Raw genomic sequence first — 72,089 nt, 5'->3', positions numbered from 1 at the left:
TCATTGGAAACGTAACTGCAAGGAATATCTAGAGCAGTTGCGAACTGCGAAGGGTATGTTTTATATTGAAATAAATGTTTCACTTAATACTACTTCTTGGGTATTGGATACCGGATGTGGATCTCACATTTGCAATGATTTGCAGGTGATGACAAGAAGTCGCAAGCTTAGAATGGGTGAGACCCAGCTGAGGCTCGAAAATGGTTCTAGAGTTAAAGCCAAAGCTGTGGGAGACATTTATTTAATTTTGCAGAACGATTTTAAGTTGCTTTTGAGAGATGTTTTATTTGTTCCAGACTTGATTAAAAACATTATTTCTGTTTCTATGCTTGATAGAGATGGTTTTTCTTGCAATTTTGTGAATGAGATTTGCAATATTTACAAGAATGAATGTTTGATTGGAAATGGACAACTTGAAAAGGATCTATATAACTTAAAATTAAAAGATGTTCCAATAAATTATGTTGATAAACCGGTAACAACGAACAAAAGAAAAATCGATAGTCAAAACCCGGCAAACCTTTGGCATGCTAGGCTAGGTCATATTTCCTCAAGGAGGATGAACAAGCTAGTGGGAGAGGGCATGTTTGATATGTCTGATATTAACTCTCTACCTACTTGTGAGTCCTGCCTGAAAGGAAAAATGACTAAATCTCCTTTCAAAGGAAAACCTGAGCGTAGTCAAAATCTATTGGATTTGATCCATACGGATGTTTGCGGACCATTTAGTATTGGTACAAAATTTGGTCACACCTACTTCATTACCTTTACTGATGATTATTCTAGGTATGGGTACTTATATTTGATGAAATATAAGTCTGAATCATTTGAAAAGTTCAAAGAATTCAAGGCTGAAGTAGAAAACAAACTAGGTAAGAGGATTAAAGCACTTCGATCGGATCGAGGTGGAGAATACTTGAGTACCGAGTTTTTGAGCTATCTAAAAGAGAATGGGATTCTCTCTCAGTGGACTCCTCCTATGACACCTCAGCTTAATGGTGTTTCGGAGCGTCGCAATCGAACTTTGTTGGACATGGTTCGATCCATGATGAGCTTCACTGAGCTCCCACCTTCGTTTTGGGGCTATGCTCTTGAAACGGCAGTATTGTTGTTGAACAACGTCCACACTAAAGCAGTGAACAAAACACCATACGAGTTATGGAATGGCAAAGCTCCTAAGTATTCGTACTTGAGGATTTGAGGATGTCCTGCTTACGTGAAGCAGACAGTGGGAGATAAGTTGGATAGTCGATCCACCTTATGTTATTTTGTAGGGTATCCGAAGAATTCAATCGGATATTATTTCTATCATCCTACTGAAACAAAAGTGTTTGTTTCAAGGAATGCCACTTTCTTGGAGAAGGAGTTCTTATTGGATAAGAAAGGCAAGATGATGAAACTCGAAGAAATTCGAGAAGAACCCGAGATACAAAATAATGATCCTACACCTCAGGAACCATTGATTGACACGCCTATTACTAGAAGATCCGAGAGGACTTCTAGGCCTCCTATTAGATATGGTTTTCTTCTTGAAGGGGATCAAAGTGAACCCGACATTGTATGTGATCCAAGAAACTTCAAGGAAGCAATTTCTGATGCAAATTCGAATTTATGGCTTGAAGTTATGCAGTCGGAAATAGATTCGATGCATACAAACCAAGTTTGGACTTTAGTAGATCCTCCCGATGGAATTGTTCCAATAGGGTGTAAATGGATCTATCAGAGAAAACTTGGGCCTGATGGAAAGGTACTGACCTACAAGGCACGATTGGTGGCAAAAGGTTATACTCAAAGACAAGGAGTTGACTATGATGAAACTTTTTCACCAGTCGCAATGTTCAAGTCCATAAGAATTCTTATTGCCATAGCAGCATGGTATGACAATGAGATATGACAAATGGATGTGAAGACTGCATTTCTTAATGGAAACATTAAGGAAGAAATCTATATGATGCAGCCCGAGGGATTCACATCCATGGGAAGCGAGCATAAGGTATGCAAGCTTCAGAGATCGATCTATGGTCTCAAACAAGCATCAAGAAGTTGGAACCAGAAATTTGATGAAACAATAAAGGATTTTGGTTTCATCAAGAACCCGGAGGAACCGTGCGCGTACAAGAAAGTAGTTAAGGATGCTGTGACATTCTTAGTACTTTATGTTGATGACATCTTACTCATTGGGAATGATGTAGGGATGTTGCAGTCAACAAAGATATGGTTATCAGGTAGATTCTCGATGAAGGATTTGGGTGAGGCGTCCTATATTCTAGGGATACAGATCTATAGAGATAGATCTAAGAGAATGATAGGACTTACTCAAGCTACCTACATCGACACTATATTGAAAAGTTTTTCAATGGATGAATCCAAGAGAGGACATCTACCTATGTGTCATGGAGTCTCTCTATCCAAGTCTATGTGTCCCAAGACTGACGAAGAGATAGAGAAAATGACACACATACCATATGCGTCAGCCATAGGGAGTATCATGTATGGGATGATATCTACCAGACCGGATGTGGCATTTGCTCTAAGTGTCACGAGCAGATATCAAGCCAATCCCGGTCAAATGCATTGGAAAGCCGTGAAGGATATTCTTAAGTACTTGAGAAGAACTAAGAATGTATTCATGGTTTATGGAGGAAGAGAACTGAAATTGGAAGGCTATACCGACTCTAGCTTCCAAAGTGACGTGGATGACTCGAAGTCAACCTCTGGATTTGTGTTCATGCTCAATGGGGGTGCTGTCTCTTGGAAGAGTTCCAAGCAAGACACCACAGCGGATTCCACCACTGAGGCAGAATACATTGCGGCATCAGCTGCTGCTAAAGAGGCCGTTTGGATGAGGAATTTCGTCTAAGAGTTGGGCGTTATTCCTGAAGTTGTTGGTCCAGTCCCGGTGTACTGTGATAACACGGGTGCCGTTGCTCAGGCAAAGGAACCAAGGTCTCATCAAAGATCCAAACACGTACTGAGGAAATACCACATCATCCGGGAGATCGTGGAAAGAGGAGACATCACTGTCGAGAGAGTGGCCTCTACAGACAATATCGCTGATCCACTTACTAAGCCCTTGCCAGGACCATTATTTGACAAACATCGCGAAGCAATGGGACTACGTAGTATGACTAGTTGGCTTTAGGGCAACGTGCCCGGTGAGCCAACTTGTGGCTAAGGGCTTTTATGACTCTATGTATAAACAATCTTTTGTTTAATATAATTTACACTTTTATAATGGCATTTACTTTATCTTTTATCATATTATTATGTTGTGACATACTATAAGATGTTTAGATGAAGACCTTGAATATACTATAGTGTATGTAAGATGTGGTAGCACATGGGGATGGCTATCATGAAACACATCTTAAAGTCACTGTATATTCTAAACAGTTCCTAGTCAATTGAGCCGTCCGTTAATAAGGATAACGATCGCTCGAGATTGAGACTAGCGTTTGCGATGCCGAGTATCACGTTTCATTGGTATGAAACATAGAGATGTTCAAAGCATGCAAATGGATATTCATATGATGAATGATTGAACTACCCTATCCGGACTTTCCAAGTGGTTATCACTTATCGAGTGGATAAAATCCGCGGTTTTTTTTGGACACCATTAGTCCTTACTACTTGAAACATCATTGAGACTCTATATGCTAGTACTTTACTTTGACTCGTTTACCGACTCTATTGGGGTCATCAGGTGTCGGGATTGGGTACAGTTACGACACATATAGGAGTCGATGCTTTGTTGTCAAGGATTCACCACATACTTGCGAGTGTGGATATCCTATGCAATCTGAGGAGATATTAGTGTGACGAATCTCTGGCCAGAGTACATGATGTATTTTAGGTTACTTGGTTTCCTAGTAGCACATGCGATATCACTATTTGATCTTCAAGATGTATTGCATAGTTATCGAATCTCGAACGACTCTCGATTTACCAATGGTTGTTGATTCGATCGGGATATATGGATGAAGGGACCGTACTGTACGCTAACCAAAATCTATTGGTTCTTGCAGGTACTATCAGTGATACCTAGGGAATCATGGGGCGATGTTGCTAGGCGCTCTTACCATGATTCGATGGGCAAGTCGAAAATTGTTGTTCCGAGTCACAAGGAGTTGTGAGCCCACGGCTAGCTGTATCCCTGAACCATTGAGGGTCACACAAGTAATGGATTTCTAATCCCCGTTGAGATAATTAAATTTAAAGAGTTAAATTTAGTGAATAAAGAAGTGGGACTTCTTATTTAAAAGTAGAAACAGTAAGATTTCCTAAAATGACATAGTGATGGACATTTTTGGAAACCACTGAATTCGGATTCAGAAAATTTATCTTGACTTTAAAAGATGCAGAAATGGTTTCTGTGCACATTGGTGAAATTGGTTTATCAATCTGAGTCACGATGAATTTTATATTAATTTCTGAACATGCGGACTTTGCTTGTCAGGCTTGAACTTATGACTAATGGGCCCTAAGCTGTTAGCAGCCCACATTATAAATAAGTTATTGCAGTACAGAAATTAGAGAACAGAGGTCACAAAATTTTCGAAAACCCTAGTTGTTCTCTCTAGGTGTGGCCGCCCCCTCTCCTCTCTCTGTTCGAAAATTCCAGCCTGTGAATTTCGAATTTGCAGTCTGGTTTAACAGATCAAATCTGTTATTTCTCTTCGTAGAAACTTCTGATAGACTTTCTAGTGCAGTCTATCAGAGGGATTAAATTTCTGTTCGTGGACCTAATTGAAGAATTGTTCGTTCATCAGTTCCTGGGATATACAACAAAAGCAGTTTAATCTATTGGTGTCCATAATCTCGCTTCGATATTTTAAGGTAAAATTTATATTGTTTAAATTTTATATTATCAATTTTAATCGTAGGAATTTGATACCCATATGGAATCGTTCCATATAAAATTTTAAAACTTCCGCTGCACCGGGTATCACTTTATTTTTCGATTCGGAGAACGACCGTGTTCCAACAATAAGTTGGGCAAATAAATTTAAAACAAATAAAAGAAAACCTAAAACTCGAGGTCGGCTAGGCGAATTTGGGACCGCCTAGGCCATTTTGGGCTGCCTAGGCGGATTTCGGACCGCCTAGGCGGCCGATTAATTTCTTTGTGCTTAGAGGCTCGCCTCTACAAAAGGAGAGGCGAAAGGCATCCGCCTATCGTCTAGGCGGCGCCTTTTAAAACACTGGTGCAGACAACAGCCCTTTGGCCTTAGCTGGCTCCGTCTATGAATCCACATGTCCAATAATTAATGGTGATTCGTGTCTTCCTTTCTCCTTTTTCGTAATAAAAAAACGGGAAATTGGGAATAAATCCCCACACCTACTTTTCAATTTGAGGACAGTCCCTGTGTCAGACTTCTACCGGAATCAGTCCCCAATAAATTTTAATTCTTTGTTTTAACTCCCTTTTGATGAGATAATACCGTATTGCCCTTGAGAATTATTTAAATCCACAAGAATACCGCAACATTTATTCCTCCCTTTTAAAGTTTCAGCGGCAACATCACTCAGTAGAATCATCTTTCTTAGCTCGATTTTTCTGAGCATCTTTTCAACGGAGAAGAAAAGAATTCAGGCCCTAGAAGTGTAGCATCATCGCTCTTGTAGCTAGCGCAACGAAGGTTAGTAAGATAATCATTATCCAATATTATCGAGATGTAACAAAACCTATTTTCTCTTCTTTTGGTGATTTGGATATTGAAATTCCAAGGCATCTGTTTTCGATAATTTTTGTGATACACTGTGTTTATTAGTGTATAGTGTTTCATTTTTGTTTAAGTTTTAGATGATTTAATTTTTTTCGAACAAATGCCCGAATTCTAGTGTATTGAAATTCCAAGGCATTGTGTAATTTTTGATAATTTTTGTGATACATTGTGTTTATTAGTGTGTAATGTTTCATTTTTTGGATGATATAATTTTTTTCGAACGAATGCCCAAATTCTAGGGTTTCGGAATATTGAAATTCCAAGGCATTGTGTAATTTCTGGTAATTTTTGTGATACATTGTGTTTATTAGTTTTATGTTTCATTTTTGTTTCATTTTTTGGATGATATAATTTTTTTCTCGAACGAATGCCCAAATTCTAGGGTTTCGGAATTGGAACCTAGCGAGCCCATAAACTATTGCTAGCTTTTTGTGAAGTTTTTTTTCTCTTCATGTTTCATGGTTAACAACGAAGCATTGACCATTTGGTGAATACTCAATTGTGTCAAGGTGGAGCTCAAATTTTGTGATATAGTGATTCAATCATAATTATTTTTTCTGATTGCTCACGTATCGTTGGATTATAAGAAAGGTTTCAGTTGGTTAGTATATTCGATTGAACATGATTTTGAGTATGAGTATAATATATTTAATTACATTTGTTCATGAGTGAGCATGAATTACAGTTATGACTTTAAAAAGTTAAAATGCTCCAGTTTCGTATTGTGATTCCTTTTATTTATGTTATTTTGTAAATCATAGATTAATGTATGATATGTTACATTTACAATTCAGAAATGCCACGGAAAAAGGAAAAGATTGATGATGGAATTAAGGGACGTCGAAATAGTTGTAAAATATCATTTTCACGATGTTCTACAACTATTTTTAGAGATGTGATGAAAATTCTGTTGCCTAAGTTAGGTAATAGACAGCGTCAAAGAATTTCAAAAACACCGCTTGTGGAATGGTTGGAGATGCCAAAATTGGCAATATTCAGTACACGAGTTGATTACATCATACAAAGATTTGATGCAGAAAATGTGTCATTCTGTTTTGGACCCGATATGAATATGCCCTTCACTGCTGCCGAGTTCTCAATTGTTTTAGGCTTGCCTCAAGTAGGGCAACCTGTGGACATGGATATGAATTTGGGATCAGATTTCTTGGATCGTTATTTTCAAGGAAAACGATCAATTGCCGACAGAGATGCTATATCCACAAAACTTATTGATTTAGCTGATAAGGAGTCTGATCAAGATGTAGATGACTTTGTCAGGTTTTTTATTTTGTTTGTGTTTAATTGTGTGGTGTTTCCAGTGAGTAACTTATGTACACCACAATATATTTGGTCTTATTTGGATGATCTGGATACATTTTTCGAATATTCTTGGGGTGATGCTGCATATAGATTCTTGTTGGATGATATTTTAGATCATTTGGGTTTCTCGAAGAAGATGAATAAGGCCAACAAAAAATATGTCGATGGATGTCTTGTTGGTTTGATGGTAAGACATATTTAATTTTAACTAATGGTTATTTTTGTTAATATACAATAATGTTTTGAATTTTGTAGGCTTGGGTTTATGAACATATGCCTATGCTTGGCAAAGCCCATTGCATACATTGTTTTCCAAGGATGTTCAAATGGGAAGATAGCAAGATCCCTTTGCAATCGAAAGCAGCTGAATTGTTCCTGCAATCGATAACTTCTAGGAAGGTTCTTACTCGTTAAAATAAATTTTTTATTTTTATCTTATATATAATTTAAATTGAAACTGACAAAGATTCTATTTGTGATAAGATTGTGTGGATAAAACCATTTTCTCAGGAGAAGAAACTTGTTCTTGATATCATGGATTGTGTTGATCCGGTACTTAAAAAAATCTAATAAATATCTAAGTTATAAAATGTTGAGCAACCATAAATTTTATTAAATTGAAATATTTTTTGTCAGGTTAGAACGTGTAATAATGATGCTGAAGTGATGTTGCATATGAGAAGATTAGAGAATGAGTTGGAATGTTTGAAAAAGAAACATGGAAATAGCAGCAAGGTTGAAAAGGAGAATGTGGAAATTTATGAAAATGATGATAATAGAGGTGACAAGGTTGAACTGAATAAAAAATCTGACGATGGTGGTATGAATGTGTGTGAGGATAAAAATTTAAATATCGGAGATGAGAATGTGGATGTTAATGGAAAATTTGAGAAGGAATATTACTTCGAGTACATAAATTTGCATGCTGATGCTGCGAAATTTGAGGTTTCAGATGTGGACAAAGTGAGAAATGACAGTGAAGAAGATGATAGCGATTCATCGAGTGGAATTCCTTGTTCACCTGTTGCGAAAAGCGTTATGACCAGATGTGATGAAATGCGAAAGAGAACAGATTCAATGTTAATGACACCTCCTAGTAGCACTATGAAGCGGCAGAAGAAAAATGCATTGAATTCTGATATCATTGAAGTCGATCAATTTGTGAATGTGGTAAATTTATAATGACATTATACTTTTTAACTATTACATTAAGTTTTAAATTGTGATACATTTTTTGTTGCAGGACAATATAAGTTCAATTGTTTTAGGCATTGCCGAAAGTGCATTAGAGGATTCGATTAAGGTTTATCGTGGCAGAGTTGATTATTGTGGCTGTACTGAGATCTCGGAGGATTGTAAGGATATCATAGATACGTATCTTTTTGGAGATAGATTGGGGTAAATTTTTTATTTTTCAATAACTTTCTATGGTTATTTTTACAGTTTAATTGTTCTTTAACTTATATGCGTGTAATTGTAGTGGTGTAGTTTGGCAAGATAAGGATGTTGTAATGGATGCAACGGACTTGATGAAACTGTTATTTGGAGAGTCCATAAGATAAGATGTAATACACGCGTATTTCAATATATTGACCACCACTGAATGTGCAAATAGTCACAAAATCTATTGTATGTCTCCGTTGGTGCAGGTATATAATATTAGAAAGATTTGATATATTTTCTTCAACTACTCTGTTGATAATAATATTATTATTCATGAATGATTTTAATAGGTTGATGTGATAAGCCATCTTGAGCAGTTGAAGAAAAAAAGGGTTGGGGAATTTGAATTTGGTGAATTTATGTTAACGTTGCGTAAGAGTACAATAACGAAGCTTTCTGAATTGAACAAAGAGGTCGTGACATGTTGTAAATATATACTTTTCCCTATAGTCTTCAAGAATCACTGGTTCTTGTTGACTTTATGTCCGGGTCAGAATATATTTTGGGTGAAAGACTCCATGCCCAGCTCATTTCGCAAGGGTGCTGCAAAAATATTTGTAAGTTGGCACTTAAATATAATTTTGAATATTTTCATTTGGTATTTTCAAATATTTTGTTGAAATTCAATTTAATTATTTTTATAGGCAAAGTTTGTGGCTGGATATCTTTTAAATATGGTGGGTTGCGATGTCGGAAGTGGTGATGTGATATTTAAGATTAGCCGTGAGCAGGGAATCGATCAAAATTGTGGTATATTCATATGTCTGTGGGGTGAGTGTTATGTGAAAGATGAAAGTGCATTTTGGAATTACCAGGAGACATGCTCCATTGATGCGTATAGAGCCCACATTGCTGCGAAGATATTGTCCGATGAAAGGGGAATGTTAAAATCATTGAAATGATGTTACTACAATGAAGATCGGTCATATGTGGTGACATTTTATAGATTGCTTTGAAATTATGAATGTAAGTGGTGGTAGATCATGTCCGAACAAAGTTGATTGAGTTATAGGATGTGACATATTTTGGGTTATTCTGATTTTGATGCATGATATATTTTGCAGTAGTGGAATATGATGTATGCAAACATTTTGATCCACAAGTTTTAAATCTTATTGTATCATGTACATTGAATTCCAATATTAACAATTCAATATATTGTATTATTCCAAATGAAACAATTACTATGTGGAAAAAATAAAGTTAGACCCATTAACTGTGAGTGATAAGTGTTAATATATGCCAGTATTTTGATCCATTAATGAAGCATATTCATCTTGCAATCCAATATTAAACCTTCAATATGAAGTAGTACTCGAAAGAAATCAAGTACTATGTGGAAAACTATGTTAGGCCCACAGAATATGGATTTGTATAAATCCAACACTTAATATAATAAATCAATCATGATATGGACATAATAGAGTTCTATAACATGAAATTTGATGATATGATTTGGCGATATACCATCCACCATGAGAGATCAATTAAAAACAAAATAAAGATATTAGAATACGAATCAAGTCCTAAACACATAAAATATAATAAATTTGAATTAAGTGTTCTTAGGATAATTGATTGTCAAGATCATTAAAGTTGTACAAGAAATATCATGTGAAGAATAAAATCTAACAATAGAACTTCAATTTCCTTAACTTTCTAATCTCAATAGAGTCGACAATACACAAACATAATATGATGTTCAAATATGTTTTTTTCATAGTAACTTACTAATTTATTTTCAAGATCATTGTGATTAAACATGACAAAGGCAAACCTACTATGAATCAAGTATTTTATGTTTGTAATCGAAGTTTATTATATGTAAATCAATACTGATTTAAACGTAATGGAGTACCAACATCATATCAACCATAATGTCTTATTTAATTGAAAATTGAGTGTCTTCGTAATGTGAATGAAGATTTAACACAAAGAAGGTGAACTTTAGTTCAACTACTTCATTTTATGTTATTTGATGTTAAAGATAATGAAATTAAAAGTAAAATATCATATTAAAAATAAAACAAGGGACAAACGATGAGTAGAGAACATATGTTACAATCACAATTCTCGAATTCAATGAGGTTACAAAGAAATATGGAGTTTAAAGGTTTGTTACACTCATAATCTCAAATACGTGTGCTTGGAACTAGTCTATATCACACAAGAGACTTGAACACTTTTAAGACACAAATCGTATTTGAAGACGTGAAATAGATTGTCGTTGTTAATTTGCCTAAAATGAGTATTCATAGTGTGTAATTGAGTACTATGCCCGTTTTTATTTTCATTAAATTAAAATTATAATAAAAAGCGAGAAGGACCCACTCGCTTTAAATGGCTATCCGTATTAAATACAGGGGAAACATCATCTTCATTTTCGTTTACATAAGGGAAAGCGTTCATCACTATCAATATTACCCATCTTCTTCCTTGTGACCACAAGGCCATAAAAGTAAGTGAATACCATGAAATTGGATAGATCTGTGGTTTTTATTTATCACTTAGCTGTTTTTGTTTTCAGATCTGGAATATTTTTCTCTTCTACCCTATTTTTCTTTTTTCGTATTGTTGCAGATCTGCAATGGAGGTAAAGGAGCCACTGGAATGCCAATGCGGTGGAGGAAAGATGACTCGTCGAAAAGCAGGTCTACGGTCAACAAGACCAGGAGCGACATACTACATATGCCCCGCAGATCTGCAACACCCAAATCGTTTTGTCTGGGGCGATGAATATGACGGAAATCCACACAAAACACAGTCACAATTCCACGGTGGTAGTCAAACCGATATTAATCGCGAGTCAATGATATATGAGCAATCCTCCGCTTCTTTTGCTCATCCCTGTGATGAACCGAAACATGAAAATCGACCTCACCAATCCGATGCTCAAAATAAATTATTATCAGACATATCAGTTGCTTGTTGCTGTTTTGGCTGTGGATGTTTTATCTTCGCAATTGTACTTCTCATTACGCTGTTGCTTGTATTAATTGCGCGTTGATGAAATCTGATGTGTATTTGTTATCAATTTGAATCTTTGAACTTTGGTTGAAATCTGGGTATGTATGTATGTGTTATCGGCACATGTGTACTTAGATTTGTATTATAATTGGCTTCAAATGAGATATGAGTTGAACTCAAAGGAAGCATACGAGTTGGATTCCAAATATGACAGTAAATAAGCATATGATAATAGTAAAAGATCCCACCAAAAATCACCAAGTCTAAATTGAAAAGGCCACAACAGACCCAAAATCCTTAAGCAACAATATCCAAACAACATATGTTCAAGATCACAATAGAATGATCTAGCATCCTAACAAAGTTTACACATAGATAACCTGCTAAAACACCAACTAAAATCCAACACCAAACAGTACGATACAAAGGACAAAACACATAATGAAATAAGTTGTTCGACAGCAAACAACTCAACATCACAACTTCAAAAAACTTCAATCGACACTGCGACCACGTTTATGCCTCTTGGTCGACAAATCCACTCTTGTGTGTCTTTCGGCATCTGTCGTTTCCTTACTGCAAAAAACAACAGAATCAGTACATACTAAGTAAAAAAAATATTGCAACCATAAATTAATGAGTCTAATTACAAAGAAATAATGACACAACTGCTAAGTATTTTCTATGGTAAGATATTACACTAGTTAATTGATTCTTTGCATGTCCTTCTGTTGTGTCCTTGTCTATGGCACCGACCACAGTTCAATGTGCGTAATTCAGTTTGAGATGGAAATCTTTTTGTCCTTCTACGTCCGGGTTGACTTCGAGAATCTGGTGCATATATCACATTATCTTCATCCAGTTGAGATTCATACATGTCAAACGTGGGTATCGGATTTATGGTCGCTCTGTATGTCTCACGATACATTCTCGTAGTATAACACTTATCACAAAAGTCATAAAAGGATAATGATTTAAACTCAATCGCTGCACAAGCATGCTTGCAAGGAAGTTTAAGTACTTGCCAAGCACGGCACGAGCACGTATGATGTCTCAAATCAACAACATATGTTTTGTCACCCTCAACAACCTCAAAACTCGCATTGCTGGATCTATCAACTCTCAAGCTTCTAGAACTAATGCAGGTAGAAACTAATATTTTCTCCTTCTTTGGAGTAAGTTCTTTGTTCAATTCCGATGATGCCTCACGACGTTGATGCATCATTTTCATTATTTGTTTGCGAATATGATCAACCATAGGGACAATAGGGAGAAACCTTGCAGCCTTCACCCAGCTATTCCAGCATTCTGCTATATTATTGTTGATCACTCCCCATCGATTACCAGGAAATAAAGAATTGGCCCAACATTGTGGCTGTGAGTTAATAATGAAATCTCTTGCATTTGGCATTGATTCAATGATGCTATTAATGTGCTCACTGTAATCCTGTCTGGAATAGGCATACGCAGCTTTTTTGAAAATGGAACTCCAATGTTTTTTGTTGTGCATAGGATATCTACGCATAACCTGAAATCAAATATAAACAAAAATTACAACAAATAAAAATATTTTGGATTAAAAAAGGTCTGAGACAGTAGGCATACCTGTTTTACAAAATTATCAACCAAATGTCTGAGACAGTAGGCATGATGGCTATTGGGAAATACACTTTCAATTGCCTTAATTATCCCAGGATGCCGATCCGAGAAAAATGTGTAATCATTGAAAATCATCACGTTATTGTACAAGAGTACTTGTCTCAACTTAAGACAAAACCACATCCAGTTCCTATCATTCTCTGCGTCAACAACAGCATAAGCCAGCGTGAATAAGTCATCGTTGCCATCTTTTGTAACTGCTGCCAATATGCATCCTTGATGCTTGTTTTTTATGTGAGTTCCATCCACAAAAATTAATGGCCTGCACCCATTAATAAAACCAACAACACACGCATTCAAGCAAATAAACAGCCTTTGGAACTTCCGACTTTCTTCATCTATCTCATATTCTGCAAAGCTCCCCGGATTAGTATCTTTTACAGCATTACAATACCAGTGTAATCTTCCATACACCCGTTTATCAGTGCCATGTATATCATGCATAGCTAATTCTTTCCCCATCCAAGCTCTATGATACTCTAATTCAACACCATATTCTCGATGAATGTCCTTTATCATTTCACATGGACGGTACAACGGTTCAGCTCGTAACTTATCCTTTACCACATTTGCAACCCAAGATGAATCAGCCCTAGGATGCCCACGACTGCGCAGATGGTCCTCGCCACAGCTATGTTTAAGATTGCATTTACGGATGCCAAATATATTATCAGATTTATGTTTTGATGCATATATCCTCCAGTTACAATTACCATCACTACAAACTACAATCACCTTCTCACTATCATTTTTCTTGTACAAAAAAGATCTTCTACTTGCGATAGCAAAACTCTTAAGATAAATCCTAAACTCTGCCGCATCTTTGAATGTCTGACCCTCACCACGTATGCAATGACTCCACGAATCCAAAGAATTTCTAAGAGTAAGCATTGTCATCTGTGGCTCACTCGTCGAACCGGTGTTCTCTTCAATAATGTCAATCCTTCTCAATTTAAAACAATCACATTACAACCATATCTTCTCGGAGACTCATATAATATGTTGTACTAACTTATTACAATGTATTATCATATTCAAAAAATTTATTCCTAATTCAAATAAAATGTAGTACTATAAATAAATTTGTAGAACATTTACTTGAGATAAAAAGTACCATATTTTTAAGATCAATTTATCTTTGAAGATGTCTATTGCCCATAGATGGATCATTTCTCCTCACCGCCCTCATATCAATGATTGTTAGCTTCAAACATGTGTGGAGATTAAGCATAGTAAACACGTCATCGTCCTCTTTCAGTGTAACAAAAATTTTCTCATGAGGAGCTTGGTATTGCAGGGAAATTAGATCAGACCTCATATCCACACATTTTCTCGACAGAGTGAAGAAAAGCTCCATCAGATTAGTTGGATTGCTGATTGAAATCATATAGAGTTCACCATTGTAGTGACAACTACCAATAAAACCAGTATTTGAACTTCCAACCCCTAAATTCATTGCTGTAATAAAAATAAATCAACAAAAATTATACTGATGTGAATAAGGTGTCTCAAGCTTTTAATTTCATCGTTGTGAAGCCAAATAAATAACAAATTAATATACATTAGAATTTTTTTACGGGAAATTTTTTAACTAATAAGATATCATAAAAAACGAATGAATTTTTCTTCTTCAAAATTTTTATCATATATTAACGTCAATTTAGGAGCGAATTGAAGAACATGAGTTCATAAAAAAATTAAACCTGGATTATAATCTATAGCCACGATAAGAAAATAATTGCACCACAGTTCTAGGGCAAAAATTTACGAACACACTTACTGTTTTACGATTCAAACTTTCAAGAAATTGCTCCAAAAAACGTAGACAAAATCAAACGAACACACTTACTGTTTTACAATTCAAACTTTCAAAATGTGGATCACAGAATTTCGGCCCAAGAGTGGAAGCTACAATTATTCAAGCTTTCGAAAATTTTGGAATTCCCATCTTCAGTCACGGCTTACATGCCCTGTGTAGGGAGAAAGGAAATCTGAGAAAAAAATCAAGTCATCGATAAAAGAGAAAGTGAGCTACGTGTATTCAAACATAAGGACATTTAGGACTTTTCGTTATATTAGGAAGCTAAGACTATTTTTATTTGCCAGTGGGGACCCCTTACTTTTAAACACTGACAAGGGGACTGGATCACAATTCAATACTATCCTTGGGGATTTATTGATGGATTCCCCATAAAAAAATCGCCACTTTTTTTTTTTCAAAAACTCTTTTTTGTTGTTAAATATTTTTGCTTATATATTATTTATTTTAAAACCCATTTAACTTTCATTTTTATTTGTTTTCCAAAATATTTTCTACATATAATTAGATTATAATTTCATACATGATAAATATTTATATAATTAAATACATTTTACAATTATAATGTTATTTTTAAATATATATATATTTATTTACATAATTTGTACTGTTTTGAATGACATTTTTAATATTAGTTTTGTTAAATACTTGAATTGATGTGAAGGTGAAGAAAAAGGGCGTTAGTGGGCTGGACTCCAACTTAACTCAGTGACCCATTGTTAAAAAAGAAAAGGCCCAATAAATGCCTCTAAAATATTTAGGCCCAATTGTGTGTGAGTCGTTGGAGAGGGGACCAGCTTCAATTTTAAGCTTCAAGAATTGCTATATGATGAATGTACTTCTTATAAACTCTCCCAAACAATATTTTAATGGATACAGAAATTCCATTCAAGAATTCAAGGAATACAAGCTAAGATCATAACTCAAAAGGCGATCATCAAAGAGGAGAAGAACCAGAGAGGAATTTAGTGAAGGTCAGATAGGATTTCCTTTGATTTGTAAACGGTGAATCTTGAACATTGGTTGTACACTTAAATTTGGATTTGCAGCAATAAAAAGATTGATGGCTCCCCGTGGACGTAGACATCATTTTGCCGAACCATGTAAATATGTCTCGCTTTAATTTCTTGCATTGTTTTTGCTAGCCTTTCGATTGATTGTCTCAGTTTGTTATTCGATTGACCCTTGTGGAAGTGAAGTGATTGTGTATTATTCTCTGGTGATTGAGCGAAATTGGTTTCTGGAATTTGGGTGAGTGTTCTTGAATTATATAGATCGATTGCATAAGTCATAACAAGTTTATATATAACTGAACTAATACAATCCCCATTCAACACGAAACTAGTAGTTTTTAACAAGCGGGTTTATATATAGAGAGGGAGAGAAAATACTAAAAAAAAACTAGAATTTTTTATGCATAAATAAATCAATTTATTTTTTTAAGTATACAAACTGATAATAAATATGTTTGTCAATTATAAAAAATAAAAATAAAAATAAAAATAGAAAATGACTGTATTTGGCAATTGAACCATCTTGGTCACTGGATAAAAACAACCCACATTTATACAAAAATCTGAAAATAAGTGTGGCTCCGCCCTTGGTGCAAAATAACGATTAATTAAGTGAATAAAATCATGAGTAAAAGATATAATAGAAAAAATTAAATAAATAAACAAGTGATATATTATTTTAAATAATTCCAAAGCTATTGCTTTTTCCAATAAAATAAAAAAAAATATAGTGCTAAATATTCTCTCTTTAAATATGACTGAAATATTTTTAAAAGCTTGGGTTACTTTCTTTCTTTTTTCAATATGGTTTTTTTTTTTTAAAAAAAAATCTTTAAACATAACTTCGTCGCCAAGGAAAAAGGAATTTAATAGTAAAAATGTGTTGCGTAATAAAGAGTCATAAGCACATTCTTTCCTTTTTAACACGCCGACATATGATATTATTGTTATTTACAAATAACACGCCCATACACGGTTTTGATATTTTAATTAAATAAGTTATTTATTGATGGGTTTTTTCGAAAATTTCAGTTTATTAAAAATAATATTTTACCGATTATTTATAATTCATCTAAGATTATCGTCCCAAGTGACGAAATATTTCATATTGGAGACTCAATTCTAACAATATTTTTTTTACTTATTATAAAAAGGGGGAAAAAGGAAATTGAAGATTGTGATTATATAAAGCTATTGAGGATAAACGTGTTTAATGTTTTGATTGATTTATATATATATTTTTATTACTACTAAAATATAATAAGATTTCAAATAAATTATTTGAACAAGCCAATGAGATTCACGCCCCAGACAACGGGACAAACAAAGATTCCAAGCTTTTGATTGGTGCGCATGTACATACACTATACGTACAGTTTTTTCATCTGCAAAGTCTCTGCATTTACTCAATTTTTACTACTTAATTCACACGCCATCGTCGCCTCCCAAATCCAAAATCCGATCTTTATAAAATTAAAAAAAAAAAAAACACACACACTTTGCAAAAGGGTTTCACGTTCAAATCAAGAAAAGTATTTCTTGAGGAAAGTTGAAACCCCACCAAGATTTCATATTTCCATTCTTTGTGATATCCCTTTTGTCCACCACGAACGATAAGTCGTTCATCTCCTCACGTCTTTCAATCAATCTTGGAACAGGAAAGCCATATTTTTTTTGCTTGGTCCAAGATGGTTTTCTTCAGAAAAATTCTCCTTTTCCTGTCCTTTTTGCCCTTTTCCTTGTGTCAAGAAACCTTCGATCCTAGCCCCTTTCCGAGGCCTCTGATTATCGAATACGCTGAAATCAATGATGCCCAGTCGAGAGATTTTCAGAGTTTTGAAGTTCAATTGAAGTGTACCAGTTGGAGGGTTGCTGTGGAGGCTAATAATTTAAGTCCATGGGCGACGATTCCCGAAGATTGTGCTGATTATGTGAGGGGATATATGGTAGGAAAGGGATACGAACTTGATCTTCAAAGGGTTTCTAATGAGTCTGAAAATTATGCAAGAAGTGTGAGTTTGAGTGGAGATGGGAAAGATGCTTGGATTTTTGACATAGATGAGACTTTACTGTCCAATCTTCCCTATTATGCTGAGCATGGTTATGGGTACGTCTGGTTTTCCTTTTATTCCCATTGGTTTTTAAACTGTTTTCATATTTATTTTATGCTATTTTTGTGATTTGACATGTAAGATTGGGTTTTGATTGGATTTGTATGCATGATTGAGGAAAAGAATGATCAAGAAATCAGCTTTTTTAACCTTTTATTTGTCATTCTTTAATCATGAAGATTGGAGGAATCCATGATTTAATCTAATACCTGTGGTTTGTGTTTCATAGCCATTTTTAAGGAGATCATGGGCCCAATTGTGTATGTTCAAAATTCTGTCAGGACCCTCTTGGATAGGGGAATTTGAAGCCATGCATTTCAAATCAATGTTTTTTAAATCTATTTGACGTGGATGAATTTATTTCTTCCTAATTTATGTTGATACAATGACAATTGTCATGAATTTGAAATACATCCAAGACGGATATTATTTCAAGTAATCATTCAAATACTCCTCAAATCAATTTCTCCTTCCATCCAAACGTGACATTGTAACAATTCAATTGTATTGATTTTTTGTTTTGTTTTGAATTTTGTTAAATATCAAGTTTATTTTTTCGGGACTTTGTTAATGCATATTGTATGTGTCTCTTTATCATATTGTCAACCGATTCTTCAATATGAAATGTTATTTTTCTTGATGCTTTGTAGCTTGGAGATTTTTGATAGCACAAAATTTGATCGGTGGGTTGAGATGGGAACGGCACCTGCTGTAGAGTCTAGTTTGAAGTTATATGATGTAGTTTTAAGCTTGGGAATCAAGGCCTTCTTGTTGACTGGTCGAAGTGAAAGGCATCGAAACATAACCGTGCATAATTTGTTGAAAGCTGGATTTCAAGACTGGAACAAGCTCATACTGAGGTTAGCACTATGCTCGTGTGAGAGCATTTTTATCTCTGAAAGGCTCAAAGGCTTTTTTGTTGCTTGGTTAATCATTTTATTGCATTATTAGTAATCACTATTACATTCAGCTTAAGGTTCAAAAGATTGACAGCTAGTTATTTCCTGTAGCAATTGCATAGGCAATAAAAGAACATAAGACAAATGGTAGTTTACAGTTAGGCGTTTTTGGATTTTGAATCCTGGCTCAAGTCATCATAATTGAGCAGTGTATGATGGATTGGCGATTCTCGGTTAAACAGTAAAGCCCCTATATCTATGTTCATCTCGCATATGGCATCCAATCTACTATTTTACAGAAGGCCAAAATGTTTTTGAATCAAAACAGAGAAAATTGTCGATTAGTTGGTTCTGTTAAAATCCATCAACATATGGTTTATCGTTTTCATTATTATTTATGATGTTCTGTACTCTCGTTCTTATATGTTACGACACTGTTAAAATATCTGGAATATTAATGTATGCTAGAAAGTACCTGTATGCTGCGTCAGTAAACTCGATTGCAGCTGCGTACTAGTAGCCCTTCAACCAAAGCCGCTTGTTTTTCGCTTCAATAATTTGAACTTTTTTCGGCGTATGGGACTCAATTTTGTGATGCAATTTAACTGACTTTTTTTACATATTCCTCTACATTCATATTGCATTTATATTATTTAAAATTGGATAGTAATCTTGCTTGAAAAGCTTAGTTAAATCAAGTTTACCTTCTTAAGGTTAGCAATACACCATCTTATGTTCATTTGAATAACCTAGACTCAGAATGTGTGATTAATTAATTGTGCAGGTCCCCTGAAGATCATGGAAAGACAGCAACAAAGTACAAATCAGAGAAGAGGGATGAGCTCATAAAAGATGGTTATCGAATACTGGGCAATTCTGGCGATCAATGGAGCGATTTATTGGGTTCTTCAATGCCAAATCGTTCGTTCAAGCTCCCAAATCCCATGTATTACATTCCTTGAAAATGGACAGGTTTATTTGAATAATTCTTCTTGATTGAATGATAGAAATAATGAAAGACCTGTACATGTAAAACCAAGAAAAGCATTCTTCTGATTCTTGATTGGTATCAAACTTTAGGAGTGCATATAAAGGGATTATTAATTATATTTATTGCTCGTGAATTAATTCCTGATACACCACATGAGAAACAGATTGCTGATGGCGCAAGCTTGTGCTTTCTTAGAACAGAAAAATTCAGCATGTTCAATTAGTTATAGCATCGTGCACGCTTGCTGTATCAACTATCAATTATGCTTGTGCTTTCTTAAGACATAAAGTATCAGCATGTTAGTTAGCATCGTGCACCCATGCTGTCAACTGTTTTTATTATCATCGACGAGGCAAACTAAGAGTGAAAAATATGAAAGACGGGTTCAGAATCGTTGCATGGCATTTGTGTGCGAATGGTTCGGGTGGATGGTCTATGCAGAGAGAGAGAGAGAGAGTGTGTGTGTGTGTGTGTGTTCTCAATGATTACAAGTGTGAATGACTAGCATGGAGTTATTATCCAGATAAAATAGTTTGTTTGATGATAGAATACTGTCTGCACATATAATCTCACAGATGATATATCTAAGTAGCCTAAAAAAGATCTGAGAAATCAAATATTTGTCTCCGATGTTTTAAAACATGGTTAAAAAAAAAAGATGACAAGTTCTCATGAAAATGAGTGACAGTGGCGGCCATTATTTTCCTGATTTCCAATCCACAATAGCAGTAAGAAGGGTATAATTCGGTATCAAGATTTTATTCAGTAAAGGCAAACTTGTCACGGGTGATGTCTCATTTTCTTCAAACCACTCCTCTATCGCCTTTCTATCGTAAGTGTATCCATCCGCGGCCACACACGGATCGTTCATCACATCCTGTACCACAAAAATTCAAAATCCCAAATAAAAACTAAGAAGAGAGATAACAAGATACCTTGATTTTTCAGGAATATATGTATGTATGGGGCATATATACCTTGAGTAAGGGGCATATGAAATGTAGTGGAAGAGAACTCAGACCAGACGATGCTAAATCCCGACCCTTGTCAGCAACAGTTTTTAGTTTCTCCAATATAGGGAGGATCTGATTTTTCAAGTCGGGCCTGTCTCTATGTCGAAGCTCGGTGCAACTCAAACCCAAGATAGCCAACTCTTTCGTCTCCTCTGTTGGCCAGCTACCGGCTTCAGAGTCCAGTACCCGGGCCAAACGATCTTCATCCACAGCAATTTCCACGGTCCGAGCGAGTGCTATAGCTGGTTTTGCTGTCAAAAGTTGCAAAACCACCATCCCAAATGCATAAACATCGGATTTCGGAGAAACCAAGCCAGTTCTCTGGTATTCGGGGTCAATGTAGCAAAGAGTTCCGACAGGGCTAGTGTCTTTGTACAAGGTTGTCACATTCGACATGTCCTGATGAAGCATCGTGGAGAGGCCAACGTCTCCGATTTTGCTGACAAAGTTGTTGTCAAGAAGGATGTTTGCTGGTTTGAGATCACGGTGGATTATTGGTTTGGGCTTGGAGTTGTGCAGGAAAACCAGTGCTAAGGCAACTTCACGAGCTATCCTAATCCTTTCAAACCACGGGATCGGAGGAGTGCCGTTTTTCTTGAATAATCTTTCCTCCAGGTTACCGTTTTCCATATACTCGTATACAAGACAACCTTGTCCAGCACATGCCCCAAGAAGGGTCAGCAAGTGCGGATGTCGAATTTTACTTAATATTTCGAGCTGAAATTCAGAAAACAGATAAGTTAAAGGTCACTACAAGTACACAAACGTTTCAAGTTAGCACTATTTTCTACCTCTTGATGAAATTGTTTGGTTCTATTAGCTGCCATGGAATGAAGAATTTTGACAGCAGCAGTCGTATGGCGCAAATTACACTTGTATACGGTTCCATACGATCCCATTCCGATTCTAAGGCCATTGGAAAAATTTGAAGTAGCAGATTGAATTTCTTCCCAGGAAAATTCATGGTAATGTTTCACTGGACCAGCTAAAGAATTCTCAAGCTTTTGTTTCGTTTTTACGTCTCGAATAGCTTTCTTTTCTGCTGCTAATTTGAGTGCAGCTTCTTCTTTAATGCATTCTTGTGCATATTCAGCTTCCTTTTTGGCAGCTTCATACTTGATTCTCTCCCTTTCGGCCAACTCTTTGGCCTCCTCCTCTTTAGAGCTCAGCTCCTGGAGCTTAATCGCTTCCTCCAATCGTTGCTGGTGAAGATCATTCAACTGATCATAGGAAAAAAAGAAGACACAGTTTGAATAATAATGGACTAGTCGTTTTGTCACGCCCCAAACCACGAGTTGGATAAATAAAGGTTACATAGTTTCTAATGGAGGCACATTTGGTCTGAAACATCATATTCGCGGGTAAAAAAAACCTGGAAAAGAGCATGTGATTGTAAGAACTGATCATGTTACCTTCCTGGAGGCATCAATTGCCTCAGTTTGTGCTTTTGCATACATTCCATGAACCTGTCTCAGTTCCATTCGTAGTTGTTCCAACTCGAAGTTTACATTTACCTGTGAAAATCGATAATTACATTCAAGAACACCTTAACTTAATGAAGCAAGTAATATAATCCAACTTCAGGGGAGGATCAAGAACGTATTCCACATGGAGATTGTTCATTACCTGACTCCCGGAAGAGAACTCTGTGGAACCATTTAAGCTGGAAGACCGATCAGACATCCACGAACGATCCGTCGTCAAGCTTTTGACCGAACTAGAATTCTTGCTCTTCAGATCAACAATATCTGAGCTAGTACTTGAGCTGGAAATGGCATCATCTTCGCCTTCTCCGATGTAGTAACTAGACAAAGTTTGAGTGTCGTTCGGATTCGTTCTTCCTTCGAAATGGCTTTGGCTCATAGCTGAAACAGCTCTTAGATGCTTGGCTTGTGGAGAAGGAGGTAGAAATGGAGAGTATGTATCAGATGAACCTCGTGATGTCCACTCTGAGAAAATTTTATAGTTAGCTAGGCATGAAATATTGGATCAAGTGTACGTTAGCTTACAAATTATATTAATATTACTTGAAATGTTTTGATGAACCTGGTTTAGAATCAAATGTGTGGTTTGGTGAAAAGGTGCTGGATCTTTGGGTATCATGATCTCTGGTGATCGGAAGAGCCTCGGGATCGGAGGGGCGGACGGAAGACAGCTTGCCTTTGGAGACAACGTAGACGGTGCAGAAACTTGGGCAGCATTCTGAGATTCTCGAGGACAAGTTTTGTCCCCTAGGAGTCCAATAAGAACTGTACGTTTTATGTATTTCAAACACAAATCATGGTATATATGTTGTAATAACTGATGATATATGTATGCAACTATATATAGTTTTTGTAATGAAAATCATCTTAATTTTTGGGATTAATTAGGATGTAAGATGTTGATAGAGAATTATTAGGAGATTTTTTTTTTTGAGTTGGGATTTTCGAAATACCATCTTAGATGACGAAAGATGAAAATTAAACAATAATTAAACAATTAATTAATAATAGGCATATTAATTTTATGAATTGAAGCTTAAAATAAAAATAAAAATTTACCTTGAGAACAAGCCACCAGTTGATGAGCCTCCGAGGACGAGTTTCTTGATTCCATGTTTACTAATTTTGTCGCTTATTGCACCAACAATCTCGTTCGACTCTATCATGGCGACTTCGACTTGCACCTTCAAATATTTGCAACCAAAGGTACTCAAAATAATTAGGGAAAAAAAAAGAAAGGAAAAATGGTCCCATAAATTTTTATTCCTTTTATTTTATCGCAATAGTGATATGATATCGAAAACTAATGAAACGCCATACGTTAAGAGTTCACGTAAAATATGAACAGAATATTGACAAAAATAATCTTCTCAACTAAACTTAACTTACAGGATCAAGAATCAACTTTGACTATTTAAATTACCGAAATTAAAAAATAGACAAACATAGACAACGAGTGTTATACATAATGTGATTTTGAATTTCATGGGGGATTAAAGAACAAATAGGAAGTAGTTAAATTATTTTCAGACCTTTTTCCTTTCGCACCAAGTTTTGTAAGGAAGAATCTTTTCCCTTGTTTGCCATTTTACTTCCTTCCTGTAAGCAGCTGCCACATCCTCGCGGACTTGTGCGATCGGGATTCCACCTCCCACTGTATTTATAACATATATATATATAATAAAATAAAATTTGGATGATAACTAGATAACTTAGATATGCAATTGCATTTTTTTTTGGTCTATTTGATTGTTATTCTATCTATATGCTATTTTGTTATTCAGTGAGTCCAACGTCGACAACTTTGAACCATTATTATTTACTTATATGTTCGGTGTATGTATCTTAATCCACTTTATACTTAGACATGTCAAAACGAGTAAGTGAGACGGTCCAGCCTGTCTTTTTTATGATGTAGAAATCAGAGTCGTTATCTTTCGGTGCCCACTGTGTGAACCTCCAGATAATACAATAGTACGTACGCTACTCAAGTAAATCGCTTAACAAGCTTTATGCGACAGACTCGCCCGAAAAAGTGCTGATAGAAGAATCGAACTCCTGGTCATTTATCAAAAACTTACCTACTTCACCACTTCGAACACCATTTAAAAACGTACAATCCAACATATGGGTTTGGATCGTTTCCCCCACAGCCCCCTTTCTTTTCCTTTTTTTTTTTTGCTCTTTTTTATTATATTTATGTTTTTATTTTTATTTATATTTTTTGGACTTTACTCTTTACGATCAGTTTTTTTTTTGCTAAAATTTTTGTCTTTAAATTTTGAGGAAATTTTTTTTTGTGTTTTTTGTTCCTCTCTTCCGACTTTTTTAAATTTATTTATAATTTTTAATTTTTTTAAAAAATATATCATTTTTTATCTTGTCATTTTTTGCATTATTTTAACACATTATTCTTGGAAAAAAAGAAAAAATTAAGTATAATATTAAATATATATACATTTAAAAATATCATAAATTATAAGTAAATTCTATAAAAACTCAAATTAACTTATTTGTAAAAGTGAAAATTATAAAATTAATATTTGGATATGAGATTTTATCATAATAAAACACATTATGCTCGACAAATTAAAATTAAGTATAATTTTAACTATTTAAATATTTAAAAAATATCATAAACTGCATGTAAAGTCTAATTAAAAAAACCAAATATAATTATTTATAATTTTGTTAATTAGGTGAACCGATTTTTTTATGAAAACCAAAATCAAACTGAATTAATCGAAATTTTCTAGAACTAAAATCGAATTTTAAAATTATAAGACGAAAAAATGATCCAAAAAAATGATAAGATAAAAAATAATTGTTTTAAAAAAAAAAAATTAAAATGTGTGATTTAAAAATGCCAAAATAAAGGGGAAAAAAACCAAAAAACCAAATATGTTTTTAAAAAAATATAAAAACTTAAATATAATTAAAAAAAAAAAGCAAAAAAAAAAAAACAAAGAAAAAAAAGGAAAGAAAGGGGGCTGTCCCCCAACAGCACCCCCTGCTGTGGGCAACCCCACAGCAGGGGATCCAAATATTGTTATATATGTTATATATTGTTATAACATTTGATAGTGGACTCCATGATCTATAAGTGCCAGTTAAAGAAAAATGCAAATATGGCATTAAATCATACAAACAAAATTCTTACAAATTTGAATGATTATAATAACACCCCCAAATTATGTTAGACTAGTGCCACATTTTCGAGTAATCATCCCATATATGTCATATAATTTCAAGAAAAAATTATAAATATAATATATAAGCACTAGTACTGCTAAATCCATCTCCATCACATTTCACTATTAAATTTTTTTTCCCCTAAAAATCATTTTCTCGCTCCCCCTGAATATAATGTACTGTGTTCTAAATTGTTCAACTTCAAGACAATAAATCTATTAATTTACTCGAAATATAATTTGGCACAAAAAAAATAACAAAACAAACAGAACTTACTGGGTGTTGGAACCGAGCAGATTTCAGGGAAAATATGCAGCAACATGAAGCAAACTTTTTCAGGGATCCCTTCTTGATTCAAATTTTCCAAAGCCCATTTTATTATGTATTTGCTTCTCTTGCTTCCGCTTAGAGCTACTGCAACCACTGAAACCGTCGAATTCAACCCCTCGGATTCATCCGCTCCGCCCGCTCGTGCTCCTGCCGGTTTATCGCTCTCCATCTCTTCGACACTAATTTGCTCTGAAACTAAGTATGTATGCTGCGACATGAAATGAATATCAAAATCATGCAAGCTCCTAGCTATTTTTCTTAACGACTAATTTCATATAAAATTATTTGCAGTGCAACATTGAATATATATAATGAATAAGGGGCGATACTTAGCTTACCACTTCAATACTCATGTAGACATTGCCACCTTAATATTAACTTGGAAAGCCTGCCAGATGCATGCATTAATTACATGTTTATTGCATAACGTGCGCATAAATAAGAAGAATTTTTTTTTTGTTTTTTTGAATGGTTATTAATTTATTTAGTTTTAAAATTTATGGACTTTTTACGTGCCAAAGTCAAAAGGGTTAGTTTATAACAATCGGCTTAATTAACTAGTATTTATGCTAATCGTGTGTGTAATGATGTTGTTATTTTATTGTTAGTTGCATGCATGTCCTCCTTTTATATTGCCTTTAGACGGGGATGGATACGACAACATATATATAATACGCTTCACAAATTAAATTAGTGCGACATTTTTTTTATAGAATATTTCAAAATCATAAAACGAGTGGCCGAGGATCCATTGTGCAAGGGCCAAAAGTGAGGGCTCATAATTGGGTAGGGGTTAAATGAAATATTTACTTTAGTTACGAAAGATTTACTTGCGAAAGATTTAAAGTGCGTTTGGCTAAACTTATTAAAAAGAGCTTATAAGTTCTTATAGATTAAGCTATTTTATGAGCTTATAACCTGTTAGAACTTATTTTAAAAATAAGCTGTTAAAGTGTTTGGGTAAACTTATTTTAAATAACTTAAAGATGTTGATGTGTTTGGTATTATAAGATCTTTTTATTGTCAAAATTACCAAAATAAGGTATAATTGTATGAAAATAATATTTTGAATTATACATATACGAAAATAATTTTAGAATAAACCTATATTAAAAAATAAAATTGTTTTAATATTTAATTTTAGAAAAATTTATGTGATTTGTAATTTTTTTAAATAATATTTAATATTTAATGGGTGGAGGATAAGATATATGGAGATTTATTAAAATATTCAAAGATATTTTAGAGAGATAGAATATTAAAATAAGATCTTTTTGAAAAAAGTACATCTCCCCTTACTTTTTTAAAAACAGCTTATAAGCTGTCAAACAACTTATTTTGACATCTTATAAGTTGTTTTAAAAAAAAATTACCAAACATATTTTCAGAGCTTAAAAGCTCTAAAATAGCTTATAAGCTGTTTGAAAGAACTTTTAAGCTTTGCCAAATATTAGATTTTTAATCTTAAATAATTAATGTTAGATCAAAAAATAAATTAATATTTTTATCAATATTAATAAATAAAATATAAAAAATTGTAAGATCAAAATTACAATTTCCTCAATATCTATTATTATATTTTAAAGTTAAGACATGGATTCGTTTACAGTATAAACTTATTATGTCACCTCTATCAATTTTTATAATTACCATATCACTTCTCTTTTTATTTAAATCACAAAACTATCCTTATTTTATAACATAATTCCAAAAATTGATTTCAAAACAAAACCACTATTGTATACACACGCGTTACCTGACGGAGGGTATCAAATAAAGCTGAAACGAATAAATTGGTTCGAAAATGGGAGATGATTTCGAGTTAAACCTATTGTAACACACATATATATTAAAAAAAATGTTTGATTCCATGAAATATCATCATATTCTTTAAAAAAATAAGAATATACTGGTCACATATGCTTATCCCATGAATTTCTTGGATAATTGATCAATGGCAAATAATATCGATTACAAAGTCAAATAAGATTTTAAAAGACACACATAGAAATATATTATAATCGATTTTTGCTCTTCAAAAAATTAATACTACTCTCAGTACTTCTCTTAATTATATTTTATGTTGTCGACCTTTTTTTAAAAAAAATAATTGTGATATTTTTTTATGAAATTAAAATAATTGTGATCTTTGGGGTTAGATCAATTTGAAAATTGAAAGGGTTTGATACTTGAGGGGCATGCTTGCAAAAAAAATTTAAATACATTTTTATATAATGTGGATATTAGTAGACACTAGATGGAAATTTTCAAAAAAATCTGAAGAGTTTTTGTATTCAGAATCATTCTGCATTTTATTTTCTTTTAAAAAAATTCTCTCTTTTTTTTTTTATTTGAATTGCTTTCTGCATTCTCCCTAAGAATACCATTGCATATTTTGAAAAATAAATTTAAAATAGATAATTCGATATTGAAGAAAAGAATTAAAGTTATTTCTTAATGACCAAAAAAAAAAAAGAGAGCATAAATTACTCATAAGACGGATACAATAGCTCTTTCCGAAGTGAATTTTAGAATTATTTCGTTGGAAGTCATAGAAAATTGAATCAAACGCCATCTACCCATTTTTTTCTTATATATATCTTTCAATTATATAGTAAAATTTGTCCAAATTGTATCATATTAAAATAACATGAGATTACTATATATATATGATCAACTAAGGACGAGTGATCGTAACTAATTAATATCACAAGAATTTTATGAGGCGGCTACCGGCCACCGAGACGGTAGCTCCTGCCGCGAAAAACGACGCCACCGGTCCTATTAGTGGGCTCCGCAGCGTCTATGTTCGTCTCCTCCGGTTCTGAAGAGGTGGTCCGTGGCCGAGGCGCGGTGGCTCTAGACCCATTTAGCCGGTAACTCCGGCCACTAAATATGACTCCTTCAGAAGGCTCACTCCTCCTGAATGGTGAATTAATTTGGAAGCCCTCACCCCAAAATGCCACCAATTTATGACTTATAAAATATCGTTCAAGGAATAATAAATTAAACTTTTGAATTAAAAATAATTTCTCAAAACTATACGAATTGTTTCTTGAAATTAATAATTCTTTTTTCAAAAAAAAAAAATCAATGTCATAAAGATATTTAATTTCAAACTGAAAAATAAAAAATAAAAAATGAAGGATACACCCATTTTGGAGTCTTGCAAATGTTGTTGCCACTGGAAAGGGGATAAAGTACTGTGACAAAGTAATAGAGATGACCTGCTGCAATCCCTTTTAAACCTGATTTTAAAGAATTTCCCAGCAATAAGTCAATTGCTAGCATATACCATGGAACGTAAAAGCCCTGCAACCACAAAATTAAGTTGGTTTTTACTTGATCCGGTCGAGTTATTGACTCTGATACTAATTGTAGTACAAAATTAATAATTGTGCGTTCATTTCGTGCATACCTTCAATTCAAATAGACCGTGAACATTGACTCGAGCATTCGGGAACTCTCGACTCCATACATACACAATCACGAAAACCAGAGACGGACCCAGAAACATAGACCAAAAATTCGGAACTGCTGCAATAACCTATACAGGTAAACCCATTAATTTTATTTATTTCACTCAATATCCCATGGAAAAAAAAAGGTATTCTTTGCAATTTCAAATTGGTATTACCAAGAGTGAGAGGGCTCCAAATATATACATCCATACTAAGTCAGCTGTCCTTTTGTCATAAGGTCCCCTTTCTAGTTGAACTCCATAATATAATCTAAAAATGAAACATTTCAAAGCAATTAATTTTTTAATTCATAGAATATTGCACATCACAACTTCACAAGTACAAAACTCACTATAAATGTTAATGAAAGGCTATGCACATTACACCCGGTCGGTACATAATATTATAAAACATCGTTTGAAGATACATATTATTAAATTTTTATTTGGTCATATTATTTATCTACCAACTAAATATTTTACATCAATTAAATCATTAATTATTTATTTTACATCGATTAAATCATTTAATCTAAATTACTATGTTATCCTTAATAAATAAAATTATTCAATTTTTTATAAAATTTTATTTAAAAGTTAATCAATTAAATCAAATCAAATCAAACAAACTATTATTTATCAATCAAACCAAATATTATACTAACTATAATTTCTTATTTATTTTTTTCTCATATTTAATATTTCATCTCTATATTATTAATCATATCTTTTAACTTTCAAACGGAGAGTCTATGGATGAAATATATATTGGTCTCATGTGTTATATATTTGAAAATGAGACTAACTACGATTCTAGCTTAGCTTACATATTGGGGTAGATTGAAAATCAATTTTTTTATATTAAAAAAAAAAATCAATTTTGTGTTATTATTTCATAAATGTAATTTTCTCCCCAAATTTACTCCAATCGTAATACATACAAAATTTTATATCACGAGTTAAACTTATTCTCTTGTTAAAATACTTGACCGTATAAGTTATAACATAACTATTGTGTTAATTCAATAGTTTACTCATATATAAAGTTTCATGTCATAAAAAAAAATACTCAGAACGTACATTGTGAAGAGACGTACGGCAAATGGGAGTGAAAATGGCCCAAGAAAGAAAAAGGGCGTGATGAGCCTCCAAATCTGTATAACCAAAAAAAACAATATAATTATTTTTCAGTGGAAAAAGGGTAATAATTATTAAAAATAATAACAAATTTACCTGAAATCTTAGGAAAACATGTGAGTAGAAAAGGGCAATAATTTGATAATGGTATAGTTGCAGGTGATAGGCACCAGTGGTCAGCAAACAGACCACAGCATATGTCTTCGTTACCGGAGGCAGAGAGTTATAATATCTGTTTTTTTTTAATAAAAAAAAAATTCATCGTCATAACATAAATTAGACTCGATATATCTAAGGAATTGCTTGGTTGATAAGATGTAGGAGATTTTAATACGAGTGTCTTAGACTACCTAAGACCGTAAATTGATCGATATCTCGAATTTGGTTTTTGGATAAAATATGAATACTACAAGGGAAGAGAGGGCGACTTACTGTGCTGGTGTAGACATGGTTGATGGACCGGATGGCCTAATTATGTGATCTTTGATTTCTTGTACTCGTAATCTATATATATGTGTGTGTGTGGTATTTTTGCATTGGTATTTACTCCTCGAATTAAAATAATATATCATCTTCGATACATATGAATTTATAATATAATAATTATGGCTTTGGAAATTCCGATTAGGGGAGACTTTGGACTTCGGAGTCTTCCTCTGGCCCATATACATAAATAAACCAAGTGTGGACAAAAAACACGCACTAAAAGTCTAAAACTCATAATTATTTCAACTCCTTTCCGTGGAATTATCGCCTTGACTTGCTCTATGGTTAATGTAGTGTTCGGGAAAGCCATTATGAATCACTTTTTAGTTTGTTTTTTTTAAAAATAAAAACTGAGAAGTGTTTTTTAAAAGATTGCTCAAATACTATTTAAGAAGATAAAAGAACGTTAAACCTAATTACTCCAAGTGGAGGATGTAAGCTTACGATTTTAACAAAAATTATGATTTGTTATAATGGTATTTTAGATTTTCCAAGTTGTATACTAGCCGAAGGCCTGAAAGAAAAAAACAAGAAAACAAAAATTTATGATCATCTGTGTACAAGATTTTCCTAACTAATATTCTGTTAGAAGACGACCTTCTTCTTGATTGACTCCTCGTGTAAATATGTATGTCATCACAGTATATACATACTTGAGAGTAGACGTTAATAATCAAATCAACCACCAGTACTCTTTCTGCCTTCCTAGAAGCTGAGAGAAAAATCGATGCTACCATTATTTGGGTTGTGCCCATGATGATCAGGGGCGGATCCAGAATTATATGTTTGGAGGGGCCGACCCACGCAAACACACACAGTACACATCCAGAAAAATAATTGTTATATGTTTATATATAAATTTCAATAACAAGAATACAATAATAAAAATATACTAACCCTATGACAATGAAAAATTCAAATTTAGTTATTCAAATTTTTTCAAGCTCATCCAAAATTCAACCTTGCAATCTAAATCACATCATTCAAGCATGAAAGGAATTTTATTCCTTGAATATTTCGGCCCTGATTAATTGAAAATTATAAGATTTTGCTTTCTAGACAAGATAGGATATTTGGTAAATATTGAGTGTATATTTTCGAATATGTTAATGATATATTTGCCAAAGTTTAAATTAGATCTTGATAAGGAGATTATTTGACATAATATAATTCGATATTATCAAGATTTGATTTACAAGATTTGATAAAGTTTATTTCCTACTAAAACTAGTTTTCTTATTTATGTAGGACTCTATCTAAGGCAATCTTCAAGATTTGGATGCTTATCTATAAAAGGAGACACGCACAAGAAAAGTGAGAGCTTCAGACGAAAAATACTCTGCGCATACTCTAAAGAATTCAAGGAAGATCTTGAAGAATTCTGAAGCAAAGTTTGCAACCATCGTTGTTGCATGTCCCCGTGTCGCCGTTCGTGTTGAATACATCAGAGACAACACTGTGGGAACTGTGTTGTTGAAGATATTTTCTGTCTCTTCAATTTAGGCTACGGGAGTTGCATCCAATTTCTTTTATACTCTTATTGTTTTTAGGATGCAAGTTTGATTTCTCAACTCGTTGAGAAATTTAGGATTTAATGACTTTTCGTAAAATCACTAGGATTACTTTGTAAGACTATTCTTACGTTTACTAGTGATATTTAGTCCTAAGGCACCCGCACGAGTTTTATACTCGTGCAAAATTATTTACTTGTGTTTTTATTTACGCTTTAAATTTCCGCTGCACTGTGTTGTCTGTGGTGTTACAACACAAACGACAACACTGCCTTATTTTACATAACAACCACGTACACCGTTTCTTTCACGTGGCATCAGAGCCACCACTTTACTTTACTAAGTGAGTTCCTAGTTTGTGTTACAGGTTAGTTATGGACACTCTGTACACAAGTGCAATTCGTCCACCTATTTTGGATGGGACAAACTACGGCCCTTGGAAATTGAAGATGAGCATGTATATTCAATCCATTGAGTCCAGGGCTTGGCAGCGTGTTCTTGACGGTTGGACACCACCCATGAGAGATGATGATGTACCAGGATCAAAGCCAAGATCACAATGGACAGCCGATGAGAATACAGCGGCTATTTATAGTATTTATAATACTAAAGCTCTTAATGCTATGTTCACTTCAGTTGATATGAACATGTTTAATCTAATTGGTACTTGTACTTGTGCTAGGGATGCTTGGAAGAAACTACAAACCCACTGTGAAGGCTCGGCTAGTGTCAAGAAGACAATGATGCGTCTCATAACTTCAAAATTTGAGAAAATGAGAATGGAGGAATCAGAGACCATCATGGAATACAATGGAAGGTTGAAAAGCCTTGCGAATGAAGCATCTATTCTTGGTGATCCTATTTCGAACGAGAGACTTGTATCGAAAGTGCTTCGTTCTGTTCCCAAAAGATTTCACACCAAGGTTTGTGCTATAGATGAATCAAAAGATACATCTATAATGGGTTTGGATGAGTTAATTAGTTCTCTTCGCACCTATGAGATGGAGTTGGAAGCCGAAGATGACTCGAAAGGTAAGTCTATTGCTTTTCAAGTATCTAATGATGTTTACAATGATTTTGCTGAAGTTCAACAGGAAGTAAAGGATTCTGATCTTGAGAAAAATTCTATTGCCTTGATCTCGAAGAAATTTACTGATTATCTCAAGGTAATGAAAGAAAAGAAGGATGTGAAAAGTGCACAACCCTCAAAGTTTCCTAGACTTCCTACGTCAGAGAAATCTCAAAAACCTGCTGCTACTCGAGGACCTCGTCAAAGGTATGAAGGTAAGAATCAGTCCTCAAGCAAAAATTTTGATAATGTTCAATGCAGAGAATGTAAGGGATATGGCCACTATGCTTATGAATGCGCAAATCGCCTTCGGAAAGGAATGAATGTTTCTCTGAGTGATGATGATTCTGAAGAAGAACAAGAAAAGGTTGAACAGGCAGATCTCATATCTTTTACTGCTTTACTAGAGAGTAAGAAAAATTTTCAGATTAATCCTCTCGGTGTTGGCTCCGGTGTTGCAACACCTGGACGCAACACTGTTCAAAAATCTGTTTGTTTTGTTGCTTCTAACCTTGACAATTCCAGCAATCATGAAGAACAGGTAGCTGATCCTTATACTCTGGAAGGTATTCAAAAACTCTATGAAGAGTTATACAGTGATTAGAACAAGAGGAATAAGTTGAACACAACTCTTACAAAAGAGAATACTGAATTGAAAGCGGCTGTGGCTAGACTGGAAATTCTCATGAGTAAGAAAGATCTGAAATTAGGGTTGCTGAATTCTGAACTTGAAAGAGCAAAAACTACACTTGATAAATTTAATTCCAGTTCGAGCAAACTTGATTCCATTTTGACTATGGGTAAGAATGATAAGTTTGGACTTGGTTTTAAAGAAAGTGTTTTTGAAACTGGTGAATGTTCCAAAACACCAGTGTTTGTGAAGGAAGGTAATGATTCCTTGAACCATCCTTCAACTGCTTCGAAAGGTAAGAAACTCATTGTTGAAAAGGATATTTCTGTTCCTAAGCCAAAACAATGAAAGCGTCCTTTTGTATGTCACTATTGTCTCAAATCTGGTCATATCAGGCCTTTTTGTCGTAAGCTTAAAAATGACTATGTTTTGTGGGAATCTAAGTAAGTGTTACCCTCCGTGTTGTCCAACACCAAGAGCAACACTGACAGAAAGAGGCTCACTGTGAAAAAAGTTTGGATACAAAAGCCTGATGTTAGATGTTTTGTTATTTATACTTCCTTGAAAGCTAACACTGCAGGTAATTGGTATTTTGATAGTGGAAGCTCTCGGCACATGACAGGTTTGAAAGATCACCTCACGGACTAATTTGAACAAAATGGTGGTAGAGTGACCTATGGAGGTGGTGCAAAGGGAAGAATTGTTGGCAAAGGAACACTCAATGTGGAAGGGTTTCCAAAGCTTCATAACGTCTTACACGTTGAAGGACTTAATGCAAATTTAATTTCAATTAGTTAACTGTGTGATGATGACTTGCATGTGAAGTTTGATAAGAATAATTGTGAAGTTTTTGATAATGCTAATCGTTGTGTTATCACAGGTACAAGATCAGTTGATAACTGCTACCAACTCGGTGAAGAATTGGCATGTAGACACTCAAAGGTTGATGAGTTTAGTCTATGGCACCAAAAACTTGGACATGTGAATTTCAAGACCTTAAAGAATCTGAGTAAGTATGAAGCTGTCAGAGGTTTTCCAAATCTAAAGACTGGTGTTCCATATGTTTGTGGTGCATGCTAAAAAGGTAAGCAAACCCGTGTTGCGCATCCCGTGTTACAACACTGTGGGACAACACGGTGTCTTGAACTTTTGCACATGGATTTGATGGGTCCCATGGAAGTCGAAAGTTATGAAGGTAAAAATATTCTTTGGTATGTGTTGATGATTTTTCTCGTTTTACATGGGTAAGATTTCTTAGAGAAAAATCAGACACTTTTGGTGTTTTTAAGAAGTTGTTTACCAATATTACTAACCTACATACTTTGACTGTAGCAAGGATCAAAACTGATCATGGAAAAGAATTTGAGAACTCATTGTTTTCTTCTTTGTGTGATAAGAAGGGCATCTCACTAGAGTTCTCTGTCCCAAAAACTCCTCAACAGAATGGAATTGCCAAAAGGAAGAATAGAAGTTGCAGGAGATGGCTAGGGTGATGATGAGCTCAAAAAATATCTCCAAAAGATTTTAGGCAGAAACATTGAACACAACATGCCATATTTCCAATCGTGTTTATTTGAGAAGTGGATCTTCGATGACTTCCTATGAAATCCTCATGGGAAAGAGACCAAATCTTAATTATTTTCATATATTTGGCTGTGTGTCTTATGTTTTGAACGATAAAAATCACCTAGCAAAATTTGATTCCAAGAGTGATAAGTGTTTGTTCCTTGGTTATTCTACTAATAGTCGTGCATATAGGATGTATAACCTTAGAACTAGAACAATGATGGAATCTATTAATGTTGTTTTTTATGATGGTGCAGATCTCAAAGGAAAAACTGCTGAATATGATACTGAAAGCTCGTTGGAAATTTCCTCCGAAGAACACAGTGTTGTTCCTGATGTTGCAACACCAAACACAACACTGGTTCCTCCAGAAACTGTTCATGAGGAAAATTCGCAAGAAAATGAGAAAGTTGAGATGATTACTGTAAAGGACATTCCAAGCAAGATACAGAAGAATCATCCATCATCTCAGATTATTGGAGATGTTCATGGAACAAGGCAAACCCGTGCTAAGGACAAAGTTGACTACCGCAAGATGGTTGGGTTAGTATGCATGAGTTCCGTATACTCACAGGTAATGCATTCCTATTTTGTTTTCAATATTGAACCCAAGAATGTCAATGATGCTTTGAATGATGAATTTTGGGTAAATGTCATGCATGAAGAACTTGAGCAATTTGTTCGAAATGATGTTTGGTTTTTAGTTCCACCACCTGATCATGATAATGTCATTGGTACAAAATGGATTTTCAAAAATAAAACCGATGAATCAGGAAACATCATAAGGAACAAAGCAAGGTTGGTTGCTCAAGGGTATACTCAGGTTGAGGGGGTTGATTTTGATGAGACCTTCGCTCCTGTTGCCCGCATTGAGTCTGTCCGACTATTGCTAGCAATTGCATGTCATATGGGTATAAAACTTTACCAAATGGATGTAAAGAGTGCGTTTTTGAATGGTATTTTGAATGAGAAAGTGTATGTAAAGCAACCCAAAGGCTTTGAGGATCCACACCACTTGGATCATGTTTACAAGTTGAAGAAGGCACTCTATGGTTTGAAGCAAGCTCCACGAGCATGGTATGGTAGGTTGACCGAGTATTTACTCGAAATTGGCTTCAAACGAGGTGAGGTTGACAAAACCATTTTTATTCAAAAGGCCAAAGGTGAAATTCTTATTTGTCAAGTCTATGTGGATGACATTATCTTTGGTGCTTCGTCTCAAAAGCATGTTGATAGTTTTGTTGAATGCATGTCTTCTACTTTTGAAATGAGCATGGTAGGAGAGTTAACCTTTTTCCTTGGATTGCAAGTTAAGCAAACAAATGATGAGATTTTTCTTTGTCAAAGTAAGTATGCAAAGAATTTGGTAAAAAAGTTTTGCAAAGAGAATGTTAAGAACATGAAAACTCCTATGGGCTCAAGTAAAAAATTAGGAAAAGACAGTGTTGCGGCTGGTATTGACAACACCATGTATCGCAGCATGATAGGGAGTCTTTTATATTTGACTGCTAGTCGTCCTGATATCATGTTCAGTGTGTGTTTATGTGCTAGGTACCAATTTGATCCAAAGGTTATCCATTTAAAAGCTGTTATGAGAATTTTGAAATATGTTTCGGGTACATTGGATTTGGGATTGTGGTATACGAGGGAAACCAACACTAATCTTGTAGGTTTTAGTGATGCTGACTGAGCTGGTGATGTGAATGATAGAAAGAGCACTACGGGTGGGTGTTTTTACCTTGGCAATAATTTGGTTTCATGGTATGGTTGTAAGCAAAATTGTGTGTCACTTTCGACCACTGAATCTGAATATGTGGCAGCCGAAAGTTGTTGTTCACAACTTCTTTGGATGAACCAAATGATTGAAGACTATGGTTTTAAGAGTGAATCCCCCATTGTTTATTGTGATAATTCGAGTGCTATTGATATATCAAAGAATCCAGTTCAACACTCACGCACAAAACACATTGACATTCGTCATCACTTTATTCGAGATTTGGTAGAAAAAGGTATGATTCGAATGGAGTTTGTTGGAACCAATAACCAATTGGCAAACATCTTTACTAAAGCATTAGATCATGAGAGATTTTTAACTCTTCGGATGTCTCTGAGCATGTGTGCATTGTAATCCTTTGCATGTGTTGTCTGCGGTGTTACCACACTACCAACAACACTGTTGTTTTTCTTGTCATGCATTTTTAGGATTTTAGGCATTCTGCACTCATTTTGTTTTGTGTAGTGCTTGAATTTCTGTTACAATGATTCAATTGATGCCAAATTTTTCTGCAAAAATCTTTTTGGCATACTGACCTTTTTTGGCTTAGAACTCTGATCAAACCACCGAGTAGTTGAGGAATGTGCGTGTATTTCATGTTCTTGTTCCATGTGAAAGGTGGTCTCGCACTTTCAGTGTTAAAATCTTTTATGAAGTTTGGTGACCAATGTCATAAAAACAAACTTTGTCAAATCGGAAGAAAATGGAAATAGCTACTTAGTTGAGTCCAATGAAGACCGTTTGATTAGTGTGAAAGCTACCACTTTTGAAATGTTGTCTGTTAAGGGTAATCAAGTGTGCAAAATTCAAATTCTTTTGAAAAACTTTGGTGTTGTTGATGATGTTGGCAACACAAGAGGCAACACTACACTTGTCAACATATTGTTTCGCTTGTGATTGCATTTTTATTTTATGTGACACTCTGTTTAGGCATAAAATAGGTCATGCATATGCATTTTTGCTCATAAGGTCCTGTTTTTGGGTAAGGTTCTACATAAACGAATTTTGATGATTTACCCTATTTACTAAAAATTGAATTTTTGTGATTGATTTTTGTTTCAGTGGATTTAAGCCGATGTGGAGTTAATTCTGGAAGATTTGGGCTGAAATAGTTATCTCAGATTATTGCCTTATTTATGGGATTTTATCTCTTTAATTTAGTTTTTAATTTTTGGCCATCAGGAAAGTTACCGTTGTAACTGGAGGGAGATCAGGGATCAGGTAATTATGGGTTTGTTAGGATTTTGTTACCGTTTGAGATAAGGGTTCTATATATATGATTTTTAATAATTATCGGGCATTATCATATTCTCACAATTCTTGATTCCTGATTGTTTTTCTCTGCAAACCCTACTCTTCTCTCACTCTTAAATTTTCGTTCAATGGCAGGATTTGATCCACAGGATATTCCAAGTGAGATGGGCCACAAAGAGCCTGATGTTGCTACCGGTGTTACAACACCAGAAAACCCATCTTCCACTCCTTCTTTGCCGATAGTTCCAGTACCTATGGAACATGTTCCTCTCGCTGTTCTCATGCCTGGAGAACTAGGGAATGCAATTGATGTGGAGAATCTTCCTGATTTCTCCGTTTTGAATAGGGTGAATCTTGCTGCACCAATGGCTTGCCGATCAAAAAGGCAAGCAGGCTACAACCCTGATTTTACTCAATCCAAGAGATTCTACAAGGGTCCTCGTATCTCCATGACCGAAGAGGATCGCAGCTCTGGTGATGATTTCGGAGGATGCCGATTATGAATTTGTGGCGAGGAAGAAACCTTCTGGCTCTGCTGCTGCCTCTGCCTCCGCTCCGATTGTTGAATCTGCTTCTGACAGCAGTGATTCGAGTCCATCTGATGGTGTTCCTCCTAAGGACACTTCTGCAGCTACTGCTCCTCAAGCAAATGCTGATTCGGATGAAGATGTCACTCTGGCACAAATTTTGGAAAGCCTCAAGCAAGGAAAGGCTTCCTCTTCTGTTCCTCCCTCTGCTCATATCTCCGATGATGAGCCTGATGCTGAGATGATGGAGGAGTTTGCACAAGGCAAAGCACATCAAGATTCTCCCTCTTCCTCCTCTTCCTCCTCTTCCTCCTCTACCGATTCTGATGCTGACTCTTCTGATAAGAGTGCTGATATTGGAGAAGAAGAAGACTCTGAGGATGTTTCCAGCATGGATGCTGATGAAGACCCTCTGGACCAAGAGGATGTTTCTGCTGCTGCTGCCAGTGTTGCTGTTGGTGTCGTCAACACCACGAACAACACTGTTGATGAGGATTAGGACATGGATGCTGCCCATTCTCTCATTTTTTACTCTGGTGATGCTGCTGCTACTTGGCCTCTTCTCGCTCATAGAGGTCTTCTGGATGAAAGAAATATAGATGTACGCTCCTACCATAAGTACAATCTAATTGACTTTTTGAAGCTTTGACAACTACATTCTACTGTTGTTGCCGTGATACCCTACTGTAAGAGGGTGATTCTGGAATTCTATGCAAACTTGACCGCGAGCATTGAAGATCCAGAGTCTGCAAAGTATGGATTGGTGTATCTATGGGGTCGGCTGTTCGAGTTCTCTTCGGCCGTGATCAATGCTCACTATTCCACCCTAGATGTTGATGAAGGAAATCCTCCAGAGATCAATGAAGTGATCAATGTGCTCACTGGTGGTATGGTCAAACAATTCTCTGACCATTTTTCTGCAGCAAAGCTCACCTCGTTCTATTCGGTACTACATAAGATAACAGTGAGGAATTTGACTCCTTCTTCCAACTCCACAGTTATCACAAGACCACAAGCGGTCATTTTGTATGCCATTGGGACTGGTTGTCCTTTAAATTTTGGGAAGATGGTATTCAAGACAGTGCTCCAGTTTGCTGATGGAGGACTCAGGTCTACTAAGCTGCCCTTTCCATCTTTAATCTACGACATTTTGGAATCTCAAGCTTTCATCCGCAATATTACAGAAAATCTCACTGATCAACCTGAGATTCTCAAGCTAGCAGCTGGTCTTCTCAAGGGAAATCGAGTTCTGGATTTGCCCTGGACTCCTACTCCTACTCCTGCTGCTGAAGCTACTGGTGTTGCACCCGGTGTTGCCAACACAGGTGACAACACTGAAGAAACAGTGCCTACTCCTACTACCCTGGAATTCACAACTGCCACCATTCAGCTGCTGATGACTCGTGCCGAGGAAAAGATTGCTCAAGCTCAGGAAGACATTGCCTTCTATAGCACGATCTTGGCTGATTGTCGGCGACAACTTGACATTTCTTGCCAAACAGGGGGAGATAGTGCACAAGATGAAGATGAAGCTGGTCCATCTGGGACTAAGGATGATGAGAATGAAGCCTCTGATCAAGATAACTCTGATAGTGATCAAATTTAGATTTTGCTTCTTCTCTCATCTTTTCTTTATTTGCTTCATTCTGATTTTAATATAACTGTTTTTGTTCGTTCTAGTTACGTGCCTTAATTGCTCATATATGTTAACTAGACTAACATCTTCTACCCCACTTATGCTCTGTTATATGAATTAAAGAATCCCATGGGTTATTGTCCATGTTATCCACCGTGTTACGACACGAAGGACAACACTTCAGGGGGAGACTTTAAAATTTAGGGGGAGAAGATTTTTAAACTCAGGGGGAGTTTATGATTATCTCACACTTGTGCAATGTGTTGTCCAGAAAGCAAAAATGGGGAGATTGAAAGGAATTTTATTCCTTGAATATTTCGGCCCTAATTAATTGAAAATTATAAGATTTTGCTTTCTAGACAAGATAGGATATTTGGTAAATATTGAGTATATACTTTCGAATATGTTAATGATATATTTGCCAAATTTTAAATTAGATGTTGATAAGGTGATTATTTGACATAATATAATTCGATATTATCAAGATTTGATTTACAAGATTTGATAGAGTTTATTTCCTACTAAAACTAGTTTTCTTATTTATGTAGGACTCTATCTAAGGCAATCTTCAAGATTTGGATGCTTATCTATAAAAGGAGATTTTCACGCACAAGAAAAGTGAGAGCTTCAGACGAAAAATCTCTGCGCATACTCTGAAGAATTCAAGGAAGATCTTGAAGAATTTTGAAGCAAAGTTTGCAACCATCGTTGTTGCATGTCCCCGTGTCGCCGTTCGTGTTGAAGACATCAGAGACAATACTGTGGAAACTGTGTTGTTGAAGATATTTTCTGTCTCTTCAATTTAGGCTACGAGAGTTGCATCCAATTTCTTTTATACTCTTATTGTATTTTAGGATGCAAGTTTGATTTCTCAACTCGTTGAGAAATTTAGGATTTAATGACTTTTCGTAAAATCACTAGGATTACTTTGTAAGACTATTCTTACGTTTACTAGTGATATTTAGCCCTAAGGCACCCGCACGAGTTTTATACTCGTGCAAAATTATTTACTTGTGTTTTTATTTACGCTTTAAATTTCTACCGCACTGTGTTATCTGTGGTGTTACAACACAAACGACAACACTGCCTTATTTTACATAACAACCACGTACACCATTTTTTTTAAAGCATAAATCCACAACTCCACTTAGTAAAGGCAAAACTTACCATATATGCAAATTAAATGTCAAAAATTTTATTTTTAAAAAAACAAACACAAAACCCATCTAAAAAAAAGAAAAGAAAAAAGAAATCAAATTAAACAAAACACTCTGTATTACCAATTTATTTGTTAATTTTCTATAGTTTCATGTGCGTTTAAGGTTTATTAATTAATTAGTCCAAGTGAGGGTTAACTAAAGTCATGTATGTATACATAAAAAAAACACAAAGTACTTGTCCCACATTTATTTTTGTTTTTATATCACAACTCCAACAAATTATAATATTATTCTCCACACTTTTATATGAAAATCAACTCCAAGAAAAAGTCATAAATTTCTATAGTAGTACTCACCTTTGAAAGCTAAAAAGAGGAGAGAAAAATACATAATTTTTTTTTTTTAAAAAAAACCTAAAACAATTCAATCAAATTTCAGTAAATTAAATCAAGACATTTGATTATTGATTAATTTTTCTTACCGTGTAAACTCCCAATTTGTGATATGAATTTGAACCAAGAAAAGACAGCAAGCTTCTCTCCCAATTTTTATTTCATCAATTTTCAGTGCAAACTCCAGAGCCGATCTAATAACTTTTGTTTTAAAAAATTTAATTTTAGGTTCTAAATTTATTATATCAGGTTTTAATTTAGGCCTTTTGTAAAGGCCAAATAATATCATTTGGAAAAAAGAAAAAAGAAAAAAAAACGCAAGTGACTTTTGTAATGGCCCAATAATATCATTTGGAAAAAAGGAAAAGAAGAAAAAAAAATGCAAGTGTGAAAGGAAAGACTCGAACATGGGTCTTGCGCTGTTGTGTGAAAGAGTTTAGCCATTAGTCTAGACGTGGATGATATGTTTGTAGGGGCCATATATTATATATATTAAATACAAAATATATATCATATATAGTACTATTTTTTTAAAAAAAAATTTTTGGGGGAGGAGGGAGGGGGGGTGCCGGTTTTACAGTAAATCCGCCCCTGATGATGATAGAATCAAGGGCCCAGAAATCACTTGTATCGCCGTGATACCATGTATTTGGGTTGGGTAGCTATTCAAAGGATAGAATCGATTCTTCCGCGATACGCATAGGCAAAGGATAGAATCGATTCTTCCGCGATACGCATAGGCAGGAGCGTAGCCAAAAAAAAAAAAAATTCACCTTGGGACAACCCGGGTGACCCAAAAATTTTTTACAATTTTTTATATGGCCCAAAAATTTTAAAAATGAATTTTAAGTGTTATTTTTGGGGCTAATGTTATATTAGTCCGGATAGCCCAATTAAAAAAATGAAGTGGCCCACTTTTTAGTTTTCAAAACTAGTCCAAAAAAAAAAAAAATGGGTTTTTTTCAAATCTACTATTTTGTTAGTGTCATATTCTTCACTCTCCATCTTATAAAGTTCTCTAAAATTATAATGCTCCCAATTTTATAAAGTATATATCGACCAAACAATATTATGAAAATTTGTACATACGCTGAGAAATATTTAATCTTTTTGTAACTAATTTTGATGCGATTTTTTTTGTTTTTTTAATAAAAAATTTCATTATTTTTTCTACAAAAATCGGTGTTTTCAGCTTACATGATTTTTGGATTTTTCGCTAAAAAATTTAGCCCGGGTGAAGCTGAAATCCTGGCTCCGCCATTGTCTTGGGATGATCAATTCGATAAATAAATAAATAAATATATTAAATATTTAAAATTTAAAATATAATAAAATACTAGTTTATAATTAACGAACACTTGCAACACATTAATGATAACTACAAATAATATATGGGCAATTTGCTCAAAAATCCCCAAATGCAAACATATTTTGCTTTGGGGTCTCTAGTCATAAAATGTGGTACAAAACAATACAAGATGTGGTACAAAACTATAGAAGATGTGATACAAATTAACAAAAATTGTGGTACAAAAAAATGGCTAGGGAGTGCAGAGCAAAATATATTTGCATTAGAGATTTTTGAGCAATTTGCACATAATATATAGTGACACAAAAAAATATAAACTATTAAAGATGTAATCGATGTTTCAAATGAGCTGACTCCAAAATTTTTTTGGTGGTTTTAAAAAAATTAAGTTTCACAATATCTATATCTATTTATTAAATAAGAAAATCTTAAAGAAACTAACATGGTCTCTTGTTATGACACCTTAATTTGAAATTTCAAATTATTTGAAAAAAATTGAGAAATAATTATTTTTTCCTATAAATTTATTTGATTTTTTTAAATTAATTTTAATAAAAATAAAAATCAATTTTTTCGTCACACACAACAGATGTATGCAAATACACTAGTAATATAGTAAATCTTCATCTTCAATTGATATTTTTACAATATACTCGAAATAAAAAATATGATATTTCAAGTAATATAGTATATCATGAAAAATTTAAACGTGAACCACTCAAATTAAAAATATCTCATTTATGATCAAAAAATGAAGAAATTTAATTGCAAAAATTTCCATTTTCATTTTCTAAATAAAATCAACAAAATTTATAAATCCTAAAAATAAACCACTTGAAATAAAAATCATTTCTAATTTTAAATTAAGAAGATAAAAAATGGCATAGAAAATCATAGAAACTAAATGATTTAAATTATTTCAAACAATCAACTTCACAATTATTTACAAGAAACCAATTATTGCACACATTAATAAAATCAAGGAGTTAAAAAAACAAAGTCTAATTTTATAAAATATAAAAGTCTTGATAAAAACTGAAATTTTAGAGCAAATGATAAGAAACATGAATTAAAAAAATGACTTGAATAAGAGTTGTTCTCTCCTTCTTTGATTTTTTTTGTTTTTTTAAAGCAAACCAAACAAGCTTCACAAATATTAGAAAATAAGTTGGATCAAGTATTGGGCTAATTAAAATTTAATTTGAACAAGATTACATATAGACTATAAATAATAATAATTAAAATAAACCCAAGATTGGAGCCCATCCCAGCTTTTGGGGTACCTTCACCCCTGCACACATGTGCAGTGTACACTTTAACATGAGTTAAGACATGTTGAATTAATAAGATTAACTATAATTTATTTTCGTTGAAATGTTTAAAAATTATTTGTTAAAATTTGTAAATTATCATCAATCACTTTGTAATAATCTAAATTTTAACATGCCTGCAGGTAGATTTCCTAATTTATTTAGAAAGATTTAGTAGTTTATTTGTAACTTCTTTGCTCGAGATAAACACGTTTTGAATCCATGTTTAAATCTCGTCGGTGGTGCAAGTAGTTTCTTTATTTCGTTGTATTCTTATTCCAGATTGTAATAATACTTTAAAAAATTAATGAGCATTATATTATATTATATTATATTATATTACAATAATAATAATCCAATATATGAGATCTATATCCGACTAAACATGCCATATAAGTCGAAGCAACGTCGTTCAAGTATAATAGTTTGATTTTTAATATGTTTCGGAAGATATGGTCACACAGATATAGAATTAAACTATATTTAAAACGAAAAATAATATTTTTGACATAAAAATCATAATTTTTCAGGCCCGGATCCTCTACTTTTTTGGTGTTTTTATCCTAAAACGGCACCGTTTTGGGGCTGACTATTTTCTTTTTTTAAAAAAAAAATTGTTTGTTTTTTAACAAGTACCGAAGTATGATTGTGCCTTTTAAAAAAAAAAAAAAAAAAAAGCGTGTAGTGCATCTTAAAAGAAAAAAAAAATCAAGGTTAACTATAATACAAGTTTTTGACCTATTTTGGTTGCTCTAGGAAGCTTCAAAAATCAAGGATAACAAATGTATGTTTTAAGAGCATGTGCAATAACGAGAAGATGTTGGCATGCAATGATGTTGGTAACTTCATTATATGTTGATGTCAGCTATGATAATTTTATCTCATGGTTCTGTGAGGGTGATAAGATATTCTAGAGATGATATTGAAACATTAAATTTTTTTTTATTTCATTAAATATATTTTTTATTTAAATACAAAATAAATTTTCATAATTAAAAAAAAATAAAATTACACATGAATAAAATTTAAATATTATAGAAAATTAAGAAATACACGAAATTAAGAAATTTAAAAACTTACAAATAAACAAAATAAATTACCAACAACAAAATAAATTATTGGCCACATCTTTTTACGAAGAATTGCTTGTTGCATCTTTGTAAAATATTTACGTTGCACATCATTCATGTTTGGATCGTTAATATATTTCTTCATGATTTGATTTTATTGCTCCCTCTCCAGCTGTAACGCCCCGATTTTATCTTAATTGATTTTATTTGAGATAATCGGAGATTACAGAGTTCAAGAGCCGATTTGATTTTGATCAGGGCCTTTTTTGCAAATTTCGGATTTTTTAGGGACTAAAATGCAAATTTGAGATTTCTTAGATATTTATAACTCCTTTGACTATTCTATTCACTCCACCCTCCTCCTCCACCTCGTTTCCACCATTGTTGAAGAGAGAAACGTGACTTCAAGTTTTGGGATTTCAGTCTGAGCTTGATCCGTCCGTTAGAAATTATTTTTGCAGGCAGATCAGCGATCACGGCTGCGAGAGCTTCGTTCTATCGTAAGTTTTTCTACGATCAGATACATTATATTTTTTGGATGTTGTTAGAATCGATTAAGTTTCGAGTATGTTGTTCCTGACAGAGTTTTGATCGTTTATTCTCTGTCGGTTTCGAAATGAAGCGTCGTTCTGAATTGTTATGATTTTTGGAAGATTATTCGAAAGTTTGAGTTTTTGTGATTTGTCGGAATCGGATTGTTATGGTTGAATGTTGGTTGATTTGAGTTTATTGGATTGATATTATGCTGTCTACGATTTCAGTTTGATTAGAATATAGTCGTTATGCCGCCGGTTTGAAATTGAGATTTTTGAACCGTTTTGAGTTGATGATATTTGAATATTGAGTTTGATCGTCGTTGTTGATCTTCTCTTGCCTCCGTACAGATTTTTTCTAAGGCCATTGAGTTGTAAGATTGCAGGAGTTGAATCGCTTTGAAGATTGTAGCCGGTATAGTATCGACTTTCTTATTATCGATAGGATGTTAGATTGAATCTTGATTGAGGAATCGTTGTTGTTTCCAGGTTTGGAGCATCGACGTTTAAAAAAGGTATAAGATGACTTAGACTGGAATGAAACGAGTGACTCGAATCCGACTTGATTCTAGTGTTCCGAAGAAATCACATACTTGCATGTTAATTGAATTACTTGAATGAATTATGATTTGCATTGCATTCATCTTGAGCCAAAATCCTTAAATTTAGCGGGCAGGACGACCCTTTTATGTTAGACGTTTTGGGGGCTTTAAAGCGAGTGGCCTAGGCGTAGAGGTTCGCCTAGTGCTAGTTTACTCCTTATAGTCGCACCAAAGTCTAGAGGATGGAGATACGTAGCACTACCTCGATCGGGAGAGTCGGTGAGTTGTTTACGTGATCTCGTCCTCGGGATCCCAAAAGCAAAAGCAGCAACTCTTTTGATTATCCAGACTTGATAATCCCGGATTTTAAGACATGCATTTCATTTTGATTTCTCTTGGAATTGCATGGTTGATATTTGAATATCTGGAAATGGATGTATTTCATTTTGAGATGCTTATTTGATATTGCATGCTAGTCTCTTTTACTGGGAATATTATTCTCATCGGATTATTCGGCTGTTGTCTTGTCTTTGTATGTGTGCTTGGCGACAGGTAGGGCAGGACCGAGTCAGAGATCGCATGGCTAGGTGGTCGAGTTTATAGAGTGAGGCCTTGGTGTTTTAGAAGTCGAATATGTATTCGAACTTCTTGTTTTTTTGTTTTGTAAGTGAGAATCGATGCATGTACTACCGAATCGATTGTATTTCATTCTAGACTCTTCATGTATTGTTATTGGCTTGTCGGATATTTTAAATACATGTGTTTAGGTTTGGTTTCGTTTCGGTGTTTTGGCTTTCCGGAGCGAGAGGACGGCGCGGGCGCACAGAGTTCTTGCGAGACACCGGCGCGGGCGCGCGCTCGGAGCGCGCGGGCGCTCGGTTGTCTCGTTTAAAAAAAAAAAAACTTTTTCTCGGCTTCATGCCTTGGCTGGTTGTTGTTTGATAGTTTAATCCTTGTTTAGATATTTAGAACCGAGGTCTCACACCAGCTCCATCTCTTTCATTTTTTGTTTCCTCTCTTTCAATTCATGCTTGCTCATCTCTATTTCGTACTTCTTGGACATCTGTTCCTCAACCTTTTCACAATGCTCTCTTGTCATAGCAATCTTTGTATCCTCAATTTCATAAAATCTTGTCTAATCATCACGTAGTTTTGCATACAAATCCGTCATAGGTGAATTTTTTGAGCCAGATCCTTTTATGCTCGCTTTGAAGGTATTTCTTCACATTGGTCTAATGGTTTTGTCCACTTCTTGCACGTCATTTTCTTCATTGGTTGTAGCCGTATCAGTGGGCGTGGAGAAAAGAGATTGAGATGAATTGACATCAATGTTCTTCAGCTTCTTGGTCGCACTTGCCTCATTGCCTTCATATTTTTCAAATGACTACATCTTCCATTTCGGTTGATCCTTAAAGACTAACCAAGCTTTCTCGTCGGACTATGCGATTTCACAATCTTTCTCAAACATTGTTTCACCTTGAGCATGCTAACTAAAAAAATTTATTCAGCAATTTTTTGAATTTCAAGTAGAATAAAACATTGTGATAAAATTTTAAGAATACTTTCATCTCAAATGACGATTCACTTTGATTGAGGGCTTTTAGTTCGCTCATTTTGATTTGGAAAGCGAACATTTTTTGCAAGATCTTGGAAATGTTGGTGCATGTTGTCTTTTGAACGAACTTTCCATCCCATTGACATGCAACTCATGGTTACATTATTTTTCAACCAATCCCAAAAACTAACTTTGTTTTGGTCATTTTCAAGTGCCGAATTGGTATAAACATTGTATTATGCCTTTGCAAAACATTCAACTTCGTCTTTCAACCAATGTTTTCTCGTGATGAGTCACCCCCCACTTGCATCAACAACTTATTTCCCTTTCATTTTTTGATTTTGAAGATGTAGTATCAAAAGTAGGAGGCGAGACTTCTTTTGGATTTTGGGAGAATTGAGTTTGATTGAACATAAGACTCAACATTTGTTCATCGGTGTATTGAGATTGGAAAAGATCAATCCATTGATAATTGAATTGCGAAAATTTTGGTGAAGAAGAATTGAGATCATCATTGTTCCATGGATTCATTTTCGGATTTGGATTGAATGAAATCAAATATGAAAAAATTTATTTTTTGTAGAATGAAAGTAGAAGTTGTGAATTTTTTATGGAATAATAAAAAATATTTATAGAATATTGAAGAATATAGTCGTTACTAGTCGTTAAAGATTTTTTGATTTTTTTGATTTTTTTAATCTGACCAATATTGAATCTACTTTCATTTAAAGTAATTAAAAAAAATAGTTGCAGGCTGGGCTTCACCACACGGAAGGAATCCGCTTGGGCCCCCCTGCAACATTGCACGAGAACTTTCTCGCATGGGCTTTCTCGTCCGCTATACATGCCCTAAACCTTTTTTTAAATGTTCAAAAGTTGATGAACAAACTTCAATTTATATTACTATATCATAATTTATTTATTTAGTTTTTTTTTTACAATTAAATTTTATTTATTTATTGAACCTTATTAATTATACCTCACTTTGAACCTTTTACGTTGAAGATCCTATCGATCAACCATAAAATTTGTTTCTGAATTTGAGGAAAAGAAGAGAAAAATCTTCCAAAAAGGTTTGACCCCGAAGGAGACCCCATTCCACATGAGTCATAGGCCCATTGGCTTATGCGGAGGTTAAATCAAGGGATGTGCACGAGCGGCAGGAACCTGAAGGAGGGAGCAACATGGACAACCCCCAGAACATAGCCCTACAATATTTCAGCAGAGAATATGCTCCACACGAGGATCGAACACGCAACGCTGGGAAATCTCTTCCCACATCACCTCGGGCCTTACAAACTCATCTATACTCCTGTGGGCAAGAAGAGAAAAATCTTGAAAAAGTGGAAAGAGTGGAAAAGAGGAAAATGGAGGAAAATTAAAATGAATGATCTGTAAATATTTCGAAAACAAGAAAACTCAAAAGAGAAATAAAACATTTTTTTTTTGCCAAATTAACGCTTTCAAGACATAGTGAAAGGAGGAGAAGCCGGTAAGTGAGATTCTATCTGTGCAAAATCACTACTTTAATGTAGATTCAATTGTTGAGATCCATGAATACATGTGGGTTATACTATTTTTTCAGTAAATCCCATAAATATTAATAAATCATTACCATTAAATGCATCATTAAAATAATGCTTATAAAGGCATGATGAAATTATCCGGGGAAGCCAATGAAAAATGATTGTCAGCCTGCATGATTAGTCCCAAAACGGTATCGTTTGGGATAACAACTCCGAGTGTTGTTATCCCAAAATAGTAGAGGATTTTTATCTTAAGTTTTCATGTATCAAATCGGATAAAAATTCATTTTAAAAAAGATTATTAATGAGACGTTTTGATAAAACTTTTTTTGTAATATTTTTAGGGTAAGTTTAACCAAACCTAGCTATGTTGTTTTGGAATTCCAATTCTATTTAAAATTGAACCTGAGAGTTTCTTCTCACTTAGATTCTACCAAAAAAAAATATTTAAATTGAATTTAACTTAAATTTGAATCTATATTAAATAGATATTCACATTTTAAAAAAGGTTATATTTTATTAAAAAAATTATTTTTATAACATTCGACTAAATATTTACTTATTTTTGTCTTTTATCGGAGTTTACCAATTCAAAAAAAAAACGGCGTATATTTACTCTTGCAATCTCTATTTCCGACTTGTTCACGACTTCTCTGAATAAATAAATAGATTTCTGGTTCATTTTGCCATCCCAACTAATAAATCATTTTGAGTTCACAGATTCCATCGTTCTCATCGCCTCCTACTCTATGATTAGGTCCAAATATACAATGGAGCTAATAATGGATGCATCGAGTGTATCGTTTTTATTGCACAACTTGTTCAACACGCTGAACAAAATTAAAGTCTATACCGATACAAAATTTTTTATTGCTATTTTTTGAGAGGAAATTTATTGCAATTATTATATTTGAAATGGGTACAATTATTTTCAAGGAAAAAAATTATTAAAAAGGGAAAGGAAATGGGTCTCATTCGTAATCTCTCATTTTTGACTGGCATCAAATACAAAGTTGAATTTGGTGACAGAATAGCTTATGTGGAAAATTCGACCCTACCCCATGGGTAGGTGGAATGATTTTATTGGTGCATAACATGAGGATCCCACATGATTGAGTGAGGCCCACATGATATGAACCAATAAAATCATTCCACCTATCCCATGGGTAATATATTTATATAAACAACAAAAAATGTACAATATCATGCCATTAACACAATGATATATTAGTAAGATATGATTTTGTGGGTTTTTTTTTATTTTTACTGTAAATAAAAAAATAAATTTCAAAAATACCGTAAAATTTAAAAAATATCATGAATACTATAAAACTTCAAATCTAACAACGGACGCTCAAAGCACGTAGGCCGCGTCGAGCGGACGCTGCCTAGTAGGCAGCATACGTGGCCACATAATACTCATTTAATATTATTTTAATTATAATATATAATACGTTAATGTGAGTATTAAATTATTGAGTTATTTGCACCAAACACCCTGTGTACACTTCTCTCATGTGAAATTTTAACAGTCGTTTTCAACCCATACATTTTAAAAAATTAGCACACTTGCCACTTCAAATGAGTGATTGTTGCGCACGCGCCCTTCATGCGACTGGACAAAGATATTGATATTTTTTTTTGCATCAAATACCCCTGTGAAATGTTAAAAATGCATATTTGACCCTTGTGAAAATAATTTTTAAATCTATTCAACTCATAATACACGATTTTTATAAAAATTTAATTATAAAACATTTAGCAAACATTTTTTGTTTTATTATTTTTATTTTTATTTTTAAATTTATTATGATTATATAGTTGTTTTCTAAAAAATATTATTATTTTATCTTGTTATCATTATTTTTTTAAACTTTCTTCTTGTTTCCAACTTTTCCATTAAAAATGCATTCATAAACGAGATTTAAATACCTAAAAGTACCAAAATATTAAATCAAAATGATAAGTGCATGATAAGTACCAAAGATTTTTAATTTTATTTATTTTTAATTTTAATTTTTAATTCATAATTTTTAATTTATTTATTTATAAAAAAATTATTATTTTAACTCTTTATCATTATTTTATCAAATCACTTTATGTTTTTTTCAACTTTTCCATTACATATGATTTATAAATAAGGATTTAAATATTTAAAAATATCAAAATATTCAACCAATTGATAAGTTCATGAATGTTACTTTTTTGATTTAGAATTATATAAGCATGTTATTTTATTATTGTTTATTATAAATGTGAAATGCATATTCTCGAAAAATTTAAATTTTGGTTCAATAATATAGAGTCCTAAATCGAAAAATCAATATGTTTGACTTATCAGTTCAGTCTAATATTTGGTGATTGAAATTATTTAAATATTTGTTAATGAAAATCGTGTATTATGGGTTGAATAGATTTAAAAATTATTTTCACATGGATCAAATATGCATTTTTAACATTTCACGGGGGTATTTGGTGCAAAAAAAAATATCAAAATTTTTGTCCAGTCGCATGAAGATCGCCTGCATAACAATCACTCATTTGAAGGTGCGACTGTAATGATTTTTGAAAAGGTCAGGGTTGAAGACGTCTATTAAAATTTCACATGAGAGAAGTGTGCATTTTCAATATTTCACAGGGATGTTTGGTGCAAATAACTCAATAATTTAATAATCACGGACTATATATTATAATTAAAATAATATTAAATGAGTAATGTGTGGCCATCTGCTCCTCGTGGCGGAGGATGCTGCCTATTGGGCAGCGTCCGCTCCTAGTTCCGTGGTTTGAACGGACAGATTTAGAGTTTTACAGTATTCTTGATATTTTTTAAATTTTACGGTATTTTTGAAATTTATTTTTTTATTTACAGTAAAAATAAAAAAAAAACCCATGGTTTTGTCCATACTGCTCTGAATATAAATGCATTGATTTTTAGCCTATATAGAAGTATTCTACTCTGAAATTAGATATACAAATATTTCCCTGTATGAAACATATACCATCTATCTTATATCTCTTACCGCAAATTTGTTGTGCTAGCTATGCTGCTGGCTGCATGAATCTTGCTGATACCCTACTCATTCCCTACTATTTTCTTCCAAAACCAATGCTCTCTCCATATCCTCTCCATCTGTTCCATCGGCACATTCTTCGTCTCCGGTAACAGAACATAAACGAAGACTGTCATCACCAAGACCCACCCTCCAAAGAAGATGAAAAGGCCGGCCTTGAAACGACATAGCATCGCCAAGAACGTCTGTCCGACGATGAATGTGAAAAGAAAATTTACTGCCACAGTAATGCTCTGTCCCGCGGATCGGATTTCCAAAGGGAAAATCTCACTAGGAATCAGCCATCCTAATGGACCCCAAGAAACTCCAAAACCAGCTATGTATATGCAAATCCATGTCAAAACCATGTAGGAGTATGTTTTGCTTAATTCATTGTGATCCCCTAGCTTAGCCGCCAGTATGCCACCGACGATCACCTGAGAAACTAGCATCGTTATTCCGCCGATCATTAGCAAAAGCCTTCTCCCGGTTCTGTCCACAACCAGCATTGCTATCAAGGTTGTGGTGGAGCCAACAACCCCGGTCAGAACCGCCGACATGAGAGAAGCACTTTCACCCAAACCAATTGTACGAAATAGTATTGGCGCATAGAATCCAATCACATTGATTCCTGTTACAATCTGAAAATATGGGATTGCGATAGACATCACAAGTTGAGGCCTGTACTTCCGTTGGAGGATGATTTTGTATTGGTTTTTTTCGGTCTTTGGAACGCCCCTTGCCCTGACAAGATCTTCTAGTTCTGCGTGGATATCATCCGTGCCTCGGATTCTTTGCAGCACACGCTTTGCTTCTTCATGGTCGTTTCTTCGTTGAATGATGCTGTTCGGCGTGTCTGGCAGAAAGAGTGCTCCCAATGTTAAAACTGACGCTGGAACTGCAGCCATGGCGAGTGAAACTCGCCATCCCCATCCGCCTTTAATTTTTTCGGTACTGTAGTTAATAAGGCTTGCTGCAAAGAACCCTATACCTATACATAACTGGAAGCCATTACTGATTGCTCCTCTGTACTTAGGCAAAGCCATTTCCGAAAGATACAAAGGGACTGCCTGCAAAACAATCCCAAACAGTAAATTTGCTAGGCAAAAACATGGAGGTGCTTGCTCGCAGTTTTCATTTCATAATCTCATGTTAAATGTTATACTATATAGTTAGATATACTAAGAGGAATTCACAGCTAAAATTTGCTCATAGTGTCAAAGAATGCGAGTAACAAAAGATTAGAAATGATTTGGATTAACCTGGTTGGTGAAACCGACACCAACTCCAAGTAGGACTCTCCCAAAAATCAGCATGTATATATTGACGGCAACACCATTAAGTGCTGCACCGAGAAGAAACGCAGCGCCTCCGGCAAGCATGGACGTTTTTCGTCCAAAGGATTTGGTGACAAATGAGGCGAAAAATGAAGTGATCAAGCCGGCTAAGTAGAGTGAGGATGTGAATAATGTCAGCAATTGGCTGTCAAATTTACAGTAGTTGCTGATATCTTTGTCCTCTATCATCCTGGTGAAGACTTTTGAGAAGAACTTCTTCAAGAACGGCTCCATAGAGGTCACTCCACCTATGTGTCAATCGAAAACGGCTAAAGATGCAACATTTTTCTCATTATACCAACATCGAAAAAATCGGATTAATAACTAGTGGATGCTATTCATGTTGCGTGTTTAATTTAATTTGTGACAAGATTGAACTTCCTCAGTTCAAAATCTAAAGACAAGTTTCACCATTCTTATACAGATAAACAGTCTTTCACGTCTTCTTAACCCGTAGGCCATATCTCAAACAGTTTAGAGCTATCTCTTAACAGAAATCAAAGCTTCAAATGAGATTCAAATCTTGAAAATACCCAACAACTGATGAAACCAGAGCTCGAAACACCGAAACCTAACACCAACCCAAGCTCTACAACTACATGAAGAATCAAGATTTATCTCTACACTTCTTATTGCATGAAAAAACCCAAGTTCAAGAACTGAATAGAGCACAAAAAGTTGGATTCCATCTTCTCCACAAGAAACAGCAAAAGGGATTAATCCAGTAATCGTCACACTCAAATAGCACATGAAACACAAGTGATTTAAAGCTGAAAGCAGTTTTATCATTAATAACCTGAAACTCCAATATCATAACCAAAGATGAAGCCTCCCATGGCGGCCACTGCACAAGATAAGATCACGAATAAAGTAATTCTTCCATTGTAATCCCCTGCTTCACCTGTAATCACAAAACCCATCGCCATTCTTTTTTCTTTTCTTCGAGTTTGGTATGGTATATAGGATAAATTTATACATGTGCTTACAGAGCAGTAATGTTTGACAAATTTTTCACTTGGACTTAGGGAGTAAGGACTGGTTGTTAAAACGTGAACCGTATAATTTATAAATTTAATACTACTCTGCTCGAAATAAATATATATAATATGTGTTTTTAAAGAAACTATCAAGTATCCCTCCCTAGCTAGTCCCTACACTATATTACTATATTAATGACTTTCGCGATTTGTATATACGTACAAGTGAGTGTTATTTTCGATGTGGATGTTAAAAATTAAAAAAAAAATTATAGAATTCATTAGCATTTTTTTTTTTAGTTCGTATATTAACATCTAGTCTAGTATAAAGTACGTGCACGATGAGAAATCTACTCGATAATTGGTGCACGTAGTCATTAAATGTGATCGATGACACCTGTTTTGTGGCGAGATCTTCCCCATCTATTACATCTCCCTAAATCAGATAGGGTTGGTTTCCAAAAATAAAAAGTTGATTCGACCCAGATGTCAAAAACAACATGCCCAAATTCAGTTAAAAAAAAATTTAGTTGAATAAATTTTTTTGTTAAAATTTTCAACATATTATAATCGTTAATTTAATAAAATAATAAATGTTCTTCCAGATATAACTTTTTTAGAATAAAATTTGCAAACCACGCTTTGTCAACTTTTTAAAATATATATATATATATATAGTTGATAACTTTTCGAAAAAAATAAATAAAATTTGATAGCCCCTTGGGAAAAATAAATAGGTCTCTATGTTTTTAAAAAGAAGTTCAAATAACTTTAACTTTATAATTCTAGATAACAAATGTTTTTAAATGCAATAGTTTTTGTCATATAAAATGATCAACAATTAAAATACCAACTTGATTAAAAAATAAAACAGAAAATATTATGTGATTTATATCATTTAATTTATTCTCATTATATTTTGAATTATATGAAAAAAAATATATGATGAAAAAGTAAAAACTGTTTTATATACAACGAGGAGAGTAAGGATCATATTCATATCTTCTTTTATTATATGAAGTTTGAGACCCTTAATATATTAGTAAGAGAAGGTTTTAGGTGGGACGATCTCACGAATTTATGTTCGTGAGATGTATTTACTTATATTTACAATGAAAAGTAACACATTCCGTATAAAAAATAATATTTTTTCATGTGTCAAGTCAAATAGAAAACTCGTCTCATAAAATAATTACCTGTGATACTAATTCATGATATGAGCTTTTGTGTTAATATATATATATATATTATTGATCAAGGGGGATGGGTGAATAGTAACTGAATTTTGGTGAAACTTTTTTTAATATACCAATAATGCCCATATATATATATATATATTCCAAACTTTGATTTACTTTTTTTTTTTGTTTTTATCTTACCCATATTCTTGTTTTATAATTTAATTACAAAATTTATGAAACTAAAATAAACTAAAAACAAAATCATGATTGTATAAGCACACAACACGTGCTCCAAACCGAGATGCTAGTATATATATATATATATATATATATATATATATATATATATATATATATATATATATATATATATATATATAAATTTTATGGTGAGTGCTATGGTGAGTGCTTCACAATTTGAACATTTACGTGGGAGTGCTTCACAATTTAGCTTAAATCATATATGTATGGAATTAGAGGTGTAAACGAACCGAATTGAGTCGAATTATTGTAAAAAATTAAGGCTAAAAAATCTGTTTGAATGTAGTATATTCGAGTTCAAACTCGATCTAAAGCTGAAAAACTTTAAATTTTTTTGGTTAGATGTGAATTTTGAGTTCGAGTCCAGCTTGTGGTGTTCGAACTTATATAGGATTATTAAGGTTCGAAAATGAAGGCCTGGAAGCTCTAAATACCTACATATATTTAATGTATGATTATTTTATATTAATAAATATTAATGCTAGCGAAATATCGAACAAGATAATTTTGTCTTAAGTTCGATTCGAAAAAAAATATAATATGCATGTTTGAGTTTATTTACTTTGAATTCAAATAAAATATTTATAGAGCTAACTCGAAAACCTCGCAAACTAATTTAATTCGTTTACATCCCTATATGGAACCTGAATTCTTATATATGATATATCGAAACTATCTCCAACACAAAATACTTTAATTTGTTTTTATTTGAATTCAACTAAAAAAATAATTATAGTATAAAAATATAATTAGGAGAAATAACATTTTTAATCATTTGACCTGCACGTTTTCATTTTTCTCATGTTGTTGAATGTTGATTAATTTACCTTCTTAATCTATTAAATTGCATTTTTTTAAACAAAAAAGATAATTATCTTCTCGCCATAGAATGTGAGCATTTTCCAGTGTAATTTCAATACTCCAAAGAAAAATGACGAAAATCGAAAAAATTGCAAATTGGTAAATTAATTAAGATTGTAAATTGATCGATCAACAACATGCAAGTTATACGATCGAAAAACGTAATTTCTAATTTTCACAATATATAAACTATATATAATAAAATAATTTATTCGATCGGTCTCTACCTTTTAATAATATATATTTTTGACCATCTTCAGAAAAAAATTTAATTTTGTTTGACCTTATCAATATTTGAAGCACATTAACAGTTGACCAATATGTTCCTATAGATTCTACCAGCTATACATATATAGGGGTATATTTGCAAATTTGTATGATAAATCTGCTGAGGGGACCATGCCTGCAGTGCGTGTGTGTGAAGTGTGTTTTCAGTACCCATTTAGTGAAACTTTTCAAATTATTTTTCACCAAAATTTCATCATTTTTTCATTCATTGTTTTTGGCAAACAAATCTATATCCCATTTTTCTAAGTAAATATTCTACTTTCACAAATTATTCTTCTCTACAGGAAAGATTATACATTTCGATCAGTTTCTTCCATCCATTGATTTCTAGCACTTCAGTTTCTTGCGTCTTCTTTCCCCATACTTTCACTCGATCAGCTGCGCATTTTCATTCAAGAAACCCAATCGCAGCTCCTTCTGGATCTGCATCTCGAAAAGGTATAATCTTTTGCTCCCGGTGAATGTTTTCTTCTCCTGTTTTTTCAACTCCAAGAACATGATTTTCTTCGTGATCGTCCATGGATATTCGTGAAAAATCATCATAAATATTAGGGTTCTTGTAAACATCCATTTTTATCAGAACCCCCAGAGCTCTTCTGCAATGGAAAAATGGATTCTTGTGCACTCGAGAACAGCAGTTTGCGCTGTACTGGAAGTTTTCTTTCTAGGTTTTGTTTCTTAGCACAGTAGAATTATAATATTAACTTCGTTTAAATCATCTGCTCCGGTTGATTTTTTCTACATTTTTAGAAAATGGGTTCAGTCTATTTCTTTGATCCTTCATCTTTATTCAAAAACAAAGCCCAAACTGAAGATTTCACAGAACTTTACAGCCTTATTTCTTGCTGTTCGTATGCAAATGCATGGAGTCTGTCACTGTTTACGGTGCTTATATCCAGGTTTTTTGTCTGCTTTGATTTCTATATCTGTTACATAAACTTTCTGATACCCAGCCGCAATATTAATTTCTTTACTATATTTGGAACTTATCGTTTTTATCAGATTTTTCAGACAATCTCCCTCTTTTTCGAAAACCCTAAACCAGCTCCAATCTTTTTTCTCCTTTCTTGATTCTTCATTTGCCAAAAACCCATTAATTTATGCAGTAGAAAGATCAGATTTTGTAGGGAAAAAACAATCGTGTTTATTCATCCATGTTCATATGCAGATTATGGTGATGGAAACATATTACAGGAAACGATCCAGAAGAGCCCTCCAAAGCAACCCTGTAACTGTAAGCTGTTTCTCTCTCCTCTCTCTCTCTCCCACCTGTCAACTCACGCATGATTTCGCATCAAAAATTCCCTTTCTTCTGTTATTTCTGTCCCACACAATCGTATCATTCCCCCACGCGCTTTCACTCTCCATGAGTTCCGATTCAGATGCATGTGTAGTGCGTGATTTTCAACATACTTGAAAAAACCCAAATCTTTAAATCCATTATGATGTTTGCGTAAAGAGCAGCACGATTGAGAGGGACTTGAAAATTTTTGAAAAACCCTTTTGGATCTTATAATTTTTCGCCAAACGTGTGTGCATGTTCACGCCCACACATGTTATAAGTGTGTGTATATATATATTTATCTGATAGGAAGAAACAATTTATTTGCATACTAAAGACAAAAAGGTCACTGTGATTTTCTCAGGAAATGGAGCCACTGGCAGAACAAGGTGGCGTAAACGACGCTGGGAAGTCACTGTTATCGGGCCGACACCACCTCGTACCACCGCCACCAGCATCCGACCACTGTGCTCTCCTGCTTAAAGGTGGATGTACTGTTTACAGTGTTTATATATGCGTGATTTTCTTCATCTTATATTTTACATGAACTTAAAAAGTAACGATAATATTTGTTTTAAGGAAATCAAATCAGGAAGTTTGGGGTTAATTCGGGATTGAGTTTTGTGAGGGGGAAATGTGTGCTAAACTTCATTTTTTAATAGGAGATGAAAAAGATGAAGACGACATGCAAAAGCATATTCAAGTGGGTGCACTTTACGAGATTGATCATATTCATTTACCTCCAAGAACTCCGGTCCAGCTCAGATCCGTACGCGTAGCAATGGTAAGAAAATTTCGTCAATAAAACCCTGGATATATATTTTTTATTTTTGTTTCTGGGAATTTTGAATAGGATCTTATTTCATGGTGCTGTTTGGTTAGGTGTGTGAGAAGACAAAGCTTAATGTGGAAGTAAGGTTCCCAAGTATGGAGTCACTGAAGGCATTTTTCAGCTACAGCAGAAGGGAAACGCACCCTGCATTAGATGAGAAATTTGTGATGGGATTGGCTCTTTCTGAAAAGGTGCTTTCTCGATTAGTTTCTGCGGAGAAATTTGCTGAAAAGAGGTGCGCTGAGAATTTCTGGTTGATTAGTTCTTCGGTGGGCTTGTTCAGAGATAAACAGGACGGGTATTGCTTGTCTGAGTTGAAAGGTAATGGGATGGTAAAGTGGGGGATTAGGAGGCAAGTGAAGTATTTGGGAAGGCACAAAGGTGATGGAGATGATGATGATAACGGTGGGAAAATTGATGCTCAGAACTCTTCTTCAAGCTTTGTGAATATTGGATTTGAGGAAAAAGGGATGAAATTAAGTGGTGGTTGTGCTGATAAGAGGGAGTCCTCAGGAGAAGAAGAGGGAAATGAAGAGAGTGATACTGATGTGATTAAAGTCGAAGAAATAGTAAAAGAAGAAGAAGATCAAGATAAAGGAGAAGAAGAAGATACAGAAGATAATATCGAGGAAGATGAAGATAAAGATAAAGAGGAAGAGGAAGAGGATGAGGAAGAGGAAGAGGACGAGGAAGTTGAAGAAGAAGAAGAAGAGGAGGAAAATATTCCTGAAGCTGAGTGGAATTTGAAAAGAAAGAGGTATTCGTCAAGAAACATCAGTAAGAAGAAACGAAAGAATGAGATAATCAAAACCAAAAACCGGAAGCAGGTTGAACAGAAGAAGAATCAGGTTAAGAGAAACAAGAATGGTATCAGATTTAAAGAAGCCCGTGTTCTTCGAAATCCCAAGGATCGTTGGTCTGCAGAGAGGTAAGTTTTTTGAAATCAGTTTGTGATTGATTGAAAAGTCTAGTGTATTGATTGATAGGGTGTAAAATGTTTAGGTACAAGCTAGCGGAGCAGAATCTTTTGGAGGTGATGAAAGTGAAAGGAGCAAGGGCCGAGAAGCCTATTCTCCGGCCTCAACTAAGGACCGAAGCAAGGAAAAGGATTGGCGACACAGGGCTCTTGGATCATCTCTTAAAGCATATGGCAGGGAAGCTTGCACCTGGTGGGAAAGAAAGATTTCGGAGGCGACACAATGCCGATGGAGCAATGGAGTATTGGTTGGAAAGTGCTGATCTTGTAAATGTAAGGAGGGATGCTGGCATCACTGACCCTTATTGGGTTCCACCACCTGGTTGGAAACCTGGTGATTCTCCAACCCAGGATCCAATTTGTGCTAATGAGATCAAGCTTTTGAAAGACGATATTTCGCAAATAAAACGGTATTAAATATGTTTTGTGAACTATATATGCAATATTATGAATTCTTTAAACGAACTAAGATCTTTCACACACCCTCGCTTGGTTTAGTTCATTGCTAACTTTTATGTTTTGTAAACAGAGATCATCTAAAGTTAGTGGCAACAAAAAAGCAATTAGAGGAAGAAATTGTGAAGTTAAGGAGGTGATGGTAGTTAAACTTTCTTACGTACCAAACAAAGCTCATCTTTTTCCTAACATTGAAATTTATGGATTGTTTACAGAGAAGTGGATGAACTTTCTTCTCAAAGAAAGCTAGAAGGGAATCAATCTATTGCATTAATATCAAGAGGTTCTGGGAATATCGGTCAAAAGCTGGATCAACTTGCTGTTCAATTGGTACCCCCAAAATGTGATCTAGACAAGTCACCTGTTTCAATGGTAGTTAAGATTTAGTTTCCAGTAATTTTGGCAATTTTTAGTTATTAGATCGTGCCTTAAATGTTCATTATGATGGTATATGATTTTCAGGGAATGTTGGAGGAACAACTCATGGGCATCTCTGATTTTGTGAAAGAATTGGAGGTATTAAATACTTGGCAATTCATTAGTATTGCCTGTAAAACAATTATTGCTTTAAATGACAGCCAGTTATTAATGATGAGAATTGAATAGCTAGCTTCCAATTATTGATTGTTGTTTAGCATTCCGCAAGTTTATGATTCCAATAAAAGAACATTTCCATTTTATACAACTACATTAATATACAGTATTTACTACTTATCAAACTATGCAATATTGTATGTCTAAATTAACTGTGTCCGTGATCATGTCAATTATGTATGATTGTTATTATTAATTTAGAAACCTGAAGATTTTTTATTTATTTTTTGAAAGTAGAAGCCTGGAGATTTAATCACACATAAATCTTTGGTGCATTACGTAGTTCAATGTATTGCACAAATACTGCAAAAGATTTGTATTTCAATCTTGGGAGTAGCATACCCATCTTTCCCGTTTAAACTTGTATGCCTACCTATATATATGTGCATTAAATGCAACCATTTATTGCATGTAAAACCTTTGACTTGTATCTTTTTCATAATTGCATGGTTATGGAAATTTTCTATCAGAAAAAAATTGGAAAGCTGATGACACCAAATGAGGAAGAAAGAGAAAGAACAAACTTCCCATTAATTGCTCCAACAGATGAGTTCAAGTCTGAAAAAGTTAAGACAAAGAACAAGCGACCTGAAGTACAAGAAATATCAACGGTGGGGGATGAAAGATCAGATTTTAGAGAGAAACCAGCCTTCATATCTTCACCGTCGGCTGACCAAAAAGCAGCCAAGATACAAAGGCTGAAGAGTGGGTTCAGAATCTGCAAGCCTCAGGGGACTTTTCTTTGGCCAAATATGGTAAAAAATTACTCTGCTCCTTGTTCTAACATGTTGTCCCCTCAGCCCGATCAGGTTCTTGTCCAGGTTGACGTCCCAACCCCGCCTTCGGTTTCATCCTCCACCGCCTCAGCTCCGCCGCAGCTTCCCTATCAGCACCTCCTCCACCCATCACCGCCGGTGAAGCCATTTGCGGAGAGGGGTGCAGTTGCAGTTTCACTCCCCACCTTACCTAAAGGCACAAATCTTGAGGATGTTGGTGCCAATATTTTCTCCACAACCACTGTGATCAATCTAAAGAACGTCTCCAAAAGTCCTAGCCTTGCCATTCCTCTTGTAAGTGAATCTAATTTTTTGCCACCTTTCCTTAAATCTTATGAATTGATGATAAATATTACAAAAATGAGATCTTGAAATTGGGATTTGTATATAAGATTATACGTACACTGATTGCAGATGTCAACTGCTGCAAACATAAAGATATGGGAGGGTTGTGTGTATGGGGCAAGAAATGCAATGGAATATGTCCAAAAGCAACAGAATAATGCATGCTGTTCTTCCTCAGCTTCAAGTTTGGCTTCTGAAGTTGGAAACTGGTTGGCACTTTCTGCTCCCAAATCTGGAATATCTGATGATTAATCCACCTTATAACCATGGTTAATGAATTTTAATTTCATCTATCATATTATAGCACTTAATATATATATTTTGCACTTGGGTTTATGTTTCCTTTTTTTTCTTTTTTTTTCTTTTTTGACGTTTGAATTTTTGGCTCTTTTTTCTCGAGGAGAAATTTAGTCTATCTTGCGATTCCGATGTTATATGAATCTGTTGGGTCTTATATCTAGATTTAGAACCTTTTGTATCACACGATGCTTTTGGGGCTCTATAATATATGCATGGAAGAAAATACTTAAACAGATCTAGTTTCCACTTTGATATCATTGTTGCCTTGATTAAATGTATATGCATGATTTAGAAAAAAAGATGTAAAATTATACATAAATGATTTACCAATCAAAGATCGTAATCATATAATTGATTAATTATAATTGAATTCATCCAAACATGCATCATTCTGAATTAAATAATGAGTTTTGGATGGTTTTTTTTTTTAAAAGATAGTTTTGGATGGTTTTGAAATCATTAGAATTTTAAATTTTATTATATGTGTTAAAATGCGAGATTATTGATTTTCACCTAATATTATGTAAATTTTTTTAAAAAAAATTAATTCAAACTTAATACAGTGCATGAGTTGATCAGTATTTTATATAAAATACGAGATTATAATTGATTAGCTAGCCTTATAATAATATTCAACCATGGAGTAGCAACCAATTCAATCACAACAAAAGTTTCATATATCTAAAAAAAATTCATTACAAATTAAACAATTAATGAGCTAGCAATATTCAAATGTCCTAATAAATCTAAATCGAACTATATATATATTTTTTAAAGTCGTAATTAGTTAAGAACATGAAACTCATCTTCACATATATATCAAATGATCATATGACGATTGCGTGCATGTTGATCAACGGGTCCGCACCTACTAAGCGTGCCGCAAACTGAATGGATGCGAACCTTTGCTCCGGCAAAGTCATGCTCGCAAACTTCTTGAATCTTCGCCTTCGTCCCGCCCATAAGATCGTAGCTGTACAACTTTTGATTCGTCGCCACTAACAAATTAGTTCCATTCAAGATGGTGTAGCAGCAAATCTTCACGATCCCTCTATCGAATCCGCTCAATCCCATTGCTTTGATCCTCATATGGAAGACCCTCTTCCAACATGAATCACCCAAAGCCCAAATGGTGAACATGCCTCTCCAGAACCTGACCAGGCAGATGGTGCTGCGGCGCCTGCCCCACTCGAAGATGGCGAGGTTCGAGTCCCACGATCCTTTCCTCGCGTTTTTGGGTATCTTGACGAGTTTGGAGGTGTGATCTTTGGTGTCATAAGCCACTATATATGACCAGAAGAATCGGCTCTTCGCCGCAAAGTATAGTTCACTGTCCGATACAAAGTAGAGAATTCCTTTAACTTGGACAGTGAGATCAAACGCCATATTTCTTCCGCCAAAGTCCACGCCTGATAAATTTTTCCAAATCCTCTGCCTCGGAGAGAAGACCATGAACCGGGACTCCCCGCCCCACTCGGACGATGGGACGACCGAAAACAGGGAGTAATCAAACACACTTCCACGTTCCTCCTCCGCGAAAACGACGTCGAAATGTCCTTTATCGGTAGGAACAGGGACATGGATGCAGGATCTTGTTGCCGGATTGAATACAAACAAGGGGCCTTGTTCATCTTTTCTGCTACATATCAAGCCATTGAAGGTGGCCAAAATCTTCCCGAATCCACCCACAAATTCGTCGGTTTTGCATGGTGAGATCAGGCTGCTCGGATTTACCACGTTGTAGTTCCCATGAAGCTGCAGTGTTTCGTTGTAGCCATGACTCTGCACGAAGAAATCGGAATCGCCCAGGATTCGCATGTTTCTGAATTGTTTTCTGATGAAGAAGTCGTCGGAGCGTAGATCATCGACTGATCTCGACACGAGAGAAAATTTACTCAGGTTCTTTGCAGATAACCATGAAAAGATTTCCATCAACACATCTTCGTTGAAATTAGCCATTGGAATATGTCTGGTAAGTCAGGGACTTTCTTTTCTTGAATGTAATTGAATATTTGTGAGTTTGTGTTTCTTTTTAGTATGAATATATGTGTATATATAGAGATGATAAAAAAAGAATCCTCTTTGGTTCGGAACTGGGATTCTACAAGGAAACAAATAATTATCTTCATCCTATTTTTGGCATGTATATGATAATTAATGTTTCCTTGTATAATTAAAAATATATATTGATAAAAAGAATTACCATGAAGATGAAATAATAAAGATAATGTACCCATAAATTGCCGATTACTTAATTACGTAAAGTTATTTACCGATTATCATTTTTTTTACATTATTGTTGTATTTTATATATGAATATTTGGAAGAAAAAAAAGTATATAGGATTCTTTAATAATTTTGGGGAAATTCATGATAATTGATTTGAAAAAAAAATACAAAATATGTAGTATTATGACATTATAATTCGTTTTGTTAATTGAGTTTGGGAGATGAAATTTTATATTTTAAAATAAAATAATAATGAAACCTTAATTTCTAATTAAAAGCACATAAATCTCTACGAATCTTATCTAAATCGATCTTATCATGTTCATACTTCATATAATCTCTCATCTACAAATCTATCTATTCTATAATCTAATCTAATCTAGTCTAATCTAATAATAATATTATTATTATTATCTATTATCTAAGCATGAATAATTTTCTATTTACTCTTACCCTGCGGGTGGCGTGGCGGATCATGATTGGGTAAAATCAGTGGATTCCATATAGGACCCACTTATTTTAACCAATCATGATCTGCAACGTCACCCCCACAGGGTGACATGTACTAAACCGTTCCTTTGGTGTTCCGCATTGAATACCATCTGGTTTTGGGTATTTGTATTTATTGATTTGTGGGTGCATGCATTGTATAATATTTTTCCCATGGGTGCATGCGTATATAATGGCTGAGTAGTTTAATTAGTTATTTTCCGTACAATTTAGTACTCTTCCTTTGTTTATTAATTTGAATTTCTTTATTAGATTCTTCCCCTTTACAAATTTCCCTACATATAATAATTTACTAATAAAATCTGAATTAATTAATGGGTGATTATTAACATCAATTACTATTCATGCACTACATATTAATAATCTGAACGACACATCAACTCATAAATTCATCTCAATTAATCCCTCTAATATATATATATATATATATTAAAAATTACCAATAAATGCACCTGAGAGCACCCACCACACACAAAACGTCTAACGCATGCGGTGATAGGGGTGTGACTGTACGACCGTTGATATACAATAGTTAATTTTTTAAAACCTATTTTAATCAAAACTGAAATTATATTAATTTAAAAAATTTATTTTTATTTTAAATAGTATTATTTTTAAAATTGAAAATAAAATAAAAAAGATGTCGATCTATTTATCTATATTATTAATATATTATAAATAAGGCAATAGATCCTATTCGTTAACTAACTTTTGGCGAAGAGGTCTTGGCATAGTGGTCAAGACTGAGGCCCTGAGACCACGAAGTCTCAGGATCGATTTCCGCTGATTTCGAGTAGATTTTTTAATTTATTTAGGTAGATTTAGGTATTTTTTTAGCTCGAGACAAGCACATCTCGAGTCCATGCTTAAGTTCTGTCGATTGTGCGGGCAAATTTCATTCTTTAGTATTAAAATATGATGTAATTTCGATATTCGATGTAATTTGTACTTTAAAAAAAAAAACTTTTGGCAAAGTCATTTTCACTATTCCAATATTACCTTTGAATTTAGTGAGAACTGAGAAGTTAACTAACATATAAAGACTAACTTAAAAGGCATAATTAAGAATTATTAATTAAAATTTAAAATAATTTTTTTATTTCGATAATTAAAAACTAAATCTAATATAAATTATTAAAATATTATATAATGAAAAATATAATACAATTTATATAAATAAATTTATTACATATGTGTTCTGATTACTAGTTGTAAAATAAGAATAAAGATGTATGAGATCCTCAAATAACATGTGTTGTTACAAATTTAATGTCAAAAATTATCGATGGCGGACGCTGCCAGCAATTCGCATCATCGCATGTATACCATGCACGTGGATAGGGCTGGCAAAAAATATCGAAATGTCGTCATACCATCTTTACCGTATCGAAAAAAAACCGAAAATATCGAAAATATCGGTATACTTTAAATTTCGGTACGGTATGATACCGTACCGCAATTTTCGGTATCGGTATAAGATTTTCGAATTTTCGATATTTCGTTATACCGGAAAAAAATCGGTACCGTGTATACCGATATTTTTTTTAGAAAAATAGTATAAAAAAAATCGGTATACACGGTATCATACCGATACCGTAACGAATTTTGATATTCGGTACGGTATCGGTGTGGATTTATGTCATACCGAAATTTTCGGTACGGTATACGGTATTTGATACGATATGCGATATACCGTACCGAACTATCCCTACACGTGGAGACTGAACTTGCATGTTGCACATTCGCATGTGGCCATTTTCTTTTTCTTTTTTTTTTTAAAAAAATAATTATATAAATAGTAAATATTTTTGTAAAATCATTATTTATTTGTTATTAATATGATAATTTTTTTTTATCAAAAATTTAAATTTTAATTTCGACTTTGATGACCAACTAAAAAAATATTAAAGGGACAAAAAATTAAAAAATTAATGGGTAAAAAATTAAACTGATTAAATAATTTTTTTTATAATAAGTTATATTTATAAAAAAATTTAACCTGAATAAATTTATTTTATATTATATATTTTAATACAAATCATATATTTAATTAAAAAATTTGTTAGCGCAATTAGTGACTTATTTTAATTTGTTTGGGTTTGTGGAGTTCCCTAATTTCTATGGACAGATATAAAGAAGTCAATTTGGATAGGTTTGGATTGAGTTGACGCAAAATACTATTAAAAAATTTCTTAACCCAAACTCGAGCCGAACCAGAATCATATCGAAAATAGTGAGTTCGAACCCGACTAACCCGATCAATCCGATTTGATTTTTTTATATTTTTTTAACAAAATAATTGAGTAAAAAATTTAAACATAATATTAATACTAATATTAAATCAAAATTTTAATTAATCAAAATATGTTTATTTATGTTAACCAGTTTTTTTTATAAATATAACTGCTCACAAACAAATATATTTAATCAATTTAATTTTTTACATATTAAATTTTTAATTTTTCCCTCCATAATTTTTTTTAGCTTGTCATTAAAGTCGAAAATTAAAATTAAAAGTTTGATTTTTTGAAAAAAAAAATTATCTTATAAATAAATAATGAATTTACCAAAATATTTACTAATTATATAATTAATAATAAAACGAAAAAAAATAAGAAAGAATTTTCATATCTTTAAATTTAATATATTTTTTGTAATTGTTAATTTTAGGATATTTTGATTTAAAATTTCAATAATAAAATTATATTTTCAATAAATGTATATTTTTTTTAAAAAAATATTTTAGATAATTACATCACTTAATTATTCTTTTATAATACTTTATTAATTAATAAAATAAAAATAAATATATACATTATTGTGTTTATAAATATTTTATGGATTATTCTAAAAAAATATTTTATGGAATAAATTAGTTAAAAACTTTATTTATGTAATAAATAACTAAATTTATGTTTTGAATTATTAAAAAAATAATATTGTAACATAAATATTAATTAAAATCTTACATAAAAAATTATTATGATACATTTTTAAAAAACAAAATCTTTTTTTAAAAAAATGAAATTATAAAGGCTTCCTACTACACATATTAAAATAAATAAATTAAATTTTTTAAAATAATTCTTAAAATATATTTATTTAAATTTTTTAATTCATTAATATTTCTAGTAAAGATTTATAGAGAAATTATTATTTTAGATATTAAGGATATTTAATTATTGTGCTTAAAATATTTGGTGGAATAAATTAGTTTTTGTGAATAAAATAATAGAGAATATTTCGAGAATATTATTTTTAGTGTAGAATTTAGAGTGAATGGATTGGAGATGTGTTTTGTATTTGGTGTAAGAATTACACTATCTTGAAGTTAGTGTTACACCAAGATAGCGTAATGGATTGGAGATGGTAATAGAGAATTGTAATATTTTTTTAAATTAATAATTAATAATAAAAAATTTTCATTAAATAGATATAAGTGTACAATAATAATGAAAATGGAAAAATGTTGATATAATGAGTTGACAGGATCAGTTGAGGTTCTTTGCGTGAATTCGCTAGGTAAACTGATGATTCAAATATTATTGTTGCAGTTGACCTCTAAATCTTTCTTAAAGATGGTTTAGTTGAAGTTGGTCAACTGAGTCGTGTTCTTCTCGTTTGTCGATACTAATTTACAAATAAGTTGATTGAACTTGAGATGTAATGGACTGACTGCATGTGTGAGTGATGAACTGAAACGTAAAAATAGCACAGAGAGTTGTTTATGGATGTTCGAAGATTTCAAAGACTCGTACGTCACTCATTCTTCCTCTTCGGAAGGATTGACTCTAGAAGACTTTGACTATTACAATCAACTTGTAATAGCCCACTCCAAGAATAGGACTTACTTATACTGTCTATCTTAGAACTCCTAGAAATACTTCAAGAAAATAGTTCACGATTGCTTCTTGTTACAATGAAGTTTGCAGCACCTCAACTGATTACACTGATATTTTACAGATTACAACACAACACTTAGCACTGGATTGATAAATATGTGTGTGCTTGTGTTCTTCGCCTCTTAGATGATAAGCTTACAATACTTTCTCTCTTGATTGAGTGAGTCAACTGAATATGTTCAGTTGACCTCTAATTGCTTGAATATGTATGCGGGAGTTCTTTTTGGAGTGGGATGGATTCTCTGATGCCATTTGATGTCTATATATAATAGGCGAGCAACGACTCTATTTGAGTTCAAATTATATATCGTTAACTTTTTTTTTCCGCAGGCAATCATTGACTCAATCATATACTGCTATGTTCTGTTAATGCAACGTTCAGTATTGTATGATTGATCTTATCCATATGAGATAAACTAATGAATCAATCGGTTGGTTTAATGTTTGTTGACCATTTTGATAGTTTCGATTTACCTCTTGGTCAAAGTCAACTCAGTTGATCTCTTTGCTTCTACTGAAGTTTTAGGTCAGTTGACGTCTTTAATGCTCGACATTTGATGATATCGGTTGACCTACATTGTAATGCCCCGAAAAATACCTAATTAAATAATTTATGAGAATTGGAATTAAATTTTATGTTTCATAAATTAGAGAACTGAAATTGAATTTTATAAATGATCGAGGACTAAATTATAATTTTGGAGAGTTTCAAGGACTAAAATGCAAATTGGCTAGACAATACACTTAATGAGAATTAAGTGTTGTCTCCAAATCATTCCCATCTTCACAACTTCACCGAGAGAGAGAGAAAACCATAGCCAAGGCTTTTCAAGCTTTTCAAGCCTCGACCCAAGAAAATCCAACCGGTAGAATTTTGATTTGAGCACGGTTTTGTGATCCTCGCAACAAGAGCTACGTTTCTACGTAAGTATGATTAAATTCTACCAAGTTCCAATTTTGAGATGTTGTTGGATTTGAATTTTAGTTGGATAAATATGTTCTTGAGATAATAGAGATGGTATATCTAAGATGGTTTGAGAAAATACCATCATTTGAACATGTTTTCGATTTTCGAAGAATTTTCGGAATTTCTGGAATTTTTGGTTAATGATTTACGAAAATTAGAGATGATTTTGATGATGATTTTGATGATGATATTGTGATGGAATTGTAGTAATATTGATGTTGAGAATTTTAGAAATACCCGATTTTTAGACGTTATGTCGTCAGGTTGAATCTTGAAAAAATTGTTAAATGATTATTTAGCAAGAATGACAAGAAATTGATATGAGTTTCATATTGATGTAGCTTTCAAGACTTGAGCATTCTGGACTTGGAATTGAGGTATGGATAGACAATGAAGAGCTTGGGATTGAATCCTCGAGAAGATTTGAGATTCTCGAGCCCAATAAATCACACACTTATTTGCTATATTATTTAAATTATATGAATTGATTAAATACCATGAAATTATGAATTTGATTTTATTCGATGATTATCGATATATGATTCAT

At 33.6% G+C, this 72,089-nt stretch overlaps 7 protein-coding genes across 7 annotated transcripts; 2 read left to right on the top strand and 5 right to left on the bottom strand.

The window, feature by feature from the left end:
• Positions 1-11,950: 11,950 nt before the first annotated feature.
• Positions 11,951-14,571, bottom strand: LOC140860677 (uncharacterized). The gene is made up of 4 exons (XM_073263682.1): positions 14,429-14,571; positions 13,062-14,058; positions 12,482-12,984; positions 11,951-12,032 (listed from the first exon to the last, which is right to left on the bottom strand). The coding sequence occupies exons 1-4, from the start codon at positions 14,569-14,571 to the stop codon at positions 11,951-11,953; spliced, it is 1,725 nt and encodes a 574-aa protein (XP_073119783.1).
• Positions 14,572-17,361: 2,790 nt separating this feature from the next.
• On the top strand, positions 17,362-20,070 carry LOC140863953 (acid phosphatase 1-like). The gene is made up of 3 exons (XM_073267768.1): positions 17,362-18,054; positions 18,709-18,918; positions 19,742-20,070. The coding sequence occupies exons 1-3, from the start codon at positions 17,636-17,638 to the stop codon at positions 19,917-19,919; spliced, it is 807 nt and encodes a 268-aa protein (XP_073123869.1). The 5' UTR covers positions 17,362-17,635; the 3' UTR covers positions 19,920-20,070.
• A 575-nt stretch (positions 20,071-20,645) lies between these two features.
• LOC140860676 (U-box domain-containing protein 35-like) lies at positions 20,646-26,136 on the bottom strand. The gene is made up of 9 exons (XM_073263681.1): positions 25,914-26,136; positions 23,978-24,099; positions 23,505-23,629; positions 23,008-23,192; positions 22,588-22,910; positions 22,374-22,475; positions 21,753-22,181; positions 20,926-21,678; positions 20,646-20,825 (listed from the first exon to the last, which is right to left on the bottom strand). Exons 1-9 carry the CDS (start codon positions 26,134-26,136, stop codon positions 20,646-20,648), a joined length of 2,442 nt encoding a protein of 813 aa, XP_073119782.1.
• Positions 26,137-28,510: 2,374 nt separating this feature from the next.
• LOC140866821 (derlin-1.1-like) lies at positions 28,511-31,120 on the bottom strand. The gene is made up of 7 exons (XM_073271875.1): positions 30,997-31,120; positions 30,661-30,796; positions 30,508-30,581; positions 29,605-29,698; positions 29,386-29,514; positions 29,119-29,279; positions 28,511-28,943 (listed from the first exon to the last, which is right to left on the bottom strand). The coding sequence occupies exons 1-7, from the start codon at positions 31,011-31,013 to the stop codon at positions 28,697-28,699; spliced, it is 858 nt and encodes a 285-aa protein (XP_073127976.1). The 5' UTR covers positions 31,014-31,120; the 3' UTR covers positions 28,511-28,696.
• Positions 31,121-53,316: 22,196 nt separating this feature from the next.
• On the bottom strand, positions 53,317-55,839 carry LOC140863197 (hexose carrier protein HEX6-like). The gene is made up of 3 exons (XM_073266443.1): positions 55,602-55,839; positions 54,731-55,053; positions 53,317-54,538 (listed from the first exon to the last, which is right to left on the bottom strand). Exons 1-3 carry the CDS (start codon positions 55,729-55,731, stop codon positions 53,492-53,494), a joined length of 1,500 nt encoding a protein of 499 aa, XP_073122544.1. The 5' UTR covers positions 55,732-55,839; the 3' UTR covers positions 53,317-53,491.
• A 3,648-nt stretch (positions 55,840-59,487) lies between these two features.
• Positions 59,488-63,886, top strand: LOC140860675 (protein DYAD-like). Its single transcript, XM_073263680.1, has 11 exons — positions 59,488-59,607; positions 60,020-60,140; positions 60,318-60,439; positions 60,538-61,056; positions 61,243-61,415; positions 61,490-61,873; positions 61,993-62,055; positions 62,135-62,291; positions 62,382-62,435; positions 62,984-63,583; positions 63,704-63,886. Exons 1-11 carry the CDS (start codon positions 59,536-59,538, stop codon positions 63,884-63,886), a joined length of 2,448 nt encoding a protein of 815 aa, XP_073119781.1. The 5' UTR covers positions 59,488-59,535.
• An 867-nt stretch (positions 63,887-64,753) lies between these two features.
• Positions 64,754-65,893, bottom strand: LOC140860673 (F-box protein At5g49610-like). The gene has a single exon (XM_073263679.1). It carries the CDS (start codon positions 65,891-65,893, stop codon positions 64,754-64,756), a length of 1,140 nt encoding a protein of 379 aa, XP_073119780.1.
• Positions 65,894-72,089: the final 6,196 nt, after the last annotated feature.

Source organism: Henckelia pumila, chromosome 4 (genome assembly GCF_033568475.1).
Source record: "Henckelia pumila isolate YLH828 chromosome 4, ASM3356847v2, whole genome shotgun sequence".
Classification (NCBI taxonomy): Eukaryota; Viridiplantae; Streptophyta; class Magnoliopsida; order Lamiales; family Gesneriaceae; genus Henckelia; species Henckelia pumila.
Note: the sequence above shows the minus strand (reverse complement) of the source record. Positions and strands in the feature narration are given on the sequence as shown.

Excerpts from the sequence above, each read along its gene's own strand:
- LOC140860677 (XM_073263682.1), bottom strand. The coding sequence starts at position 14,571 with ATGAATTTAGGGGTTGGAAGTTCAAATACTGGTTTTATTGGTAGTTGT. Across the intron at positions 12,985-13,061 it reads TTGATAATTTTGTAAAACAG|GTTATGCGTAGATATCCTAT; the intron begins GTATGCCTACTG and ends ATTTGATTTCAG. Across the intron at positions 12,033-12,481 it reads ACGTGCTCGTGCCGTGCTTG|TAAGGAAACGACAGATGCCG; the intron begins GCAAGTACTTAA and ends TGTTTTTTGCAG.
- LOC140863953 (XM_073267768.1), top strand. The coding sequence starts at position 17,636 with ATGGTTTTCTTCAGAAAAATTCTCCTTTTCCTGTCCTTTTTGCCCTTT. Across the intron at positions 18,055-18,708 it reads TATGCTGAGCATGGTTATGG|CTTGGAGATTTTTGATAGCA; the intron begins GTACGTCTGGTT and ends GATGCTTTGTAG. Across the intron at positions 18,919-19,741 it reads TGGAACAAGCTCATACTGAG|GTCCCCTGAAGATCATGGAA; the intron begins GTTAGCACTATG and ends TTAATTGTGCAG.
- LOC140860676 (XM_073263681.1), bottom strand. The coding sequence starts at position 26,136 with ATGGAGAGCGATAAACCGGCAGGAGCACGAGCGGGCGGAGCGGATGAA. Across the intron at positions 24,100-25,913 it reads CTGCTCGGTTCCAACACCCA|TGGGAGGTGGAATCCCGATC; the intron begins GTAAGTTCTGTT and ends TTATAAATACAG. Across the intron at positions 23,193-23,504 it reads ACTGGTGGCTTGTTCTCAAG|GGGACAAAACTTGTCCTCGA; the intron begins GTAAATTTTTAT and ends TTGGACTCCTAG.
- LOC140866821 (XM_073271875.1), bottom strand. Across the intron at positions 30,582-30,660 it reads ATGTTTTCCTAAGATTTCAG|ATTTGGAGGCTCATCACGCC; the intron begins GTAAATTTGTTA and ends TTGGTTATACAG. Across the intron at positions 29,515-29,604 it reads TTGGAGCCCTCTCACTCTTG|GTTATTGCAGCAGTTCCGAA; the intron begins GTAATACCAATT and ends TTACCTGTATAG.
- LOC140863197 (XM_073266443.1), bottom strand. The coding sequence starts at position 55,731 with ATGGCGATGGGTTTTGTGATTACAGGTGAAGCAGGGGATTACAATGGA. Across the intron at positions 55,054-55,601 it reads TTATGATATTGGAGTTTCAG|GTGGAGTGACCTCTATGGAG; the intron begins GTTATTAATGAT and ends ATTGACACATAG. Across the intron at positions 54,539-54,730 it reads GTGTCGGTTTCACCAACCAG|GCAGTCCCTTTGTATCTTTC; the intron begins GTTAATCCAAAT and ends ATTGTTTTGCAG.
- LOC140860675 (XM_073263680.1), top strand. The coding sequence starts at position 59,536 with ATGCAGATTATGGTGATGGAAACATATTACAGGAAACGATCCAGAAGA. Across the intron at positions 62,056-62,134 it reads GAAATTGTGAAGTTAAGGAG|AGAAGTGGATGAACTTTCTT; the intron begins GTGATGGTAGTT and ends GATTGTTTACAG. Across the intron at positions 62,436-62,983 it reads ATTTTGTGAAAGAATTGGAG|AAAAAAATTGGAAAGCTGAT; the intron begins GTATTAAATACT and ends ATTTTCTATCAG.
- LOC140860673 (XM_073263679.1), bottom strand. The coding sequence starts at position 65,893 with ATGGCTAATTTCAACGAAGATGTGTTGATGGAAATCTTTTCATGGTTA.